The sequence below is a fragment of the Lygodium microphyllum genome, chromosome 2 (assembly GCF_053477565.2).
Source record: "Lygodium microphyllum isolate KBCC chromosome 2, Lygodium_microphyllum_v1.1.10, whole genome shotgun sequence".
In the NCBI taxonomy this organism is placed as follows: Eukaryota; Viridiplantae; Streptophyta; class Polypodiopsida; order Schizaeales; family Lygodiaceae; genus Lygodium; species Lygodium microphyllum.
This window is the reverse complement of record NC_141136.1, coordinates 149031305-149103393: the sequence shown is the minus strand read 5'-3', so window position 1 is coordinate 149103393 and position 72089 is coordinate 149031305.

Here is a 72089-nt window from a genome sequence, read left to right as displayed (position 1 = left end):
TGTTGGAAATTGTGTTTTTTTGCACTTTGGCATGTTTTGGAATGAATAAATTGCACAAAAGATTTTGCATTCATGCACACTAAAAATCAAGGACTTTATTGATTGTGTTCGTAGTGCTTTAGATTATGCACTAGCATTGGCATGCTTGAAAGGTAAAAGAAAATTTAAAAATGGGTTATTAGGATGATAAAGCATAGTCATCATTAAGCGGAAATCATACTTTTTGCATCGCAAAATTTGTGAAATTAGAAAGATAGGAGTAAAAGCTTGAATTAAGTCCTTGAGAATCATGAGTTGCTATGATAAAAATTTAGTATGTTTAGGTCATTGCAATACTAGGCCAGGTATTATGCTGTTATAAACCTTTAGAGAGAAGTGGCTCGCACTTGCATTTAGTCTGATCACTTTGTGTTCCTTGCAAAAAATAAAAATAAAGTCTCTATTTAAGATTTGCACAAGTGCCTTGAAATGAATTCCCAAAAGTAAAACTCTGCATTGCATCACCGTCCTTAGAAGGACTTGCATTTAGATTACATGGTATCATGGACGGTTTCAGCTGCACTGCTAGCAATTCATCTTAAAGATAGTTATAAGACACACATATGAAGCACTAAACGCAATTACTCAGGGAAGTTCAATGAGATAAATCCTATATACTAAAGGATAGGGCTTAACTCGACCTATTGACCTATTTAGGGACTAAAGGTAAATGAGCCAATCTATTGTTACTTCATAGGAGGACCTTGAGACAAGTAAAACACTCACCGGTCTCTATTCTACATCTAGCCTCAATAAAGCTGAAAAAACCTTGAATATATAACCTTTAACCATAGCACAACCCGACATTAATACAAGAGAGTTCGAGTGTCATTTTTTCCAAGACAAGAACCCTAGACTAATGGCTAGCAAGCTAGGATAGCTACCATCCGAGAACTTTGGGATATCGATCCAATTGCATAATTGCTCGCTCTTGTCACATTGGAGTGGGGTTGGAAAGAAGGTATTCCCTATCCCTCGGAGGATATTGGAAATTACCATCAATGCAAAGAAAAACAAATGCTAATCGTCAAAGATAAGGACTCTACCTTAGCAGATGTCTCGAGCACTTGCCTACACCATTGTTTGTGCTTATAAATTTAGGAACACCACTTGTAAAAAGATTGTATAACCCCAAACTCATAAAAGAAATGGGAATAATGAATCAAGTTGAACCTTTGGAAGGCACTCTAAACCACCCCCAGCTGGCCGCCAACCCTAGCCAAGGGGGTTCTAAATACCCGTGATGGGAACATGAACCAAACTCGCCATGAGAGGTCTCTCCATGGGTTGGTTTGAATGTAGGAGGATGCTTGGATGCCGAGGGGTCTTTGGAAATAAATTCCCTGTCTCCGAGTCCTACTCAAACAATCAGCACTACTCGATATAGATTCTCGAGGGCCCTTGTTACTAGTGCAAGGCGGAATCTTGGAGGAAATAAAGCGTATCCTCACTAATTGTGGATATTGTTCCTTTTGAACAAGACTTGTATCTCAACCAAAATGCTAATATTAAGTTTACTTCCAAGGAACGTGTCTAAAATTTTCTTCCTATCAATGCCATAAGATTACATGAACAAGTCCTATTCCCTAAAAGGCTTAATTAAGGAAGCTGCCTTTAAACATCGTCCATAAATGTGATAGGGCTAATTAGATAACTAAAGTACTCCTATTGAGGGAAGCAGGTGGGCAGAACCCCCAACAGGTTTGTCCTATGGAAGGATGGCCCCACAGAACTGGGAGGCTTCTCTAAAGATTTTCCCCTCGTTCGACCTTTATGCAGCACGGGGTAGCACCCGATTCATACCGTTTTAGGGGACCGAAATGGGACTACGCCCTATGGGTTGAGGGGTTGTGCATGCATACCTCTCGTTTCTCATTCTCCCTCCTTGAACCAAGTGGGATATGAATCTACTTCTGATTGGGTACTTCCACGTAAAGCAGAATGTCCAAGACCCAATGCTAGAATGGCCGCCACAAGACCATGATCATTAGAAACTTAATTTTTAGGTCAATCCTAATGGGTTCATGACTGTGAATGTTCCGTTGCAACGTGGACTCGGGAAACCCTAGGTGACAAGCCCTGTGACATTCCAAGGGAGTGCCAAGCGGCAACGCTTAGATTCATTTCTCAATGGACTGCTAACACGTGCTTGGACAGGCACATCACAATTGGTATCAGAGCCAACCAATGACTAAAACAATTCGGGTAGATCGGGAAGAGTGAAGTGATGTTTTCATTAGATTTTTTATTTTTTTTTACTCACTTGTGGATTGCTATTGCTTCCAGAGTTACGAGGCATGGAGCAAGTTCCTCGTATTTCATATCATGTTCAGGACAGCTATGAACTCTTCAAGCTATCGTAGATGGTCCGACATGATGGGGATCCTAGATTGGCTCTACAACCCCTCACCCCTGTACGTGGAAAGGCGTTGGACTTGGAGCATGGGGTACTACTACATGGATACCAACTGACTCGCATATCTTCAAAACAACCTAAAGGGGCTAAAGTGGTTGGAGAACTTGAAGATTATCAAGTTATTCATCTTCCACGAGGCTCGTGTGAACTCAACCCTACACATCGGACGCCGGCAAGTAGATCAGAATCCCTACATCTACAAAGAGGTGGTTAAAATATTACCAGTAGATAGAATTAAAGTAATGGAGCGAAATGAATGTCATGGCTTTCAAAAACAAGGATTTCTGGAACTTCCCATGACTTATCGCTTCCTGAGAATCCGCTCCCCCAATCCATACTACTATTTTTTCCCTGTAGCTGAATCCAATAGGGAATTATTAACCTGGCGTTGATGTAACTCCTAAAAAGAAAATCATCTTAGCCAATCTCTATCTATTTCCGAATAATTGTACTTGAGGCTTACGCTTCCCTATGGTTAAATAAGAATTTTAAGTTCATTCGAATTGTTGCATAGTAGCGATGGAAAATATGTGCATGTTGATTTGAGTCGAAAGCCCAAGGGAAAAAGTTTCTTCTCAAACAAATTAAACCACGAGAATTTGACGAAAAAGGGAAGACTTTTGAAGCTGATGCCAAAATATGGATTGAATCCATGGAGGATTATTTCAGCGTGGCCGGAACAACACCTGTGAACCAAGCCATGATTGCCAAGCTCAAGCTCATCAACGAAGCTAGGCTGTGGTGGAAGCAATGGTGTAAAGACTAAGCAATCACGGAAAGCACAATAACTTGGGAAAAACTAAAGAAAGTAGTGCAAGGAAGGTACATGCCCCCTTAATACAAAACTCAGAAGATGAATGAGTTCTTCAAGTTAAAACAGTTGGGCATGTCTCTAGAGGCGTACAACTTGAAATTTGTCTCCTTGATGAAATATTCCCCGACAATGAGTATCCCCCAACAAGTCTCAAAGTTTTGTGATGGGGTAAATCCACCAATAAACACTCAGTTGGAATCAATGCGTCCTTCGAATTTGCAAGATTCATTGATAAGAGGAGGAACTATTGCCCAAGAAGTCCCAACCAAAGTCCAAACCTTGGGCTTATAGAGACCAGAATCCAAGGATGTCGGAAGCTCAAATTAAAAGGGTGCAAGGACAAAGTCAAGGCCAAGGGAAGAAGCCGAGAGAAATGCAATCAGTGACTTTGTCCCCACTCAAAGAAGTGATCAAAGCATGTGTTGTTTCCACTATAATGAACCTAGGCACTTCAAAAGGGAATGTCCCAAACTTGGCAAAGATCGCCATCAAGGAAAATTTGGCGGCCAAGCCAGGGTTACTCATGGCCAGGGTCATGTAGCATTGGGAAGGGCAAAATTTTCCAATATTACTACTAAAGGATTCAACGAAGAAGAAGATCCATCCATGGAAGCTGAGATTGAGAGGGCAACTATTCATGATGCTATCCATAAAAAGGGGCTAAACTACCAATTCTCAGTGATTCAAACACCATCAAACCATCAAGGTAAGAAATTCAAAACCTTGATTGACTGTGGCAGTACTCATTCTTTCATTTCACCAACCTGTGCAAGAAGGTTAGGGATAGCCACTGTAGCTGCACCCACTTTGCTTGTCGAACTAGCAAATGGGTGAGATATCACTTGCACTAGACAAACTGCTAAGGTGGAATTCCTACTCAGAAACGAGCCCAAAATTGTTAAGTTTAAGGTAATGAATCTAGGAGTCCATGAATGCCTACTCAGGATGGATTGGCTAATCCCCAATGATGCTCACATTCATTGTGGAAAGGGTCAAGTCTCTTTTCGAAATTTTGAGGGTGAGCTAGTTACAACACAAGGAGAAGCAAGTAAACCAAAGATCCAGCTAGCTAAGGCAACACGAATAGCTCAAGTAATAAGAAAATGATTACCCATCTACCTGATCATGATAAATAAACTAGATCAAGTAGAGGATACCAATGAAGAACCATCATGGTTAAAGGAATATGTGGATGTGTTCCCAGAAGAATTGATTGAATTACCACCACCTAGGGAAGTGGATCATGAGATTAAGTTATTTTCAGGAGCTGCACCAGCTGCAAAAAGGCCCTATAAGATGTCCATTCCTGAAGCCATCGAGTTAAAGAAACAACTCAAAGAGCTACTGGACCAAGGGTACATATGCCCCAACAGTTCTCCTTGGGGAGCTCCAGTCTTGTTCCAAAAGAAGTAGGATGGTACACTTCACCTTTGCATTGATTATAGAGGCCTAAACCAAGTAACCATTAAAAATAAATATCCCATTCTGAGGATAGATGAGTTACACGACTGATTGTAGGGAGAAAAAATCTTCTCCAAAATTGATTTGAGGTCATGGTATTATCAAATCCACGTCAAGGATGAGGATATTCCAAAGACGGCATTCAATACTAGATATGGTCATTTTGAATTCACTGTAATGTCTTTCGGATTGGCTAATGCCCCTGCCACCTTTAACAAGCTAATGCAATACAAATTTAGACCATACCTTGATGATTTTGTACTCGTCTTCTAGATTACACCTTGGTTTATTCCAAGAAAGAGGGGGATCATGAATCCCGAGTTCCCATTGTCCTTGAAACCATGAGGGCTCATAAGCTCTACACTAAGAAGAAAAATTGTGCCTTCCTCAAAAGGCAGATTGAATATCTTGGATTTATTGTGTCAAATGAAGGAATCTTTGTAGACCCTACCAAGGTTAAGGATGTCCAAGAGTGGTCTCCATCGGTTACTATTAAAGAAGTGCATAGCTTTCTTGGATTAACAGGTTGGTACATGATCTTCATTAAGGACTATGCTTTAATTGCAGCACCCCTCACAAATTTGGTGAAAAAGCAAGTTGCTATAGTATGGATGCCCTCTGAACAAGCAAGTTTTGATCAACTCAAGCATAGCTTGGTGACAGCACCAATTCTGAAGCTCCCTAACTTAAGCAAGGAATTTGAAGTTGTCACAGATGCTACTCACTTGTACTGGGATGTGTACTAATGCAAGAAGGTCATCCCATAGCCTATTCCTCCTGGAAGCTTAAAAATCATGAAAGGAATAATGCCACCCATGACGTGGAACTTCCAGCAGTGATTCATGCCCTCAAAATTTGGCGACATTACTTGCTTGGTAACAAGTTTTCTTTGGTCACAGACCATAAAAGCCTTAAATGGATCTTCACCCAAACCAACCTCAACATGAGGCAACGTCATTGGATAAAATTTCTACTAGTGTATGATTTTGAGATCAGGTATTGACCCGTGGCAAAGAGAATGTGGTTAGTGACGCCCTAAATTGCAAGGCGTTCCTTGCGTCTCTTATCATGGAGGAACCCTCAATGGCCAAATCATTGGGAACTATGGTGCCAATACCTAGCAACCCTATCCTTGAACTAGCTAAGGAAGAAGCTAGCCATAACCAAGAATATCAAGAGATGATAAAGGAAATTTTGGAAAATTACCAAAACCCTAGAATTAAGGTCAAATATCAAGAATTCTCCGACAATGAGGGACTTGTCTATTTTTGGACAAGATTATGCATACCCTTAAGCAAGAAACTCAAACAGAGAATAATTTGGAAAGAACATGACTCCCCCTTTCCAGGCCATCCTCCTGGATATGTCAAGACCCTCAATACAATTAGAAAGAGTTACCATTAGGGAAGGCTTAAGGGAGACATGCTCAAATATGTCACAAAATGTTTGTCTTTCCAGCGCATTACGACAGAACATGTCAAGATGCCTAGGAAGCTGCAATCTCTTGACATCCCCCAAATGAAGTGGGAATTTATCAGTATGGACTTTGTTGTTGGGTTACCCTCAATGCAAGGAGGCTACAACTTAGTTATGGTTATAGTAGACATGCTCACCAAGGTTGCACACCTCATTCTAGTCTAGATAAACTACAAGGCTTTACATATTGCTAGACTATTCATCATGGAGATATTCAGACTCCATGGATTGCCTAGAAGGATCATTAGTGACCGCAACTCCCTCTTCACATCTCACCTCTGGAGAGGGATATTCGGGGCCATTGGGACTCAACTCTATTTTAGTACAGCCTATCACCCTCAAACTGATGGCCAAATGAAGAGGGTCAACCAAGTCATTGAAGATATCCTTAGATCTTATTGATGTCACGAACCCAAGAAATGGATCCAATATCTACCATTAGTAGAGTTCACCTATAATGCTTCCTACCAACAAAGCATTCAAATGACACATTTTCATTGTATGAGCATGATTGCCATACTCCATTGAACTTTTCAAATCCTATTTTAAGGGTAGAAGCTTCTAAGGAAATGCTTGAGTAAGGCCATCAAACAAGACATTAGAGCCGCCAAGGATAGGCAAAAATCCTATGCAGATCTAAATATACAAGAGCGACTCTTCAATGAGGGAGACATGGTTTTCATTCGTGCACGACCCAAGAAGAGTTCCCTATCATTGGGAAAATTTTAAAAACTAAGTCCAAGGTATTGTGGACCCTACAAGATCCTCAAATGTCTAGGGCCCAATGCCAACAAACTCCAACTCCCTGAGAACCTAAAGGTTCACAATGTATTTCATGTTATTCTACTAGAGAAATATGTATCCAATCCTAGCCATGTACTCAATGATCAACAAGTTGTAATGCCACGCCAAGGAGTCGTTGAGCTCTGGCCAAGCCAAGAGTCGTTGAGCTCTGGCCAAATAAAACCCTAGACACTCTAGATAAGAGATTGAGGAGTAGAATCCTCAAGGAGTACCTCATCTAGTGGAAGGACTTTCTAGAAGAAGATGCCACATGGAAGTACCTCATCCATTGGGGGGGGGAGGGGGTGGCTACCGTGGATGACGAGCGGGCATGGGGGGGAGCTCTAGCTAGTGGAGGATAGGACGATGTGGGTAGGGGGTAATGATTACTCCACTTCCCCTCCCCCATACTCTACATGGTGGTAGCCATCCACATGGCCACCCTAAAAGGAATAAGGGGGGGGCCTCCATACCTTACCAATTTCCCCCTCCCAATACACTATAAAAGTGGCCTTAGGTGTAAGAAGGAGGAGTAGGAGGATCGCTGCTCTTCCCTACTGTCCAACTGGTGAGAGAGTAAGAGAAAAGGGGGAGAGAGTGTGTGTGAGAGAAAAGAGAGGGATAGAGAGTAAGAGAGAAAAAAAGAGTGTGTGTGTGAGAGAGAAAAGAGAGTAAGAGAAAAAGAGAGAGAGTGTGAGAGGAGAGGGAGAGAGAGAGAGAGGGAGGGAGGGAAGTTCCCGTTGGAGGCTTCCGAACTTCCCCTTTCTTTTCCTCCCTCCTTGAGAGAGTTCCTCGAGGGGATCACTCATGAATATATGTATTTATAACGTGAGTTCAAAATAAGGGGTTTTTTAAACACCATTTTTTACATATAAAAGGGTGTCATATAAAGGGGTTACTTACAAATTGAATAGAAAAGGATTGTGTTTTTATGCAAGAAAAATTCACAAATTAGGATATTTATAAATAGGCCATGAACGCACGTCATATAGAAAATATATATATACGAAACCCCCGAGGAGGGTTCTCACGAACGAATTCCTTCCACAAGGAGTCATCTCTCTTGTAATGTGGGTGTGTAGCTGCGAAGAAAAAGCCAAGTTACATGATGCCCTCCCAAGCGAAGTAAGGTCCAATCGAGCATGAATCCTACTTCAACCGATGGAGCTACAGGTCAAGAAACCGCGACGCTTGGTAACCAGGTGCGTCCCATAAATCTTACCTTGATGGGAGCTCTTAAAAATGTAGATCGACTTCATTGGGAAGGGAGAAGTATGGGGCAAAAATCTATGCTAACTAACCACCATTTAGGTTGCATTATTCAATCATCTTGGAAATTGTGTTTTTGTACACTTTGGCATGTTTTGAATGAATAAATTGCACAAAAGATTTTGCATTCATTCACACTAAAAATCAAGGACTTTATTGATTGTGTTAGCCATTTTACCTTAGTAGTACTTTCAACTTCCTTATAATTGAGCCATTATAATAAGTCCCAAATTGTTTTTTAGGACAAATATTTCTTTTAAGTGGGGATGGGATTTAAAGAATGGAAAATAGATTAGAAAATAGTGAAAAATATGGGAATAATACTTGTCACAAGCGAAAATTGTACTTTTTGCATCGCGAAATTTGTAAAATTAGAAAGATAGGAGTAAAAGCTTGAATCAAGTCCCTGAGAATCGTGAGTTGCTATGATAATGATTAAGTATGTTTAGATGATTGCAATACTAGGCCATGTATTAGGCTCCTATAAACCTTTAGAGAGAAGTAGCTCGAACTTGCATTTGGTTTGACGACTTCGTGGTCCTCGCACAAAAGAAAAATACAGTCTCTATTTAAGATTTGCACAAGTGCCCTGAAATGAATTCCCAAGATTAGAACTCCGCATTACATCATCGTCCTAAGAAGGACTTGCATTTAGATTACATGGTATCACGGATGGTTTCAGCTGCATTGCTAGCAATGCATCTTAAAGATAGTTATAAGACACGCATATAAAGTGCTAAATGTAATTGCTCAAGGAAATTCAATGAGATAAATCCTATATAATCAAGGATAGGGATTAACGACCTGTTTAGGGACTAAAGGTAAATGAGCCAATCTATTGTTACTTCATAGGAGGAGCTTGAGACAAGTAAAACACTCACTGGTCTCTATTCTACATCTAGCCTTGATAAAGCTGAAAAAACCTTGAAGATATCACCTTTAACCATGACACAACCTGACATTAATACAAGAGAGTTCGAGTGTCATTTTTTCCAAGACAAGAACCTTGGACCAAAAGCTAGCAAGCTAGGACAGCTACCATCCGAGAACTTTGGGATATAGATTCAATTGCATAATTGCTCGCTCCTATCACATAGGAGTGGGGTCGAAAAGAAGGTATTCCCTATCCCTCTGAGAATATTGGAGATTTCCGTCAATGCAAGAAAGACAAATGCTAAGTGTCAAAGATAGGGACTCCACCTTACTAGATGTCTCGAGCACTCGCCTGCACTATTGTTTGTGCTTATAAATTTAGGAGCACCGCTTGTAAAAAGATTGTATAACCCCAAACTCATAAAAGAAATGGGAATAATGAATCAGGTTGAACCTTTGGAAGGCGTGCCAAACCACCCCATCTGGCCACCAACCCTAGCCAAGGGTGTTCTAAATAGCCCTAATGGGAACGTGGACCAAACCCGCCATGAGAGGTCTCTCCGCGAGTTGATTTGAATGTAGAAGGACTCTTGGATGTTGGGGGGCTCTAGCTGTAAATTCCTTGCATCTGGGTCCTACTCAAATGATCAGCATCACTTGAGATAGATTCTCTAGGGCTCTTGTTACTAGTGCAAGGCGGAATCTTGGAGGAAATAAAGCTCATCCTCACGGATTGCAAATATTGGTCCTTTTGAACAAGACTTTTATCTCAGCCAAAATGCTAATATTAGGTTTACTTCCAAGGAACCTATCTGAATTGTCTTCCTATCAATGCCATAAGGTTATGTGAATGAACCATGTTCCCTAGAAGGCTTAATTAAGGAAGCTGCCTTTAAATGTCGCCCATAAATGTGATAGGGCTAAGTAGATAACTAAAGTATGCCTATTGAGGGAAATGGGTGGGCAGAACCCCCGACGGGTCTGTCCAATGGAAGGGTGGTCCCAGAGAACTAGGAGGCTTCTCATTGGATTTTACTATTGTTTGACATGTAGGTAGCACAGGTTAGCACTCAATTCATACCGTTTTAGGGAATCGGAATGGGACTACGCCCTATGGGTAGAGGGGTTGTGTGGTGCATCCCTCTCGTTTCTCATTCTCCTTGAACCAAGTGTGGTATGGATCTACTTCAAATTGGGTAATTCCACATAAAGCAGAATGTCTAGGACCCGATGCTAGAATGGCTACCTAGAGACCATGATCATTAGGAACTCAAGTTTCAGGTCGATCCTAGTGGGTTCAGCTGCGAACTTTTCATTGTGAGGCGGACTCAAGAAGCCCTAGGTGACAAGCCCCATGACATTCCAAGGGAGTGCCAGGCGGCGATGCTTAGATTCATTTCTCGATGAACTACTAACACATGCTTGGATAGCCAATAGACGAGCACATCACAAAAAGTCTAAAAACTCAACTTGCCACTCTGAAGAAAAAAATAGATAAAGATGATACCATTTCTGTACTCCTTGCTAGTGCAAACCAGGATCCTTATGAAAATCTTGTCTCTACTCTCAACAATGTAACTAATTTGTCATAGAAAGATATTGAGCACTCTCTTCTTGATGAAGAGAATAAACAGAAGAAGAAGGATGCAAAGATGGTGTCCCATCATCTAGGGAAAATCTCTTATACACCAAAGGAGTTGTTGGAGCAAAAGGCCAAGAGTAAGGATTCAACTCTGAAAAGAAAGATTGGATGATATGTCATTATTGTGGTAAGACTGACCATATAGCCATTGAATATTTCCACTGTAAAAGAGCACATGCACACAATGGTAACCACCAGATGCAGTTCATGAACGAAAGAGAAGAAGAAAAAGATGCTTCTGCTATCAACAACAACTTTGACATATTGTTTGAAGAAATTATCTTTCCCATAGTGGATTTTGTTTCTCTTAGTGGATTTTGTTTGTAAAACAAAACCCTTACCAAAGATGTAAAGTTTCAAGCCTTAACTTGACTAGGCTGCCAAAGAGCTAGTCTCTCAGGCCATGTCATCATGTACGCGGGGCAAAAGCCAGCAAGGGTAGAGACTCATCATTTGAGGGGAGGTATTGAGAAATGAAAAATGATGTGTGCTCTAAGAAGAGATGTCCTGAATCCCATATGCACAGTGGAGAAAAAGGGAACCATCATGAGCCTATAACATGATGTACCTTCTTATCATTCAATGATGAAATACAATTGTAATTTGTCCTTTCATTCATAGTTAGTGTCATACTCAAGATTGTGTTTATGATTCCAAGCTTCCATCTTGGAACCTAATTCACTTGAGTAATAGTTGTCTATCTAATCTATGTCATCTCACGAACATTGTCTTTGTGTTCCATCATCTACCATAGCCGTGCTCTAGATCCATGGATTTTAACATTTTTGTGATAAATGGAAATTTCAATAATGAATGCTAGGGGAGTTATATCCTAAAAGTACACCTATATTATATCTACCAAAGGCTATGAAGCAAAAGCAAAAGTTCATATCTCGATAAAAATCAATAGTGTAACACTAAGCTACTTCATGCTAGCTTCATACCATGGTGAAAAGCTATAGCAAAGCAACCTTATGAGGATAGCAATGTTACCATGCTACTATATAGCAAATTTGGTTCACTCACTTTTTCCTCTATGTGTGTGTGTGTGTGTGTGTGTGTGTGTGTGTGTGTGTGTGTGTGTGTGTGTGTGTGTGTGTGTGTGTGTGTGTGTGTGTGTGTGTGTGTGTGTGTGTGTGTGTGTGTGTGTGTGTGTGTGTGTGTGTGTGTGTGTGTGTGTGTGTGTGTGTGTACACATACATACATACATGCATGCATGCATGCTATATATATATATATATATATCCATCAAAATGAATATTTTATGTTGTTAATATATAGTATGCATATTAGGCTAGGTTCAAACGATGGCAATGGCAATGCAAATTTGACCATAACATTCTGACTCTTCAGTATCAATAGTGAAGTTGGAGGCAGAGAATGCTACAAGAAGGCAAGAGAGCTTTTGTTGAATGCTAGGGAGCTTCATGAGAGGGGGGTTATAGAAAGAGGGTGGCTTTGGTGAAAAAAGAGGAGGGAGGTCTCAACCACTTGATGCATGCCACATCAAAAGAATGCCCTTATTGAATATCCCTTCCACTACTTGTTTGAACCTAGCCTTATACATGTTTCAAACTTTTAAAATGCTTCAAATGCACATTGCATTCTAAGCCACCATGATAGACATAAGCATCGAGTCCCTTGTTTTCTCAAAAACTATCAATTAAAATACCAATACTTAGATAGACTTAGAATGGTTACTAACAAGTTTTCTTACCACATTTTTGTTTCTAATTTAGCTCAAGGCAAGAATCGCAAAAAACTATCTTCCCTCTACATTAAATAAAAAGTTTTGGTACCAAATTTTCTCATGTAAGTTACTCATGAATATATGTGTGCATCACATGGGTTCAAAATAAGGTATTTTTAAAATACCATTTTTATACATTTTTTACATACAGAAGGATGTAATATAAAGGGGTTATTTAGAGATTGAATAGAAAAGGATTATGTTTTATTCATGAAAAATTCATAGATAAGGATATATTTATAGATAGTCCTTGCACACACGTGATGTAGAGGATATACATATAGTAACTTCCTCGATCAAATTTTAGTTTTTAATTCATTTCAAGGTAAGAATAACCAAAAACTATGTCCCTCTCCCTTCTATATTGTGACAACAATGAAATATTATCTTTGTTTTTTCCAAGTTTTATTTATTTTGCAATACATTTTCAACACTTCTTTGGGAATATTGAGCAATTTAGAAATAACTCATGCAACAAAATTTCTCCAACCATTACATGGAGATTATAGTTTTCTCTTCTCTTTTTGCAATATGTAACTAGAAAGACCAAATCAAGCTTTAAATAATGTTAAATCTAAAGTGAGCACATGAAATGGCATGGAAATATACTTATGGTTTTCATGGGAGGAATTGCCAACTAAGTAGGTTACCCAAACATACTCCTATCATTCTAGCTCATTTGTCAAGTGGATGCAAAATGCTTGGCTGCATAATTCCCATCCCTCCCAAAACATGAGTACACCATCATTATTAAAGGTTCATGAATACAACTCATAAAATTCATGATCCATCCTCTCCCTCCCTCCCTGTGTGTGTGTGTGTGTGTGTGTGTGTGTGTGTGTGTGTGTGTGTGTGTGTGTGTGTGTGTGTGTGTGTGTGTGTGTGTGTGTGTGTGTGTGTGTGTGTGTGTGTGTGTGTGTGTGTGTGTGTGTGTGTGTGTGTGTGTGTGTGTGTGTGTGTGTGTGTGTGTGTGTGTGTGTGTGTGTGTGTGTGTGTGTGTGTGTGTGTCCCCATGTTTGTCACTCCAATCATTGTTGCAAGTACCTACTAATGCAAATCATCACTACCTTTCCCACCCCATCCTCCCTTTGCTCTTTGCTTACCTAGCTAGCTATGGCACTCATGGCCTCTTAACTGGTCTTCACATGCCTAGCTAACTATCACTCTAGTGTCCTCTTTGCATGCTTGCCTTGCAATGCAAATAAGCCTGGTGGATGAGCCTATGTGGGACGAGTGAGTCAATGTAGGCCTCATTCAGTAAGGCCCTACAAGACGTGCCAATTGGTGGCCATGGCAAGGATATCACAAGTGGCTATGAGAAGGATGCTTGCGGGTGGTTATGATGATACTAGAGAAGCAACTCAAGTGATGTGGCAAATGGAGCAATTATAGATGCACAAGAAGAGGCTGCTAGAGTCAATCCATCTTTACAAGCAAGAACAAATGCAATTGTGAAGTGGAAGGAGGTGGAGTTTTCTCATGAAATCCCCTAGAGAAGCTTGTGGCATGGCTATTAAACAAGATAAAGGGTGGAAAATTACTTCCAATGACATTTTTTTAAAAAAAACTATCAGTAAATTGGCATGTGGTATAGAGCCAATGGTGAACCCTCACTTGCGTAGCATCACAAGGGTGTATTCTTGGGGTGTGCCTACATTGTATCATTTCTTTCATTAAATAATACAAGAGTATACCTAATATCACATATTGTATTACCTTTCTATGCTATGTTGAGTGAGTGATTGAGTGTAGGTGCATTATGCTTAGTATCAGAGCAACTCTTGCTCAGAGTTAAGGAGTGCTCACCAAAGAAAGAGAGAAGATCTAGGGCCCCAAAATCATGTCTTGATGTCCCACATCAAGTCACCCATGTCACATTGGCCCACATCACAATGCCATGGCACAACGCCCCACCGCATGACAACCCCAATGTGACATACCATCTGAAGGCAGGATGTGGCTTCCCCAAGATACAACTGCAACCCAAACCTGAGATATAGCTTTCTCACAACATAAAACTAAGAGCCAAGGTATGTCTTTCCACAATAACATGGAGGAGAATGCACCCAACCCATTTGTTGTAGTGGAAGAGAGTAATAAGAGATGAGGTTAAGAATGAACATAAGCTTAGGAAGACAAAGTAGCAAGATTAGAGAAGAAGTTAGAGGGCATGTTAGGCTTATTAGATTCAATTTGAAAGAGCATGTAGCTAAAGGAAGAAGAGGAGGAAAGGAGAAGAAAAATTTAACAAGAGAAAGGGTATACGAAGTGGATGAATCAATAACAAGAGGAGGAGAAGAGATGCAAACTACAAGAGGAGACAGATAGATTGGTAGATAGACTAGCTATGGAGGAACAATCTAGGAAGTACCAATATATGAATAAGGATAAAGAGAAGGAATTTGAAGTAGGAAACAAGAAAAAGGACAAGAAGAAAGATAAGAGACAAGTCACAAATGGTGGTGAAGAGAGTGAGAGTTCAAGACACAACTATGGGAAGTTCAAGATGCTACAACCCACCAACAAGTACAAGGGAGAGAGAGAGATGGGATGATTTTGAAGAAATGGATTGCAGAGGTAGATAGACTTGAAATATGCCAGGATCACAAAAGAGAGGAAGGGAGAAGTGGCAGCCATCTATCTTGAAGAGGATGTGGCTTGTTGGTACCTATTCGAGCAAGATCAAGGCTACATCATCTTCTCATGAGAGGAACTACAGAAGGGGCTCAAGGTTTACTTCATCACACTCTACCTTGATACCAAGTAGAGCATTTAGAAGGTGGAAATCATTATAGACCAACACCAAGCATATCTTATGGTTCAGTAGGGGTGAACACACCATGGTGGAGACCCTAAGTCTTAACCACATAGGAGTTAGATGTTTTAAGTATCGGGGACCCACACTACCATGACAGACATCTCATGGAAGACACGGCATCAACAAGTAGATCTAGGGTAACAACCATAAGTGCTTATGGAGGAGATTGCCATTCATGGGACATCATTAACATGGATTTCATCCTTCCACTTAGAAACAAATGGGCAAATTGAGGGTATGAATTGAGGAATTGAAGACTATCTCAAAAGTTATGCTTGGGTGGACCAAAATGATTGGGCCTTATACTTGATGTGTTCGAGTCCCACTACAATAATTCAATCCATTCAGTAACATGTTATACCCCCTTTCAGTTAGCCATATAAATAGAGATAATCATACCATTAACCTTATCATTAAGAGCTACCAAAGCAGAAGATCAAGATGTAGAATATTTCTTAAAGAAAATGGAGAGAAAGAAATGCAACAGCCAAGCAAAGTTTGGAAAATAGAAAAATCACCATGACTTAACAAGCTAATAAGAAGCACAAAATAGTTCTCTTCACTAAGGGAGACATGGTATGTCCTTACAAAAGAATATGAGCCCCAAGTTCAACCATTGCTATTGTAAACCATACCACATCACCTAAGTTTTGAATGAGATTGCCTACAAGTTGGATCTACCAGAGAGCATCTATGTACACAATGCCTTCTATATATGCCTCTTGTGCAAAATCCCAAGTCTTATTGGCTTCTAATGTAACCATATCCTCATCCATTGCTGCATCCCAATGAGCATGACCAACCACATTCTCAAAACAAGTGGACTCAACATCCACAACTACCTCCACCATATAAGCATAATGGTGAACTACATAGCCTTCAAAACAAAATCTTTCAATAGGGTATTTGACCCTGCTAGACCTGCGTACCACTGGATCACTCAATGGAGTCTTTACATTACTATGTGCTCTCTATACACCCGGTGTCCTGAAGAAATACCAAGCTCATCATCTAAACTCTCTGAACCACTAGAATCTCCATCAAATCCCAAATGAATAGTAGATGCATCATTACCATCCAACACTATCTTCTTTTCTTTTTCTTTACATGTCCAATACATTTATGCCATATTTCAATGTCTACAGCCACTCCTTTTCCTTTAACATACATAGCACCATCCATTGTAAAAATTTCTGCATATCTAAAGTGAACATGTGGCCTCTTTCCTTTTGTGACCAACCTGCACTTATCATTAAAGTTTTCTACAAAACAACCTTTTTTATTAAATCAAACATGCAATCCTTGCTCTACTATTTGGCTAACAAACACTAAATTTTTTGTGATTGATGGCACATGTAATACATCTATCAAAGTCTTTGTCTAGCTGTCATGTAAGGACAAAGGAACCTTTCCAATGTGTGAAATTGAGTGGCATGAATCATCACCTATCTGCACATAACCTGAATTTTGTAAATCCTGCGTTTCTCCAAACCATTCAACGTGACTGGTCATATAATTAGATGTACCTAAATCGACATACCATACATCATCATGTGTCCCCTTTCTTGTAACAACATTCATCATATGCTACATAATGAACAAACACTCATTTTTGTCTTTATTTTGTAGTGAAGACAATGCATAGTTTCCTTGCTGAAATTTACCACTATGGATATCATCCTTCTTAGCATAACAATGGGCTACAATATGACTTGTTTTGCCACAATAATGGCAAACAATAGCGAAATTTTCAAAACCTTTGTTTTTCCATTCACCTCTTCCTCTAAAGCTCCCCTTGCCTCTAAAGTTTCCTTGGCCTCCTAAAACCTACATTTCACCAAATTGTTGATTTAACATATTTTGTTGGTTATCACCAGCATGTCCCATACCACGGGCTCTCTAAGAGGATCTACCACATCCCCTTCCTGAACTTGAGTAAAATACTTAGATCTGTTCACCATTTCTTTTAAACGAGTCACCCTACATATTGATCTCTTCGGTGATCATGAGAGAGACCAGCTCATCAAAATCTGGAAATGGCCTTTGTACATGTACAGAAGTAATAAATGATTTCCAAGACTTCTTATTATTAAGGCTACTCAAAGTGGATGAAACCAAATCATCATCATCAAGCATTTTATCAATCACTACTAAAGCATCTATAATGCTCCTCACCTTCAAAATATACTCATTGACAGATATTTTCTCTTTCTTCAAGATATTCAACTCTTGCTTGAGTTGAACCTTTCGTGCCTTTGTATTTATTAAAAATATGTTCTAAAAATTTGTCCAAGTTACATGTGAAGTTTCTATATTCCTAATATATCCCATCATAGTATTATTAATGTTTCGAGATAGCCGATACATCACCTTTTTGTCTTTTGCATTCCATTCTTTCCATGCCTTTAATTCATATGTAGTCAGAGGGATACTTAACTTTGGCTCCTTTTCTTCACTTGAAACAAACTCATAGAGGCCCTTTCCAAAATGAGAAAGTTTGTCACATGAAACTTCCATGAAGGGTAGTTGTTCTTGTCTAGCTTCTCAATGATGGGATTTCCACTGTTCTCTGCCATGATTACAAAAAGGATACACAACAGCAAGCAAGTCTTCTACAACCTTTCACCATAAAAGTGCACAATAATACACCAAGCAACCTTTTTCATTGATTGCTCAATAATACATGTAATCTACAACCTGTTTGTAGATAAAACTTGTGTTTGCTTCTTGGCAAACACCTAAAAATAATAAATTTGAAATCTGTAACTTGTGCATCCACTTTCGGTCGACACTATCAAAATTGCAGTATACCTTGAAACTATTGTCCGCAACCTTTGCAGCTCCAAAACTGGGCCTAAAAATATCTCATATACCCAAAAAAATAGCCTCAGATGCACACCACCAAATCTCACAGCAATCTAAGATTTTCACTTTGCCCTACTTCTGGTGCCTCGACAGGTACTATCCAAGAGAGAGAGAGAGAGAGAGAGAGTGGAAGAATGGGAGAGCTTCTTACATGTTGCTTGCTTTCTTAAATCATTACTTCTTCTCCTTCACTTCAACCTTCAAAACTAGTCTCTCTCAGTGACACCGCTCTGATACCATGTCAAGAATTGCATGGTGGGGGGACTTGCTTGAGCTGTTGCGCCAAACACACATTGTATACATAGGAGGAAGCTCACTCAAGAACATAAGAAGAGAGATGGAGGCCAAAACGTTTTCTTGTTGGTTTTTTCTTCTTTCACACACAATATAATATACACAAAGTATAGATAAGATACAACATAAAGGAAAGTGGCCTACTAAGTCAAATAATGCATAATTGACTATACTAATCGATTGTTGGAACTATATCTATGCCAGCTGTAGGTACGTGTAACAAACTAAATATAATAAATATTAAGTCAATGGCCATGTGAGTATCATAATGACCACCACCGATGTGCTAAGTGTAGATGTGCGGACCCATCTAGCTGGGCAGTCCATCATCAATGTTCGCATATGTTGAACTTGCCATCTCAATATCTTTTATGCGTTTGAAAACTTGAAGTTAACATATGGATTCACGATAAAATCTAACATGTTTTGTTTTTCATATTTATACTTGCTTAACCACTATTGATTGACTTCTCTCACTTGTCACTCTTTTTTTTACATGTACAAATTATTATATAAATGACAAATAAGCATCCTATGTGTACTCAATGTTTGCCAATGTGGCACTGCAATAGACTGAAAGAGTGCTTGTTGCATCCTAAATACAATTTCTAACATTGAAAATTTAACTAACTACTAAAATATAAACCAATTATTCAAGCAGTAGCGCTTCTAATACTATGCATAATGAAGTTCTAGTTTTAGGCAATAACATATTTACTAATACTTATTTGCTTTAAGGATATTCCCTAAGATCTCTCAATGTTAAATTCAACATAACAATGTAAGATATCTCAAATTTAGGATTCCACAAAAAATGCTTGTTTTTCATGACAAGATTTTGAAGATTCTAACTATTTCAACTTTAGAGGGTACACCTTATACAATAAATTTGATATTGCATCCATGGTTGTGGTTTGGTGAGGAGCAGTATTCTAGCTCTATTTGTGTTGAGCTCTCTATTTGCATTCCATTTACAACCCTCCTTCACTTGAAGGTGATTGATTGAGTTGAGAAGTCACCTCATTATATTGAGTGGAAGTGAGAAGAAAGTAGCATCATGTCTACAATCCTTCAACTATATCAATGATTGTTGTGAAACTAAGTGAGTTACAATGCACATCATGGGGGAAGTGATTGTGTACCATAAGTTTAGCATATGGATTCAACAATAAGTCTTCCATGTGGTAGCTTCAATGCGATCAAAATATTTTAGTAGAGATCTCATTGCACATCGCACTATTGGACAAACACTATAGTAATACCCCATAGTCCAACCTAGGCAACTCTATGCACTTGCATTTGGCAAGCACAAAATTTCATGAGAGTTAAACAATTCAAACTTTCTATGTCTTCCTTTTTCCAAAACCTTCGAACAATGCATCCTCTAGTGTCTCTATGTTAGCTCCTCATTGTTGATTATGCTTTGTGCAAAAGTGCGTCATTGTTGATAAATTGGTTATACTTTGATAGTTTCACAATTTTAAACCTATGTAAATTCTTTGCTAACTTTAACAAAAATATAAATACAATTAAAATAATAGCCCTTAAAAATTTTATTAGTCTTAAGGTTTTGGTTCTTCATTCTCTTTATTCTTCTAGTCATCTATACTATATTATTATTATTATTTTGGCTCATCATTCTCTTTATCCTTCTAATCATCTATACTATATTATCATTATTATTTTGGTTGTGGCTTGGAGAACTTTTGGACCTCTAGAAAGCGAAGAGCAAGCTTGCAGCATAGCTGAGGAACGGGCACACTCTCCATAGGTGCAAGAGTGATCTCTCTCTCTCTCTCTCCAATGTAGGGAAAATGGTGGATTGGTGAACAGAATCACGAAGGGCGCGCAATAATAGCAGGGGTGTGTGGCAGAGGTAGAAAGCCGCGGGTACCTGAGGCAGGGCAGTGAACACGGAAGTGACAAGGGGCGAGCAGCCACAAAGACAGCAAATAGGAGAGTTGGTGGAGAGAGAGAGAGAGAGAGAGAGAGAGAGAGAGAGAGAGAGGTAAGCTCAAAGGGCCGGGTAAGAAGGAGAGAGCGGCGCAATGAATGGGTCAGAGATGGAGGAGGTCGAGATGAGCTCAAGGCGACAGGAGGTCAGCGTGAAGACTGTGCGGAATGGACTAGTGGATTGTGTGCATGGCTGGCGGCGGACTCAGTGAGCGGCAGACTATGCTGGTAGCGGACTAGGCAAGCAACGGACTGGGAGTACGGCTGAGGAGAAGTAGAAGAGTGGCGGTGCACAACATTCTGGCCGGGAGAGAAGGTGCACGTCGGCGAGCTGGCAAGGCAGACGCTACGAACGAGAAAGAGAGAGGTCATTGACTGAGGCCGGATACACACGGGGCTGTGGACGGACGCAGGGCGGAAAAGAGGCATCCGCTGTCCTACGTGTCAAAAGGCCATTGGGCCCACTTTTCATGGGTGGCGGACACTTTTGGGCGGGGGATCTTCCCCGTCCCCGAAATTTGGGCGCGCCCACTCTACAAGACGACAATTCTCTCTCCAAAAAGTGGCATGTGAGACTGACAGGAATTGGACCCCCACCAATCCCCTCTCACCTCTCATTCATTACCAATGGGCCAACCTCCTTTTTGTGATATTCTTGGGCACAGTTTAGTGTCTAAACATAGTAGTGGACAGCTTGCACCTCTTGTCCGTCCATAGCCTGGTGTGTAACCGGCCTAAGAGAAAAATGAATGTTGAGAAAGAGGGGGAACAAAAAGTTTGAGAGAGAAACGAGGAGGAGGAGGAGAAGAAGATGATGATGATATATGTGGGTGAGAGAGAGGAGGAGGGTACAATGGCTGACACAAAGAGAGAGAGGGGGGAGCAAAAAAGAAAAATTCATGCACACATTGCATAAATAAAAATTAACAAATACACATATATAAAGATTTGAGATTTACACACACAAACATAGGCCAAAGTATTTATGCACACTCAAACATAGGCCAAAGTAGGAAGAGAGTCTCAAACATGCACATCTCTCTCTCTCTCCCTCTCTAAAGCCATAGCTTGCTCCCTTCTATATGTGTATGTGTATGTGTGATAGGATAGAAGACAAGCATAAACACAAGGGTATGTGTGTGTGTGTGTGTGTATGTGTGTGTGTGTTTAGATAAATAAAAGAGTAGGAGGAGACCATCCCCAATTGCAAAGGAGCACCACTCTAGCCCACAAGAATCTCATCTACCTTCGTATTTTTCATACTTCGACATGAGTCCTTCCTCCCCTAGAGAAGTCTTAATCCCATATATGCATGCGTGCATCCGATCTAGGAGACTCCTATACATCTGGTGTACCGACCAGGGTAGTATCTATCGGAGTAGCACCCATAAGGGTGCCACCTGCGGACGGCTGAGCAAAAGCCAAAGTCACAGGAGTAGACGCCCCCACAGATTGACAAATCCTAGAGGTGATGCAACTCCAGTAGAACGACGAGACGGAGACACCGCATCCGTGCCTCCACAGCAACGACCTAAGCCACGCTCTCTAGAACTGCCATGAGAGCAAGGAGTAGTACCTATATCCCGAGCCGACCGCGGGCTCACTGCATCTGGTGTGCAGATTGGTCGCAGTATGCTCACGTAGTGAATCCCGGAAGGTCCCCAAGAACAATGAACTCTACCTTTTTGCACAAAAAACAATGTAAAAGCATGAACGACAAGAAGCAAGAGACCAATTGGGTTCAATCTCCCCCCATGCCTTGTGTGAGCGCTTCACAAAACATGTATTTTTATGTATATTTCTATCTTCATGCTCAATAATAGCCCAATTTACAAAAATATGACAAGCTTTTAGCTTTTGAGTTTGCTTTCTACAAAAATAAGAAATAAAGCTAATGGACGGTGCCCATGGAATCTGGCACGCCCAACACAATGTCCCAAATAGAAATAACATATCCGTGCGCATAGGCGCATACAAAATAATAATCAATAATCAATGCCTCAATAGACATAACAAAATATAGGCGTGGCGCCTATCAAAATATAATCCAAAGGTCGAATACTCGCTAGACTCCAACACTTTCCTCCGCCACTGCTGCTATCTCTACACATCAACTGAAGCATTCACAATCATTAGTAAAATAATACAATTAAACCGACAAAAGTGAATACCTAGCAGTCTTCAACTACATAAATCAACTGGTTAGAAATAAATCCTAACCTTAATTTATTACGAGTACACACTCTAAACTCATAAACGTTTATTAATTTAATATGCATTTTACAGAATCACCCGCTATGGAATCACCCATGTACACACTAAATTAATGAAACGCCCGAAAAGGACAGGCGTCCCCATCAACTTCTCGCACAAAGAATCCACTTTGTGTATGAGCCCCGGTCATCTAAGTTTACGGAATCCACCGTGGCACGGAATCCACCGTGGAATATGCCTCCTGGCATCAGCATCCATATATCTGCAGCATCCCCTTGACCCTGAAGCACTCCCTCCGTCTGGCCCAAGTCTGGAGTGTCAACCTCGTCTGCTCGAAGCTGAAGCATTTAATTGTGCCGAAGTAGATCTAATAGAGCGGCCTGACGATGTACGAGACAGCTCCTGGTCCGCCATGTCTCTGAATCTCACCATCTGATCTAGAGACATGCGCGTGAAGATATCCTGCAACTCCTCATCGCTCATCCCTCGACTCATCCTGATGATCTAAGTATCCACAAAGGTCACCTGCATAGACAAAAAATGATGTTAACATAATCGATTTAAATCATACAAAGCACGGTAATATAAATCTTTAAAAAAATGATCTTGCTTAAAATGCATATCTTATGTACCCTTATAAGCGATTAGTCAACGAATTGAGTAAGTAGATACTCCAAGTATGAAGTATCCTATGGTCCCATGTCAATCTCCTGACAACACAACTCGGCATAAACTGGAAGGTCGATAGACATGTCACCACAGAAGGATGAGTCCACCTCGTTTTCAAAGAATTCCTGGACTCCTGTATTTTCACCATTGTTACTTGATGTTGGCTCCTCTACATGCTCCAAGCTTTTGGTGGCCTCCACCCCTTGCAATATCAACCCCTCTATTTGCATATTGTCCTCACCTATGCTCGGAACATCGCTTTGATCATATACTCTTACACTTCGGGGAGCTGAAGGTATAACATACCACCATCGAGGTTGTCGGGTATTTGGATAGAAGATTACATGTTCACAAACACATACAAGAGAGATTTAACTATTGTGACATGTACCATGTCGTAATCCAATTAACAAACAAATGAGTTCATGCACCTATTCACAATGGGTCGATAACACAAAAGTGTCGCGCAAATCCATCCATTTTTTTTCAGAATCTATTTCGAGAAATCCAAATGGACCTCGTTGAACTGTTGCTCCAGCTCCTTCAAGTACCACTTTGAACCACTACACATCGAATAGTATCATGGAGAAGCTATGGTAATCCACCATAACAATACTTTGCAAGTTCCCAAAATACTCAATCTCATCTATAACCGTGTTTGGATCTGTTGCTTATCGTCGCCTCTCTTGCTCGAACTTTGCCATGATACCACAGTCTGTAATGGAGCGCGTTTTGTCAATACGCTCCACGCGAAAATGTCGTTCCGCGTGACCACGCAGTACTATATATTTTGTACTGTACGTTGAAACACTCAATAAGTTGTCGCATATCAAATATAGATACGACAAATCCTAAACACATCATCACCTTTGAACTACATCCCCTCAAAAATTCCCACTCCTCGGTTGAGACCTCCGCCCCTTCGCAAGATGCTGCGGTCAAAGCTCCATGCAACCATCGTGTTGACATAAACCGGGCATCTCCTCCATGCCCTCGGGATATCAAATCAGTTGATAGCGCGTACTACATCGAAATTCAGATCGCACTTCCTCTCGATCTTGCCTAGCTTGAGGCATGGTGCAACATACAAAAGCGATTAACTTTCTTCTCCATTGCAGCATCCATTGTTTTTTCTACCCCATTTCCAACCACCACATCTCCAGTCAGTCTATCATCATCCTTCAGCGATCATAGCATACTGTTGTTTGGATCCACCGTTAGTAGCCATTGTGAAATATGCACTAGCGCCTCAGACATCAACTAACCTTCAACCATCCTACCTTCTGGTCGAGCTCGTTGTCGCACAAAGCCTTTCAGGATTTTTCATGAAGCGCTCCAAGAAGAACATCCATCGTGTATGGATAGGTCCAGCAATCTCCACTTCATCTACAAGATGCACAAGAAGGTGGATTTGTATCGTGAGCATGCTGGTAGGCAGGTATTTCTCAAAGAGACAGACCATCTCCACTACTCCCCGCCTCATGGATTCAATAGAGAACATCTTAATCTCCTTCTATGAAATCCATTGCACTAAAGTCGACAACCTATAAATGGCCCCGCGTATTTTCAGAGTAAGGCATCCTGCGATCACGATCGGTAGTACAAACTACCACAAATGAGAAAGCATTATGAACAATGACTACACTCAAAATAGCAAAATACGCAAGCCACTTACAATCCATTCATAGTACAAACCTGACATATCTTATGCCAATCAAGGGATTTTAGCCTTGATAATTGGTCATCTTTAGAAAATGCAGACCTAAGAGGACTCATCATACCCATCAGACTGCGGATAGACTTGACTATTTGTTTCACAATGTGCTCTTCTTTAGTGAAAAAAACCCAAGGAGCGTGAGGTAGCTACAAGTGACCATCAGCACTCGACTACGGCCAAAGTGCCTCCATCTTGCCTATCTCCTTCAAATATATTCGTGCCCCTATAGTGTCTCTCTTTCGTGTGATGTGGTCCCATAGCAAGCTTCCCACGTTCTTGAAAATATGCATGGAATCCAACAAGTGGTTGATCTATAAGTGGGTCCAATATGGCAACTCGTAGAAAACAGAGAACCGTCGCATTCCGTTTGGATGTGACTTCGTGTAGACCATTTTCAACTCGTACCAGCTTTGGGCATTCAAAGGTATTGGAGGTCGTCCAAGAAAACCTTCCCTGAGTTCATGACCCTCTAGCAAGAAAGCAGTATGTCCTTGATATACCATCTTCTTCATGGTTCATGACCTTCGGGAGTCTAACTGTGGCTCGCACAATGGACATGCATGATAACCTTAGGTAACCAGACTCTGTCCCAACACCTCTATCCAATGAATATAAACTTGAACGAGCTATGATAGATATTACCAACGAGAATGGAAGTCTATTTACCTGAGCACTCTCCGAATCTCGAAAAGTTATGCATCCTTCACATGAGAATGGCTCGAATATTGGCGGACCATCGACCATTGCACTTGCTCATATCTTCCACAGTGACCCCCTCCTCCCACAAAATCTTAAGCTCATGGACTAATGGACAAAGATACATGTCCATATTTTTGACTTTGTAGCGGCCGGGGATGAGTAAGCTAAGGATGAGATATCCTTTCTTTGTAGAAAGCCACAGAGGGATATTGTCTCTATATTCTTGTATTCTCCTCGAAACAGTATGCAATCGTTAATACATGCATGGATGCTGTTGTAGTCCATGCCAAGCTTTCGTAAAACATATCGTGCATCATCACGAGACTCAAGCATGGTATTTGCAAGTGGTAATATATGATACTTCAATAACTTGAAAAAAATCATAAAATATCCTGAAAAAACACAAATGTTTTTTATGATAGTGTCGAAAAGAATTCAACGAAGCATACGTACAACATACCTGATCAACTCGATCACACTTGCATCGCTCCACCCGTATTTTGCTTGCACACTTAGGAGTGCAAGCAGTATCTTCAAGCGAGATACTCGACACCCATCATATAATGGTATGGATGCTTCCTCTCTAAGCGGATCAAAAGTCTCGACATCCATGGGAATCAATGCATTGATCATTGCCTCCATCTCAGACTCTAAGATTGTAGGTAAGTCTCGAAGGCTATTTGTCTCCTCTGGTATTGATGGTATAGATTAGGTAGTACCTTCCAAGTGGTGGATTGGCTCAAGCACTCCATCCATCGCACGCCCATGAACTATTCTAATTGGCCACAAAGGGTGCACTCCTCCTTAGGATGAGACGTAACCTCCCTGGATAGAAAATTTACCAATCACACCCAAAATTTTTGTATATGGTATTAATTAGCTTGCGAGTACAATGCATGATTGATATTAACTTTTCTTACCATTTGCTGAAAATCCAAGATCGCCTGATCAATGATCTCAGATTGAAACTCACCGAAGCGTCATACGTGTTCTATAGACAATCGACGTTTTCATCGAATTACCAGCTTGCATTGAGAGCAAGGACATGGGACATGCTCATTAAGATACACCTCGCGATCTTGAACATCAAGATCTTCATCATTTTCCATTTTGTCTACGTTACGACAAACAATTTGTTTTTGTTATCATTCTTTTTTCTTTCTTAAATTGTTTGAGAAGGGATTTCTTCTCTTGTAACTCAGCAAAAATTAACGTATGTAAAGTCTCCACCCACCCACCTACAAATTAACGTATGTCGAAGTGTTTCCCATCTCGTAGTGTTGCACCGAACCTCACCACCACTCTCTCTTTATTTTTTATCCATTCATTATCTCCTCTCCTTCCATCTCTCTCTTTTTCTATTTCTTTATTATGTTCTATGTTTATTCCCTCTCTCTTGTTCCTTTTTCTTTTTTCTCTTCCTCCCCCTCTCTCATTTTCTTTAACAAAACATATCTCTCTCTCTACTACAACAACAACAGCAACAGCTACTACTACTACTACTACTACTACTACTACTACTACTACTACTACTACTACTACTAACAGGAAAAGAAAAAAAAACTACTATTACTACCACTACCATAACAACAACAACAAATAACAAAACTAGAAAACAATAAACAAGAAAATTAAAAAAACCATTACTACTACTGCAACAACCATTACTACTACTACAACCACGATTATGACTACAACCACGACCACGATGACGATCACGACCACGACCATGACTACAACCATGACTATGACCACGACCACTACCACTACCACTATAATAAACAAGAAAAGAAGAAAAAACAACAACAACAACAACCACTACAACTACTACTACAATAACCACGACCACGACCACCACTACCACTACCACTATAATAAACAAGGAAAAAAGAAAAAACAACAACTACTACTACTACAAACAAGAAAATAACAACCTCACTCTCCTTCTCTCTCTCCCTCCCTCTCCCTCTCCCTCTCTTTCTCTCTTTCTCTGTTATGTTTAATGTTTTCTCCCTCTCTCTCTCGTTCTTTCTTTCATTTTCTCTCTTTCTTTCCCTCTCTCATTTCCTCTCCCTCCCTCACCCTCACCCTCACCCTCTCTTTCTCTCTTTCCCTATTATGTTTAATGTTTTTTCTCTCTTCCTCTCCCTCTCTCTTTCCCTGTTATGTTTAATGTTTCCCTCTCTTTCCTCTCCCTCCCTGTCCCTCTTCCTCTCCCTCTCTCGTTTCCTCTCCCTCCCTCTCCCTCTCCCTCTCTTTCTCTCTTTCCCTATTATGTTTAATGTTTTTTCTCTCTTCTCTCCCTCTCTCATTTCCTTTTCTCTCTTCCTCTCTTTCTCTCTTTCCCTATTACGTTTAATGTTTTTTCCCTCTCCTCTCCCTCTCTCATTTCCTTTTCTCTCTTCCTCTCCCTCTCTCATTTCCTCTCCCTCCTTCACCCTCTCCCTCTCTTTCTCTCTTTCCCTATTATGTTTTATATTTTTTCCCTCTTTCTCTCGTTTCTTCTTCCATTTTCTCTCTTCCTCTCCCTCTCTCATTTCCTCTCTCTCCCTCTCCCTCTCCCTCTCCCTCTCTTTCTCCCTTTCCCTATTATGTTTAATATTTTTTCTCTTTTCCTCTCCCTCTCTCATTTCCTCTCCCTCCCTCTCCCTCTTCTTCTCTTTCCCTATTATGTTTAATGTTTCCCTCTCTTTCCTCTCCCTCCCTCTCTCATTTTCTCTCTCTCCCTCTCCCTCTCCCTCTCCCTCTCCCTCTCCCTCTCTTTCCCTATTATGTTTAATGTTTCCCTCTCTTCCTCTTCCTCCCTCTCCCTCTCCCTCTTCCTCTCCCTCTCTCATTTCTTCTCCCTCCCTCTTCCTCTCCCTCTCTTTCTCTCTCATTTCCTCTCCCTCTCTCAATACACATGAATTTTAACAAAAACAAATAAAAGAGAAAGAGAAAACACAAAAACAAAGCAAAAAGGAACAATGCACTCACTGTAAAGGCTCAAAGAAGGGTTTGGCAGTTCCTCTTTGCGACAACGGCTCAGGCTTCACCCTTTGTACACTTCCTCCTCTTCTTCCGAACGGCAGCGGTGGCAATGAGAAGCTTTCATTCTCCCTCTTTCTCTCCCTCTCCCTCTCAAATGCAAGATGTTCACTCTCCTTTTGCTCTCTCTTTCGTGTATGTGTGCAAAATAACGCACTCGGGTTTTGGCCCACATTTTTTTTGTCTGAGTACCGTCATTATTTGCGTCATTATTAGCGTTGCATTTGCAACACAAATAGCGATGTCGCTATTTTGCGTCAGAAACCGCCGAAGCTATACCTCCATATCCTTGTAGTGATAGCTACCAAACCATTTAGAGTTCAAGACCATTAGAGCTAGTGCTACAGACACCTTCTCATGATGGCCCCAAAGAGGAGGTATTTTAGAGTGAGGAGCATGAGAGCTACTAATGAGATTGTGAACGTGATCAATATACCATTAGGAACACAAATTAAAAAGTCAATTTGGTATAGAAATTATAGTCAAAAAAAGTAAAGTAAAGACTATGAAATTAGAATTATATAATTTGACGCTAGGATAAATTGCATAACATTATATTGAACAAATTATCATAAGCTCATTATGAACAAACAATTGCATCAAGAATAAATTCCTTAGTGTTTACAAATTATGTAAATATTTAGGAAATGTGAAAAGTTACATGAAGGATATTTCTTTTAACATTTATAAATTATGTAAATATTAGAAAAAATAAAATTAATATTAATTTTCTTTTTGCATTTATAAATTATATAAAAAGTAGGACAAGTGAAAGTTGCATTATGAATCATTCTTTTGGCTTTTACAAATTATGCGAATGTAGAGGAATGTGAAAATTGTATCAAGGTATTTCTCTTTGCATTTTTAAAAAAACTTAATATCAAGAAATATTTTCTTAGTATTTATAGATATTAAAAAAATAGCTTTTTCATAGTATCTAGGACAATTAAAGTAAATAGTTAAAAATTGTCAATTAGGAGTACTTTTCCACTATTATTTTCAAGGTAGGATAGACTCTAGATTCTTAATGAGGTCAAGCGACCAATCCTCATAAGGGATACAAATGAAACATCGCAAACAAAGACTACTACAAGATACAAGCCTTATACCAACATTCAAAGCGACGAAAATGTTCATAAAGAAATTTGCCCCCATCATTACAAAAAAGTCAGTATAAGCGATGCCATAGAACAGTCGCTATCAACATCGCTATTTGCATCACTATCAGCATCGCATTTGCGATGCTGATAGCGACATAGATAGCAACGATGATAGAGATGCTTTGCAACGCATATTGCGATACTAATAGTGACGCGTACAGTAAATTTGCGATGCTAATAGTGATGGTAACATGGATTATTTTTTTTGTGTGGCAGGGCAGCAAGTTGCCGTACCACAAATAGCACTAATATGTGCTTTATTTGGGCCACAAAAAAGAGTTTCAGTAATGTGTACAATGCTCGTGTAAATGAAGGCAAAGTGTACTTGAATCATAACACTGATACATGAAATAGATACAAGTTCGTGTAATGAAAGTGACGATACAATCATGGCAAGATACTACTACTACATAGAAAATGCCTACATAGATCACGTGACCAAAAAAGAAGAGTAAGTGAGCTCCACGGATCCAAGAGCGAGCTATAGATCCTCGCCATCCGAAGCCTCATCCCAATACAAAGGAGCATTGAACGGGCTCTGTAAAAAAAGAAACAACTACACATCAGTCTACCATACAATAATGCATTTTAATTAAAATTAGTAACTACGGATAAGAAATATGAGTGACTTATAGGGTCATCGCGTCTATACAATCAGTCGATCAATCCAGTGAGACCGTGTCTCTGTGCATATCGAGTCTCTAGGCTGGTGGGATTGCAGTTTGTAATAGAGTGTTGCCAAAGAAAATAAAATACTACTATTAGAAATATGATTGTCAGTACAAGGGATATAGTAAAAAAATAAGCAAGCAGAACAAAAGAAAAACTTACAAAGTCCTCCAGATATGTCTTGTGGCCGCCACTCCCAAGATGATGGACCACTCCTGCCTCTAGTCGTGCCCTCGCCGCCTCGCGCTGTTGTCTCCAACATCCTGGAGAATCTGTAGCCTCCTCCCTGAGTCCGTGCCAGTCGTCCGCGTCTAGCCACTTGGACTTTAAGGCCTCACTTTTAAGTGCCTTGCATGGGTCTAATCGTCTGTGTGATATGTACGCACACATGCACTCCATCATCTAGCCTATGGAAAATCTATTTGCTGCGGCAAGTATCTGAAAGGTGAGAAGGATCAAAGCTTGCACGCAAGAGCTATTGCGGGAGAGCAAGAGAAAGAAAGAGAGAGACAAGAAATGGAAACTCCAACCAACACAATGTGTGGCCGGGCCTTCCTTTATTCAAACTGTCACTAAAAAAATAAAGAATAAGTGACTGTGACAGGTGCCCCCACCACCTACAGTGTGGAGTGGTAGGTACTGTCAGTGTAGTAATACATGGGCGGCTAGACGGAGGCGCCTTTACCCCCAACAACCTTCCAGTTAAAGGAGAATTTGCCCTAATGAGAGAGAAAAAAGAAAAGATAGTACAACATGTATACATGTACAACAGGATGAGGAAAAATATGTCATCTCATCCAATGCCCATCAATCTCCTGAGAAAGGAAAAGCGCTCAGTAGTGAGGCTTTTCGTGAGCAAGTCTGCAAGATTCTGCTCAGTCGGAATCTTGACAAGGTCAGCAAACCTATCCTCAACGACCTCACGAATGAAGTGATACCTCATCTCAATATATTTTGTCTTCGCATGGAAGACTGGGTATTCTTGGCCAACTGAATGGCACTCATAGAATTTGAATGCAATGTAGGCATAGCATCTATCATACCAAGGTCTGCAGTCAAATGGCCTAACCAGATAGCCTCCTTGCAAGCCTCTGTGGCTGCAATATACTCGGCCTCTATAGTAGAAAGGGCCATACACTTCTGTGCCCTAGACATCCAAGAGATAGCCCCTCTAGCATAAGTGAATACATAGCCAAAAGTGGACTTCCTACTATCTACATATCATGCATAATCAAAGTCAGTGTACCCCACAACTCCTATATCCTGGCTACCATAACAAAGAAACATATCTATTGTGCCTTTCAGATACCTCATGATACCCTTCACGGCTTCGCAATGTTTCTTGCCAAGTGTAGCCATATAATGTGCCACAACCCCAATTGCAAAAGCAATATCTGGATGTGTGGCTATCATGGCATACATAAGATTACCTATGGCTGATGCATAGAGAATCTTGGCCATCTCAGCCCTCTACTCATCTATCTACGGACAATCGGCTTGTGAAACCTTCACATGAGAAGGTAATGGATAGGCAATAGGCTTAACATCCTACATGCACGAGTGCTCAAGGACTTTATATACGTACTCCCTCTATGATAGATAGAGAAGTCCCTGAGATCTATCGCACATGATGCACATACCAAGTATATGAGAGACATGTCCCAGATCTTTCATCTCAAAGCTCTTCTTGAGGTGAGCCTTAAGAGCATCGAGCTCCTCATGAGTTGTCCCTGCTAAAAGCATGTCATCCACATAGAGTACCAAAATCAATAAAGAACCATCACGGGCTTTCTTCATGTACAAGCATGGATCCATAGCACTACATCTGTATCCCTGTGACTGCATGAATGCATCAAACTTATGGTGCCATTCCCTAGGTGCCTACTTTAAGCCATATAGACTCTTCTTTAGCTTGCACACTAGGTGTTCCCTGCTAGGGTCTGCAAAGCCCTTAGGCTGCTCCATGTAAATCTCATCATACAAGTCCCCATGTAAAAAAGTCATCTTGATATCTATTTGGTACAAGTCCAGGTCGAGCTATGCAACCAAGGCCAAGACTAAGTGTAGGGTGGTCATCTTAACCACATGAGAAAAGACTTCATCAAAGTTAACACCATGCTCTTGCTTAAAACCCTTAGCAACCAATCGAGCCTTGTATGCCGGCTTGGGGTATCCAGGGGTACTTTTCAGCTTGTACACCCACTTGCAGGGCAAAGCCTTCTTACCTTGAGGCAAGGAAACCAAATCCCAAGTCTTATTCTTATGCAATGAGTCAAGCTCAAACTACATAGCCCTCTCCCAAGAGTGACAATCACCCCTATGCATAGCCTCATCATAAGTAAGAGGCTCTCCAACATCTGTAACCAAGACATAATCCATAGAGGGCACAAAACAATGAGGAGGTCATCTATCTCTAGTAGAACACCTCAAGCTAGGCTCTGCTGCATGATCGACATCCTGTCTAACATCAGTATGTCTACCATCAAGGCCATGAGCATCAGGTGATGCTGCACGCTATCTAGCTGGCCGTGGAGCGGGCTAAATGGGAGCAGGTGGCTCCTTCTGAAAGATAACTCTACGTATCTCAACCCTTTTCTCAGGCTGCATATGCATTTTTTTCTCATGAAAGATGACATCATGGCTGTGGATCACTTTCCATGCATGCAGATCCCATAGATGGTAACCCATCTCTCCTGCATCTCCATAGTCAATGAAAATGCATTTGACACTCTTAGGATCTAGCTTATTGCGTTTGTCCTTGGGCACATGGCAGAATGCCTCACAGCCAAAAACACGCAAATGATCATAAGATGGTGGTTTGCCTGCCTATACCTCCTCTGCAACCTGAAAGTCTAAGCCACTGCTAGGGAACTTGTTAATGAGATGCACCACAGTAGTAAATGCCTCAGCCCAAAAGTGATGTGGTAAGCCAGCTTGGCTAAACATGCTATGAACCCTTTCTTGAATGCTCCTATTCATGAGTTCATCCATACCATTATGGGGTGGGTGTAAGGGGCGGTCAACTAACACTTAATACCCCGCTCATCATAAAACTGCTCAAAAGCACGTGATACATACTCACCTCCATTATCTGACCTTAGGCATTTGAGCCTTTTCCCATATTGGTTCTCTGTCAATGCAAGCCAATGCTGAAATGTGTCTAAGACATTGGATTTTCTCTTTATGGGATAAGCCCAAACCTTACGTGAGTAATCATCTATGAAAGTAACAAAGTACTTTGCCCCACCACCAAGTGAGTGACAGGGCATGGGCCCATATACATCTGAGTGCACAAGAGCCAAGGGCTCACCCATGTGTTTCTTACCAGACTTTTTATGCATATTTCTAGTTTGCCTGCCATGCAAACAATGATCACAATAATCAAAATGTGAAGAGTCAAGGTGAAAGATACTGCAAAAGAACGGAGCATTTTCATTCCTTTAATAGCATGCCAAATGGATACATGGGAAATAGAATCCACAGATAAAACATGATCCAATGTAGCTCCTGATACAAGTAAGGGATAGAGGCTGCCAGACTTGGCACCTCTTGCAAGTACAAGCCTGCCCACGAGTAATCTTCCATGCAGAGTCTCCAAAAGACACAAAGTACCCTGCATCATCAAGCTATCCAGCTGACATAAGGTTGCGTGTCAACGCATGTACATGGCATACATCATGTAACATAAAAGAGCTACCAGAAGGAAACTTCAACCAAACATCTCCAATGCCCACAATGTCAAGATGCACAGAACCAGACATGGTACGATAGGTATGAAGCCAATCTCAATAGGGTGTCACATGAAAGGACGCACCCGAATCCAAGAGCTAGCATTGTGCATACATAGAATGTATCTCAAAAGCCTGTAAGGCATCGCATGAAGAAGCTGCAAGTATGTAATCATCATCTGAATTAGTGATCCGTGTGACATTAACCTCTTCTATGTTCACGCTAGACTTTGCAACTACTATGCTGCGCTCAGAAGACTTTTCCTACACTTTATCTTTTCCCTTTTCCTTGTGCTTATCATCGTGCATTTTATGGCACTGCAGCTAATATGTCCTGCTTTCCCACAATAATGATAGGTAAAATCAGACTTCTGTCCACGGGACTTACTGTGACCATTTGACTTGGACCTGGACTTCTGAAAGTCCCTGCCCTTATGACCATTATCATACCTGCCATTTCTGCCACCTCTAACGGTCAATGCATGTGAAGAGTGGAAAGCATCATTGGTTCTCATGTTGATTTCCTCAGTCAATAAAGCACTCTCAACATCTTTGATTTTCAACCCATCAAGCTTTGTTTGTGCATATGGCAGTACAAAATACATCCCATGATTCAGGAAGGGTGCCAAGTAGAAATAATGAGTGCAAGTTATCGTTGAACTCAATACCCTGTGACAACAGATTCTTCATGATAGCATGAGACTGACTGAAATGAGATGATAGGGATGACCCCTCCTTCATGCGAAGATCCATTAACTACTTCAGCCAATACATCTGTGATGCAGGACTCTACTGTGCATAGAGCTCCTAAATCTTTTCCCATAAATCCCATGCACTCTGACCTCATCTTCAACAACATTATGATGGACCTCTTCTGAGAGTGACAAAATAATGGTAGACTTGCATAGCTCATCAACTTTCATCCAAAGATCATCATCCATATCCTCAGGTTTGATACCTTTGAAATGCAAGGGTTTAATCTACAACTTTTGCACCAAAACCTATCATGTTTGGGACTTCCAATACCCATAGTTGGTACCATCCAACTTGGCAATGTTAAAGAGAGCTATGTTTTTCAGATGACCAACCATACTGTCCCAAATCAATACAAAAAAGGTAAAATTGCAAGTTGTTGTAATTAGTAGAAAATTCACTAAAACCACTGCTAAAATTGGTTAAAAGAGTGAATTTTACCAAGAGAAGCACCTCCGCCAAATATGACCAAGATAACATCAAATGGTAAGCATTACCCTCAGAGAATTGCTCAAAATCTGTAGATTTCAGCTTGCAGTAATAAATGACAAAATTCAGTAAATGAGAGCTAGCTGTGCCAGAAGCAGATCCCAAGTCAATCATATACTGCAAAGACCATAACCAGCATCATGCGGGCATAACATAGGCATATGATAGTCGATAAGCATGAATCCAACACCCGAACATGTCATGAAATATCTGCCAGTGAGTAGGCACACCCCCCAGTCACAATGGAGCAAAGTGTGCCTGCCACTATCAAGACTTGATACAAGTAGGTATCAACTCACAAGGAAAGGGACCCAAGTCAAAGAGTCAACTCATAAGCATCAGAAGGAACCAAGACATATAAACCATGCATCATCCCAAAGGGTAAGAAATCCCAAATAATCTCAAAATCTCAAATACCATAGACCGCCTGCTCAATGTCTATCAAGCATCCAAAGATGCTCCCACTAGCACAAATGCTGTAAATATCAAGCAACAAAGCTCGAACAAAGCATGTACAAGAACCAGTGACAAGTGTCCAAGATCAAGCATTAATGAGATATCCCAAACATAGAGGCGGTGTGACATCCATATGTAGCATCCATAGATATCAAATATATCCCAAAATAAACTCTGGCAAGCCAATAAAACTCCAAAATATTATCCAAACAATCGAATGTCAAGCCCAAGTAAAGCTCCAATAGCATCTTAGCTCAAACAATGTAATTGACATAGGTAGGTGACATGAGCATAACTGCATGTCCAAAACGGTCAAGCATAGACCAATAAGTGCCAAGATACATCCAAGATAAATATCCAAATGCTATGGAAAGTGGATCTCAAGCTTAACCAATGATTAAGAAGCAATGTCTAACTCTTTTCCAATCCCCGATGGTCAATACATCAATGTACATCTCCAAGACATGACCCGAATAGTATAGGCATAAGCATACATGAGTAGAATAGCTTCAGCCCAACTATTTACAATAGATATTCACTACTCTAGATTGAGTATTTCATGCCTCAAATCAGTATCAAAATGATAGTAATCCACTAACATAGCATCTCCATACATGTGGACATCATCCGAGCATCAATATGTATCAAGTGATCAAACCCGGTGAGCATAGACTTTAAGAGATAAGTGCTACCCTATTTTGGCCAAATTTGGGACTATTCAAAATATTCAATGGCTGAGCTAAATCAGCTCCAAATGTGTCTCACATAAGAGGCATCCACAAGTGATCCGGTATCAATAGACATCAGTAGAAGCATCATATAAGCCATACGCATACAAATACATCATGTCTCAGACCTGAAATCTATTACAAAACATTCTACCATCAAAATTTGGAAAATCTGATATCACCATCGTATTTGGAGCATGCCAAAACCCCAACTTAGACTCTTACCTTGCTTGGATCGGGTTCTGAATGCCTGAGATATGACAAAAAAAGTGATTTTTAAGTCATTTTTACAAACAAACACAAATAAAACGTGAGCATGCTGTTGTACTTGAGGGGCCAAATTAGGGTGGACAGGGGAATGAAGGCCTACAATAGGCCTACAGAAGCCTAGGACAAGTCCAAGCAAGAGTTGAAGAGAACAAGCTTCGATGATGGAAGCTATGGCTATCTCTTCATGAAACCCTATTGTTCATGTCAAAGAATGGCTAAGAACTGAGTGAGAAGCAAGCTCTCATACCTCATGTAGATGTCGGGGAAGGCCGAAAAGTACTCGCGAAGGACCCGCTCTGATACTAGTTGAAAGTGAGAAGGATCAAAGCTTGCACGCGAGAACTATGGTGGGAGAGCAAGAGCAAGAAAGAGAGAGACAAGAAATGGGAACTCCAACCACCACAATGTGTGGCTGGGCCTTCCTTTATTCAAACTGTCACTAAAAGAATAAAGAATAAGTGACTATGATGGCCGTCCACCACCTGTAGCGTGTAGTGGCGGGTATTGTCAATGTAGTAATACACGGGCGGCTAGGTGAAGGTGCATTTACCTCCAACAGTATCGGAAACTCCTCATGCAAGGATGCTACTATGTAGTCCTTGCTCCCCTCCGATATGTTCTTCCAATGATCCAAGACATTGTGCCAAAAAACGTGTTGGCATAACTCTCTCATATGATTCATCACCCTCCTCCCCTCATTATTCATGATGATGGCTCATGTCCTATCATCTACAAGGTATCCATACCCCTTTGGGGTATGCCTAAGATATGTCCTCTCCCACCTGCGACCACCCTCCTAGGCATATCTAGGAGACCTTTTACATCTGGTGTAACTATGAGGGTAGTATCTCTTGGAGTAGCACACCATAGGGGTACCACCTACGGACGGCTGAGCAAAAGCTGGAGTGACTGGAGTAGATGTCCCCACAGGTGTGACAAATCCCATAGGTGATGCAACTCTAGCAGAACGATGAGATAGAGACACTACGTCGGTACCTCCACAACAACCACCTGAGCCACATTCTCTCGAACCGCCACGAGAGTGAGGAGTAGTACCTATATCCCGAGCCGACCGCGGGCTTACTGCATCCATGTCTCCGTAGCATCCCCCAAAACCACCCCCCAAATTCAAATGGACCTCGTCAAACTGTTGCTCCAGCTCCTTCAAGTACCACTTTGAACCACTGCACATCGAATAGGATCGTGGAGAAGCTATGGTAATCCACCGTGATAATACTTTGCAAGTTATCAAAATACTCCATCTCATCTATAACCGTGTTTGGATCCATTGCTTGTCGTCGGCTCTCTTACTCGAACTTTTCCATGATACCACAATCTGTTGTGAAGCGCATTTTGTCGATACACTCCACGCAGAAATGCCATCCGTGTAACCATGCCGCATTACATATTTTGTACTGTACATTGAAACACTCAATTAGTTGTCACATATAAAATATAGATACGACAAACCCTAAACACATCGTCACCTTTGGACTACATCCCCTCGACAATTCCCACTCCTCGGTTGAGACCTCCATCCCTTCGCGAGACGTTGCGGTCAAAGCTCCATGCAACCATTACGTTGACATAAACCGAGGCATCTCCTCCATGCCCTCAGGACATCAAATCAGTCGATAGCACATACTACGTCGAGATTCAAATCGCGCTTCTTCCCGATCTTTCCTAGCTTGCTCGTACCTAGTGAGCCACATCTCCATGGAGGCATGGTGCAACATACAAAAGTGATTCACTTTCTTCTCCATTGCAGCATCCATTCTTTTTTCTACCCCATTTCCAACTACCACCTCTCTGGTCAGTCTATTATCGTCCCTCAGTGACCATAGCATACTGCTGTCTGAATCCACCGTTGGTAGTCATTGTGAAATATGAACTAACGCCTCAGACACCAACCAACCTTCAACCATGCTACGTTCTGGCCGAGCTCATTGTCTCACAAAGTCTTTCAGGGTTTTCATGAAGCGCTCCAAGAAGAACATACATCGCGTATGGATAGATCTAGCAATCTCCACTTCATCTACAAGATGCACAAGAAGGTGGATTTGTATCGTGAGCATGCTAGTAGGCAGGTATTTCTCAAAGAGGTAGACCATCTTCATTGCTTCGTGCCTTGCAGATTTAATAGAGGGCGTCTTAATCTCCTTCTGTGAGATCCATTGCACTAAATTTGACAACCTGTAAATCGCCCCGCGTATTTCTAGAGTAAGGCGTCCTTCGATCAGGATCAGTAGTACAAATTGCCACAAACGAGGAAGCATTATGAGCAATGACTACACTCCAAATAGCAAAATACACAGGCCACTTACAATCCATTAGTAGAACAAACCTGATATATCTTATGCCAATCATGGGATTTTAACCATGATAATTGGTCGTCTTTAGAAAACGCGAACCTGAGAGAACACATCATACCCGTCGGAGTGCAAATAGACTTGATTATTTGCTTCACAATGCGCTCTTCTTTAGTAGACAAAACCCAAGGAGCGCGAGGTAGCTGCAAGCAACCATTAGCACTCGACTACAGCCAAAGCGCTTCCATCTTGCCTACATCCTTCAAATCCATTCGTGCCCCTACAGTATCTCTCTTTCCTGTGATGTAGTCCCATAGTAAGCTGCCCACATTCTCGAAAATATGCATGGGATCCAACAAGTGGTTGATTTGTAAGTGGGTCCAATACGGCAACTCGTAGAAAACTAAGAACTCTCGCATTCCATTTGGATGTGACTATGTGTGGACCATTTTCAGCTCGTACCAACTTTGGGCATTTATTCATGCTAGAGGTCGTCCAAGAAAACCTTCCCTGAGTTCATGACCCTCTAGCAAGAAAGCGGTGTGTCCTTGATATACCATCTTCTTCATGGTTTGTGACCTTCGGGAGTCTAACTGTGGCCCGCACAATGGACATGCATGATAACCTGAGGTAATCAGACCTGTCCCAACACCTCTATCCAGTGAATATAAACTTGAACGAGCTATGATAGATATTACCAATGAGAACGGAAGCCTATTTACCTGAGCGCTCTCCGAATCCCAAAAAGTCATGCATCGTTCACATGAGAATGGCTCTCGAATATTGGCGAACCATCGACCATCACACTTGCTCATATTTTCCATGGTGACCCGCTCCTCCCACAAAATCTTAAGCTCATCGACTAATGGACGAAGATACACGTCCAATTTTTAACTTTGTAGCGGTCGAGGACGAGTAAGCTAAGAATGAGATATCCTTTCTTCGTAGAAAGCCATGGAGGGATATTGTAATTGACAAGGAATATATGCCACACATTGTAAGAAGTTGAGCAGAGACCGAATGGGTTCATGCCATCCACAGCAAGACTAAGCCGAAGTTTCCTTGGCTCTCAGGCAAAGCCTAGAAAGGTAGAGTCAATGTGGCTCCATGCGCGTAAATCCACTTATATTCATTGAACTCCATCTGTGGATCTATTCTGCAAATGCCATGTTGTCAAGCTTGCCATGCCGGACATACAAAATATACGGTTTATGTAGGGGATAAGTAGAAAGTGTCTAAGAACTTTTTGAGGGATGGTTTTCCCTTGTAAGTCATGTCGATACATGTGAGCACCACACTTTGTACATGTCTCCATAGTCTCGTATTCTCCTCGAAACAGTATGCAATCGTTGATACATGCATGGATGATGTTTTAGTCCATGCCAAGCTTTCATAAAACATAGTATGCATCATCACGAGACTCAGGCATGGTATTTGCAAGTGGTAATATATGATACTTCAGTAACTTGAAAAAAAATCATTAAACACCTTGAAAAAGAACAAATATTTTTTATGATAGTGCCAAAAAGAAATCAATGAAGCGTATATACAAGGTACCTGAACAACTTGGTTACACCCGCATTGCTCCACCCATATTTTGATTGCACACTTAGGAGTGCAAGCAGTGTCTTCAGAAGAGATACTCCTCACCCATCATATAATGGTATGGATGTTTTTTCTCTAAGTGGATCAAATATCTCAACATCCATGGGCATCAATGCATCGATCATTGCCTCCATCTCAAGCTCCAAGATTGTAGGTAAGTCTCAAAGGCTATCTATCTCCTCTGGTATTGATGGTATAGATTAGGTAGTACCTTCCAAGTAGTGGATTGGCTCAGGCACTCCATCCATGGCATGCCCACGAACTCTTCTAATTGGCCGCAAAGGGTGCACTCCTCCTTAGGATGAGACGTCACCTCCCTGGATAGAAAATTTGCTAGCCACACCTAATGTTTTTGTATATGGTATTCAATTAGTTTGCAAATACAATGCATGATTGATATACACTTTTCTTACCGCAAAGCGTCGTACGTGTTCTATAGACGATCGACGTTTTCGTCTAATTGCCAACTTACATTGAGAGCAAGGACATGGGACACGCTGATTAAGATATGCCTCATGATCTTGAACATCACGACCATCATCGTTTTCCATTTAGTCTACGTTACGACAAACAATTTGTTTTTGTTATCATTCTTTTTTTCTTTCTTAAATTGTTTAAGAAGGGATTTCTTCTCTTGTAACTCAACAAAATTAACGTATGTAAAGTCTCCACCCACCCACAAATTAATGTATGCCGGAGTATTTCCTGTCTCATGGTATTGCACTGGACCTCACCAAACCTCGCCGCCACCACCACCACCACCACCACCATTACTACTACTACTACTACTACTACTACAAACAAGAAAAGAAAAATTTAAAGAACAAGATCTTACCCTCTCTTTGTTTTTTATCCATTCATTCTCTTCTCTCCCTCCATCTCTCTCTCTTTCTCTCTTTCTTTATTATGTTGTATTTTTATTCCCTCTCTCTCGTTCCTTCTTTCTTTTTCTCTTCCTCTCCCTCTCTCATTTCCTTTAACTATATATATATATATATATATATATATATATATATATATATATATATATATATCTCTCTCTCTCTCTCTCTCTCTCTCTCTCTCTCTCTCTCTCTCTCTTCTACTACCACTACCACTACCACTACCACTACCACTACCACGATCACGATCACGACAACAACAAACAAGAAAAGAAGAAATTAATTAACAACAACTACCACAACAACAATAAACAAGAAAAGAAGAAATTAAACAACTACCACTACCACTACCACCACCACCACCACCACCACCACCACCACCACTACTACTACTACTACGATTACCACACCAATAATAAACAAGAAAAAAAGAAAAGAAAAAATAAAACAATAACAACAACAGCTACTACTACCACTACTACTACAAAAAACAAGAAAAGAATAAATTAAAGAACTACTACTACTACAAGCAAGAAAATAAGAAATTAAAGAACTACTACTACTACCACCACTACTACTACTACCACTACAAACAAGAAAAGAAGAAAATTAACAAACTACTACTACTACTACTATTACTACTACTACAAACAAGAAAAGAAGAAATTAAAGAACATGATCTTACCCTCTCTTTGTTTTTTATTCATTCATTCTCCTCTCTCCCTCCCTCTCTCTCTCTTTCTCTCTTTCTCTATTATATTTAATGTTTTTTCCCTCTCTCTCTCGTTCATTCTTTCTTTTTCTCTCTTCCTCTCCCTCTCTCATTTCCTCTCTTTCTCTCTCAATACACATGATTTTTAACAAAAACAAGCAAAAGAAAATGAGAAAAAACAAAAACAAAAACAAAGCAAGAGGGAACAATTCACTCACCAAAAAGGCCCGAGGATGGATTCGGTGGCTCCTCTTCGCGACGGAGGCTCCTCTTTACCCTCTATACACTTCCTCCTCTTCTTCGCAAATAGCAGGAGCGACGGTGAGAAGCTCTCATTCTCCCTCTTTCTCTCTTTCTCTCCCTCTCCCTCTCAAACACAAGATGCAGTTTGCTCCCTCTTTCATTTGTTTGCGCAAAATGACATGCTTGGGTTTCAACCCGCTTTTTTTCGTCTGAGTACCGCCGCTAATTTGCATCGAAAATGGCCGTCACTATACTCCTGTATCCTTGTAGTGGACTAACCACAACTAAGAAAAAGACCTAAGGAAGGAAGGCTAATCGAAGTTTAAAAAGGGGACTTAGAAAGTCAAAACCAAAGGGGAACTAGGAAAAGCCTTAGAGTTAAAAGTGAGCCAAGTTGGAAGAATTGCCTCTAAGTTAAGATCTTGCCCAATTGCCTCTTTATTTATTAGGAAATTTATTTGAAGGAAATTGCTTATGCTTGTAGCAATGAATATAAGTTTAACTTGATGCACTTAGAAAATTGATTGAATAATTTTTTAAAAATCATAATAGCACACTAGACCTCCTCCAAGGCTTGTTGTCGGTCCCTTTCCAAGAGGGAACAAATTGCTACCTTGGAGAGTTTTTGGACGGGACCCTAATGGTGAGAGGTCACTTTGTAGGAAATCCTTGGGCAAGAAGAGTTGAGGGTGCCAAGGGGGCTCTGGCCGATAAACTTTGAAACTCTTAGGGACCATCCAAACTCCTCAAGATGGATTTTTTGAGGCCGTGTAGTTAGGGTTGGAAATCTTGGAGAAATAAGGGTCTTCATGCTATTCTTTTGTATGGTTAAAAGGTGAATACTTGTATAAGAAATTTCTATTAAATAAAGAAGAAGTCTTTCAAAAGGTTGATTTTTATTATTTGTGAATTGTAATTTTAAATTAGGTAAATAAATACTGTGATTAAAAGGGTTCATCAAGGAAGCTAATTTTATGTGTACAGCTTAAGTGTGTTAGGTAAGTAGACGACTGAAACTATCCAATCAAGGAAAGCGGGAGGGTGTGATCCTTGATAGATCCACTCTAAAGTAGGGTGGTCTCGGTAAGCCAAGAGTTTCTCACAAAATTCAATGTGTTAGCTCCTAGAATCATTTAGGACATTGACACTATATTATTTTAGGGAAATGAAATGAGAATTTGCCTTATGGTGGGCAAAGGGGTCGATGTAATAATGCTCCCCCTCATTTCTCACTCTCCTTGAACCAAGTGTGATATGAATCGGCTTCGATTTGAGAAACCTAGCACAAGCAGTTGCTTGAAGACCGATGCTAGTTAACTCCAAATAGGAGACCTTAGTCTACTTAGAAACTAAAATTTAGGATGATTCTTGTGGGAATGGCCAAGACCTTCCGTTGCAAAGTGGACTCGAGAGAGTCTAGGTAGCAAATTTCATATTGCTCAAAAGAGTATCAAGTAGGGTTGCCTAGAAAAAAAAAATCATCTTGATGGACCACTAAATCGTGCCACCAAGGATGTCTTAAGCAGACATGTCACATGCTCATATTTTGTTATTATCTACGGCTAATTGTCATGATTATATCAAAGCAATAAAAGAGTGTCTCTATTATCAAATCATCACATCCTCCTATAAGAGAAGTTAATTGCATGTGCCATGACATCATATATTGATAGTTTACAACATTAAAATAAAAGTTTTCAAGGCATTACCCATAATTGTGGAAAGTTCAAAAGTTGTTACACTCCATTTTTGCATATGAATATGGACTTCGTAAGGCACATCTTGTGAATATATTCTATTCTTGATAGCAGAACTTAGAATGATGAGAGGTAATACACAAGGGTTACACATGTTCTCTTCATTACATGTGTTGGAGTTGTCTTCAATCCTCAGTTAAGGACATGCTCCATAGGTTTTGCTCTGCTTATAGCATCCATAGACAAAATATCCATTTTTCGATGTGTTTTAGAGAGAAAGAGGGAGAGAGAGAGATACGTGGTGTCCATTGCTTGAGTAATGAGCCCTTAGCTTTTCATGTACTAGCAATAGTAATTGCACTCTCCCTTTCTCGAACATTGCCATTCTCACCCCTACTACCTTGATATGGTGTCAAAGACATGTGCTCCCTCGAGCCACCAACTCCTCCCTTCCTTGCATGCTTTGAAATGTCTATCTCCCTAGCTCACTAATTCTAGCCTTGAAGCTCTCTTTGCAAGAGAAGTAAGAGAAATAGAGGGAGGTAGGGAATTGAGACACATCATGTGCCAAGGAAAAGAAGCCATTAGGGCAAAGGCACCAATAAAGTTTCATCTAATGGTCCCCCTTTTTTTTCCTCCTTTTTTCAAGTGAGTTACATAAAATATTTTCAATAGTCTAACTATTATGTGGTACTTAAATAAGAAAATTTGAGGAATTTTGATATTTTATCTAATACATGTAGTTATGATTGTAGAGTTCACAAGAGAGTAACAGTGAGGGGCCAATAGAATGACAATCAAGGATATATAGTTTAGAGGATTTACAATGTCAAAATACAAAAAACATTTAATAGATAAAGTCACATTACATATATGTGTAATGTAAAAGAATTTGTATCATAGCTTTAAGTCACTTCAACACCACTAACTATTATCTATATTAAAAATGATCATGCACTTGAAATATATACCCTACTTATCTTTTTTATTGCATTGGCTCATGTGTTACTCCTTATAAGGCAATTATGAGAGAAAAAGGTTGTGCATGTGATAAATCTTATCGAATAATTACCTACTAATAAAGTTTATTAATAGGATTGATGTGATGACTAATGTCTAGTGTCATATAAATAGTAATCTATACTTTTGACAACATAAATTTGCAAGTTAACATAATGCAAGAGTCAACTACGATGTTTTTCATTGAGGTATTTAATAAATTTATGTAACGATTAACTATTAATAAAGTCTATTGACAAGAATCAAGATTAAACGAGTTGACTAATGTGTATTGTCATATAAATAGTGATTGGGTGCTTTTGACAACATACATTTGCAAGTCAACATAATGCAAAAGTCAATTACAATGCCTTTGATTGAGGCATTTATTTTGTGTGTAAATAGGGTATTGGCATGCACACGTTTGCCTTTACTTATTGTTTGTGCAAATATCAAATGAAATTGTGATTTATTTGAAATGTTGATCCCTTGTTATATGGGTCATAGACTTTGTATAGGCAAGTGATGCTAAAAGAGACAAAGGCAACCTTCAATTTTGAAACCTTTCTCATTTAAATATTGTTGTATATTGGCATGTAAGAGAGAGTGAGAGAGATAGAGGGAGGTAGGGAATTGAGACACATCATGTGCCAAGGAAAAGAATCCATTAGGGCAAAGGAACCAATAGAGTTTCATCTAACGGTCTCCCATTTTGTTTTTTCCCTTTTTTCAAGTGAGTTAAATAGAGTTGCATATATTCTTTTCAATAGTATAACTATTATGTGGTATTTAAATAAGAAAATTTGAGGCATTTTGATATTTTATCTGATACATGTAGTTATGACTGAAGGGTTCACAAGAGAGTGATAGTGAGGGGCCAATAGAGTGTAGTCAAGGATGTATAGTTTTGAGGACTTACAAAGTCAAAATACAAAAAAAATAACATAGATAAAGTTGCATTATGTTTATGTGTAATACAAAAGGATTTGTATCGTAGCGTTAAGTCACTTCAACACCGCTACGCTAACTGTTATCTATATTAAAAGTGAACATGCACTTGAATTATATACAGTACTTATCTTTTTGATTGCATTGGCTCATGTGTTACTCCTTAGAAGGGAATTATGAGAGAAAAAGGTTGCGCATGTGATAAATCTTATCGAATAATTACCTATTAATAAGGTTTATTAATAGGATTGACAAGATGACTAATGTCTAGTGTCATATAAATAGTAATCTATACTTTTGACAACATAAATTTGCAAGTTAACATCATGTAAAAGTCAACTACGATGTTTTCACAGAGGTATTTAATAAAGTTTATGTAACGATTAACTATTAATAAATTCTATTGACAAGAATCAATATTAAATGAGTTGACTTATGTGTATTGTCATATAAATAGTGATTGGGTGCTTTCAATAACATACATTTGCAAGTCAACATAGTGCAAAAGTCAATTACAATGCTTTTGATTAAGGGATTTATTTTCTATGTAAATAGGATATTGGCATGCACATGTTTGGCTTTATTTTATTTTTGTGCAAATATCAAATCAATTTGTACTTTATTTGAGATGTTGATCCCTTGTTATATGGGTCATAGACTTTGTATAGGCAAGTGATGTGAAAAGAGACAAAGGCAACCTTCAATTTTGAATTCTTTCTCATCTAAATATTGTTGTATATTGGCATGTATGTATGTGTATCCTTACATCATGGTATTTATATATGTGTGTGTAGACACATAAATGCCCATCCAAAACCACATCAAAGTACAATCTTGGAGTGCAATGTAGCAATGCATGGATGAAGATTGGTTAATTATCTTAAGCAAAGCAAAGTTGTAGTTATTATGAATTCTCCTATGGAGAGAAATCTAGAAAGTTAGTTTGATTATGGCATGTGTACACATATACATACACATGCACATGCAACTCTCATTAGGAAAAAATGAACTCACAAATGGGCCCTTAAAAATAATATAGTTTAATATATGGGCATTTTGAATTGTCCAATAGGAAGGCTAGATGTTGACATCCATGGAGGGTGAATCTTCTCTCTCCAAATCTTGGGTTTTCTATCAAAAAAAGGGGTATGGGGAATTTAAAAAAAGGAAGAATGAATAGTACACAAAATTTAAGTTCCTCTCACCTCGTATTCCCCCCTTTTTTGGAGAATTTTCAATTTCGATTTTTTTCCCTCTCACGAAATCAGTTTGACCCAAAAGTTGAGCAACATACCACTTTCTCTCTCTTCTCTATATTCGTGAATTTTCATCTCCAGTGAAGCTCCCTGCTAAGAGTAGTTAGGGTTTTGAGTGTTTTGCTTACCTTTTCACTTTCTTCTCCATGCAGCTCCAGCTTTTGGGCAAAACATAGTTGCCCATCTCTCTTTGCATTTTCTCTTGTTTGCTATTTTTTCAATAGGGTTTGATGTCGTTTCTTACTATTATTGTTGTTTTATTGCACAGGTTGTTTTGGGCAGAAGACAGAGGTGCTCATATCTCTCTCTCTCTCTCTCTCTCTCTCTCTCTCTCTCTCTCTCTCTCTCTCTCTCTCTCTCTCTCTCTCTCTCTCTCTCTCTCTCTCTCTCTCTCTCTCTCTTTCTTCCCCCCTCTCTCTATGTGTTGTTTCTCTTTTATGTTGTGTTTTCAATAGAATTTGATGTTGGTTCTAATTGTTGTTTCCTTGCAGAGTTTATTTGGAGCAAGAGGCAAAGGTGTTAATCTCTCTCTCTCTCTCTCTCTCTCTCTTTCTTTAGTTTTTTTTTCTAATATCTTTTCAATACAACATAATGTTAGTTCTAAACCTTGTTGTTGGTTTATTACAGAGATCAATTTGGGTGACATTGCATAAGTGCCCATCTCTCTCTCTTTCTCTCTTTGTGTTTCCTCTTTTCTACTGTTTTTTCAGTATACCTCTATGTAAATACTAACTCTTGCTATTGTCTTTTGTAGAGATCAATTTGGGCAAGATTGGATAGGTGCTCATTTCTTTCTCTCTCCCGTGTACTCACTCACTCTCTCTTTCTTCCTCTCTGCATTATCCCTTTTCTACTATCTTTACAATAGGGTTTGATGCTAGTTCTAACTTAAGGATCAATTGTTGTTGCAACACTTAACACAAGGTAGAGCAAAGATTCTGTAGCTCAATTTATAGGTAAATATGCTATATTTTGTGGTGCCAAAATTCATGTATTTAATTAATAACTTTTATTTTGATGGGATTGATGTTTTCTTATGTCCATCATTTGCAATGGGTTTTGATCATCAACAATTCAATATTATCTTCAATAGATTAGCTTATAGGTAAATGGGCCCTGTTTTGTAGTGCTTCTATTCATGTAGTTATTTAGATATTTTTTGTTAAAAGAGATTCATGCAAGTATTTTTGTTAAAAGGGATTCATGCATGTATTTTTTTGTACATGCAGGTATTGTACAAGGTTTAGGTGAAGCACATAATTCTCGATCGACTATTTTGATGTGGTGAGTGATTCCTTTATACTGGGGATTATATGGATATATTGGAAGTTGATGGTTCAAAAATCCTCTGCTTTATTGGTCCTATGTGTCCATTCGAATCTCCATGCCAATTGGCAATGATCCATGAAACTCTTGTATCATATCATCCATATAACACACAATGTGTTGAGCCTTAGAATATCTCGGGTATCAATCCAATGTGCCTATTAAGATTTCATGTCATGTGGTTGCTATCCTTGTAACAACTACTCTATAATACCCACATTTCATACAATGTATTGAGTCAAATTAGACTCCTATTCATTATAATAAATTTTAGTTTGGCAAAATTCTTTGAGTGTTCTTGTGCTATTATTTTCATTATATTTCATGTAAATGGTATGATTAAAGTGATGCCTTGAAATTTAATATTTTAACTACTGTGTCGATATACATATCCACATGCATTTTGATATCGATGTTTGTGTCTGTTTACAAAAGCGTAAATATCTCTGAATGCCATGTTGTATGGCATATTGGTGATTACTAGACAGACTTAAAATGCTTATTATTTAGGAGTTAATACATACTTCTTTACATCTAGTGCGTAGGTTATAATGCCTAAGAGAAGAACAAGCAATCTCTTGATAGAAGTACGTAATAGAAAAGATGAAGAAGGGAATTGGATCACTGATACGTTTCATTTCTTGTCTTGGATACATATGCGTCCAAGTATGAAGGGAGCTTTCAGGGTGAAAGCATCTACAATTGCAGATGTATCAAAGCACTGGAAGGGTAAAATTTTAGCTCTCAGACAAAGGAATGTTGATTCTCACCTTGTAACAGAGGCATTTGTACAACATGTATTCATGCAAAAACAAATACATATTGCGCCCACTGTGCCCTTTCAACGAAACATTGCAAATAGTAAGTATTTGCAACTCATTGAGAATGAGAAATTTCATAATATCTATGTAACAACTTGCCTCATATTTACTGAAGTATATCCTTCACAATGTTATGAGTGGCAAAATGTTGAGAGTTTCACAGGTTTGTTTAAGTGTTACCACCTCGAAATTGGTAGATTGCTCTTTCAGGGGCATACAGCTAAGTAGCTCACAGAGGACCTTGTTTTTTTCTATGACTCCAAGTAAATATTGCCCAAGGGGGGTCAAGAATATGGAACCCTTGAGTCTATGCACATATCGAATCTCAATAGCATAGAATGACCATTGTGTAGTAGTGACATTTTGCACATGTGTAGCACAAAAATTTCAGCAAACATATTGAATTCTATGAAGCCAAGCACTGGCTCAAAGAATGTACATCTAAGTTGGTTCATATCGATTGCAATTTTTGCACACATGTTCAAGGAATGTAAGGGTTTGAGATGTACCGAAAGCATGTACATCATAAAAACTACATCAGAGGATTATGTAACAAGGATTCTAGGCAAAACTTGGACATAAAAAATGACTCATAGTCCTAACACAGTGAAGTGTCGAGTTACAACAAGGGATATGGCTTTTAGGTAAAAAATTTCTCTCTTAATTGAGTATTATCTTACTTTGGGATGGATCGGCTAACTTTTCTTTCTAATTGCAAGTACTTTGTCACACAACAGTCTTTATGCCTAGTGTTCAAGTATTGTAGATGGAGGATGCTCAAGAGTAAATGGTTGTGTCTTGATCAAGACATGCATGAAAGTGCAGCTGTGGATGTTACTGTCATTTGTGAGGGCCGCGAGCCCCAAGTGTTGCAAATGGAGGATGATTGGCCCTTGAGTATAATGCACCAGGAAATTACAATGTTAATGCAGAATCCACCTGTTAGCTTCTATTTTAAACTAGATGGTAGGAAAATTCGAAGCTGAGCTGAGGATACTGTTGCCAACGAAAAGTGTGTGCCTCCACATATTTTAGAAATTGTAGAGTCTCCCTAAAATTTCCAACATCACAAGTTGTAATATCCAACACCTATAAATTTCCAAATTTTTTTGGCCAATAGAATATTGTCGCTTGCAAACTTACAATATTTAAAAATAATGGTACTTATGCTAAATCATACACGTTATACACTTTCCATATCAACACATTTACATATGCATGTAAACTTTACAAAGACGTTAGTAAATCCATAACTAAATATCGTATGCAAACAACCCTTAATGGTTTAAAACTTAAGGTTCTTGAGGTAGAACTAGTTTAGTTCTTATTTCATTGTTTCATTTCACACTTTCTCTCTTCATCTCTTTATATCCACCACATCCCACCTACTTGTTACGATGGATGCTCGCGCATACTTTGATGAGTGAATCCACGAGATTATCTTTGCCAACCAGGGTGACGAGATATTTCAAGTTTTCTCTAAGAACTTCAACCGTGAAAGCATACTCTCATTGCTGGATCCCCCCTTCAAGTTTTGGAAGACTTTGTGAGTACCATTGCTACCTGCACATACTCATCGAGGGATCCGACATGACTTGGGTGCCTCTGGAATAGCTCATGGTATTTCAAGTAGGGAAGAATCACCAAAAAGTGGTGAATAGGTGTCTGGCCCATGTGGATCCTTCGCACAGAGTATGCAATGTTCCTATGGACAGTGTACCAAGTACAACACCTTTGGATCTCTTGGAGTGTGATTGTGCATTGGCAATTTACCTCCTTGCATTGGATATATCCCTAGAGGAGGAGAGCGATGCAGATACAACTCCATAGGTCATTGCTATCACATACACGAGAGAAGAATTGATTGAAGACCTCATAAATGTTGAAGAGGAACATCGGGTGGTGGCAAAGCAAGGGTTGGCTCTCACAGTGACGTCTTTTTTAGATCAATCACAAGTCGACAAACCCAACCTTGCCTCCTTGACGCCCATTGAAGTAGATGGTGTACAATACTTGCTTCTATCATATGTGCTGCAATACTTGGAAATGAAGGGAGAATAGTTTTTTTATATCTTAGTCAGGGATTCGATGGAAGGCTTGATCAATTATGATTACATGGATGTGCATCTAACGATGGCAGAGATTGGAAGGTATGATGGCACAAGCTTAGAGACAGTGAGTGCCATCATAGCAGCATAGGAGCATATTAACATATTACCTCGGTTCAAGAAGATTACCTTGTGCCGGATGCCAAATTTGAAGCACTATAGCATGATCTATTCGGACCAAGGCCCTATCAAGATTGTGGGAGAGAAGGAAGGAGTCTCGCTTGAAGCTTTCTTGCTTGCACAATGGGGGAAGACACACAAGGGTGGAGGCTGAAAACAGTTTTCCTCTTCTTAGTTGTGTAAGCCAAAAGAACTCAAGTACAAAGAAATAGAAGAACCCTCTATATGGGTCTCAAAACCAAACTCAACTAACTAAGGTGGCATACTAACTGAGCCACGAACTAGAGTAGATAAGGACAGCTATCATGTAGCTATTATTCATGGGCGGTGTACCAACCGCGTCTGCAACTGACAAGTCGGTGACATAAATACACAACGGTCACCCTGGCGTATCACGAGTGGAGCTCGATATCTCAACACTCCCCCTCGAGCTCAATCCCAATTCCTGCACACCAAGCAGGTCTCTGAACTTGCGCAGCTTCTCTGCGCCCAATGCCTTCGTGAATATGTCAGCTACCTGATCCTCTGTGCTGACATAAACTAGATCAATAAGACCTAGTAAAACCCTCTCTCGCACATAGTGATAATGCACCTCAATGTGCTTTGTTCTAGCATGATAGACTGGGTTATTTGCCAAGTGTATACTACTCATGTTGTCACAATAAATGACAACTGGTCCATCTGTAGACTGATGCATATCATAAAGTAGCTTATGCAACCAAGCTACCTCACATGCAGCCATTGCTGCACCCCTGTACTCAGCCTCTGTGCTCGACAAGGCAATTGTAGGTTGTTTCTTGCTGCTCCAAGTGACTGCAGCACTCCCAAAAGAGAACACATATCCACTGGTAGATCATCTATCAGAAATACTACCAGCCCAATCAGCATCAGTGTATCCATGCAACTGTATCTGAACCCCAGTCTCATAAAATAGTCCATACTGCAATGTGAACTTCACATACCTGAGTATGCGTCTAGCCGCATCCAAATGTGGTTTCCTTGGAGCCTGCATAAACTGACTTACCAATCCAACAGCATAGCTCAAATCTGGCCTGGTGATAGTCATATAAATCAAACTTCCTACTATGCGTCTGTACATAGTAGGGTCTTCTAGAAGCTCACCTGCATCTGTGCTCAGCTTCACATTTTGCTCCAAAGGAACTGAAATAGGCTTACAGCTTGTCATCCCATATTTGGACAGCATGTCCAATCCATACTACCTCTACAAGAGCTGTATCCCACTTGGTGATCTAATCACCTCAATGCCCAAGAAATAACGCAGCTCTCCCAAATCCTTCATCTCAAACTTCTGCTTCAATAGCATTTTCACATGAAGGATATCTTCATCACTGTCACCTGTCATAATCAAATCATCAACATAAATGACAAGTAGCATAATACCTTTCTCTGTTTTTCTCACATAAAGTGAGAAATCTGCCTTGGAAATCTGAAAGCCAATAGTGACAAGATACTATCCTATCTTGTCAGACCATGCTCTAGGTGCTTGCTTCAAGCCATACAAGGCTTTCTTCAACCTGCAAACAAACTCAGGATGAACAACATGCACATAACCTGGTGGCTGCTCCATATAGACCTCTTCTTGCAAATCACCATGCAAGAAGGCATTCTTTACATCCATCTGATGTAAAGACCATCCCTTTGATGCAGCCATAGCAATGACTGCTCTTACAGTTGTCATCCTTGCAACTAGACTGAATGTTTCTTCATAGTCAATGCCATATGTTTGTGCTTACCCCTTGACTACTAATCTTGCCTTGTATCTGTTCACAAAACCATCTGCATTGTGCTTCACCTTATAAACCCACTTACAGCCAATTGCATTCTTACCTTTAGGCAAAGGTACTAACTCCCATGTAGCATTTGCTTCCAAGGCATCCATTTATTCATCCATGGCTTTCTCCCATTTTTCTTTTCCCATGGCTTGCTCAAAAGATGTGGGTTCTGGTTCCTGTATCACTTTGACCATATATGCATAGTGAATGGCTGTAAATCCATCATATTTCAGCCTATCCACAGGATACCTAGCTCTCGTAGACCTGCGCAAAGTAGGTTCACTCCCAGGTGCTCTCAAAACATCCCTGGTCTTCCTTACTCCAGGTGTAACAATAGAAGGAATACCCAACTCATCATCAATGCTCTGTTCTGAGCCACTGGATTCACCATCCACATAAGAGTGACCTGCATTCACATCAAACATGGGCTGATCAACCTTCTCTTTTCCTTTTCGTGATACCTGCATACCACTATCTGCATTGCTTTGAGAAGATTCTCCTGATCTCAATCTGCCTGTCCATGGAGAAGAATGTGAACCACTGCTAGAGGACGCTCCAGGTCCACTAATATTTTGTGACTGCTGCTGTGAATTCTGTGCAGCATTACCATTTTGTGCATCTACATCATCAATCACATTTACTGGTTTATACCAGCTACTCATCTCATCAAAAACAACATCTCTGCTCACTGTAAACTTACGAGTAGAAGGGTTATAGCATCTATACCCTTTTTGCTGCAGAGAGTAACCAATAAAGATGCACTTCTCAGCTTTTGGATCCAACTTGGATCTCAACTCATCTGGCACATGTACATAGGCAATGCAACCAAAAATTTTCAAATGAAAAATATCTGGTTTCCTACCAGTATACCTCTCCTCTGGAGTCATCCCATGTATTGCTGCAGTGGGAGTCCTGTTCATTATATAGACTGCTGTAGCAACTGCTTCAGCCCAATAAAAATCTGGCAAGTCTTTTTCATTGAGCATGGCACGAGATACCTCTCCAATATGCCTATTTTTCCTTTCTGCAATTCCATTTTGTTGTGGGGTATAACTGCATGAATATTGCTGCTTTATGCCATGCTCCTGTAAGAACTTTGCAAACTCATTTCAGAGGTACTCTCCCCCTCCATCTGACCTTAGGCATTTTATTTGCAGACCTGTTTCTTTTTTAGCCATAGCTTTAAGGGTTTTGAAATGCCCAAAAACTTCACTTTTCTTTTTCATAAAATACACCCAAACTTTTCTGCTATAGTCATCAGTAAAAGTGATAAAATAATGACAGCCTCCAAGAGATGCAGCTTTAGTAGTCCACACATCAGAGTGGATCAATTCCAATGGCTTCTCACTCTCTTGAACATGTCTAGGAAATGGTTTTCTTGCCTGTTTTCCAAACTGACAGGCTTCACATACCTTATGCATTTCTGCAACCTTGAATTTTGGCAATCCTGCAACAATATTTTGGGCCTGCATTGATTTAAGTCGCTGTACATTAACATGACCAATGCGTTTATGCCAGATATCAATATCTGCAACTACACTGGTCCCATGTGCAAACATTGCTGCACTCAATTCAGACATGTCTGCATCCAACGTAAACATTCTGCCCTTCTTCTTTCCTTTTGCTATCAGGCGACCTTTATTTTTCATATCCTCAACAAAGCATCCATGAGGATTAAATCTGACCTGCAAGCCCTGCTCAACCATTTGACCGACAGAAACCAGATTCTTGATGATATTCGGGACATGAAATACATCGGACATGTATTTCTTTTTCCCATCCTGCATAGACAAGGGAATTTTTCCAATCTGCACAATAGGATGTACAGTATCATCACCAGTCTCCACAAATCCTAGTTTTTCCATTTTCCTTGCATCCTCCATCCATTCTGCATGACCTGTCATGTGGTTTGATGCACCTGAGTCAACATACCATACATCATTGCTTTCTTCTGCACTTGTCACAGAATTGTTCATGTGCTGCACCATGAACAAATGCTTATTTCTGTCATCACCCTGTCTGCTAGAAGATGCATAATTCCCTTGTTGCAGTTTTCCATTCATGATGTCATTCTGCTTTTTATAGCAGTCTTTAGCCATATGACCCATTTTACCACAGTAGTAGCATTCAACATTACTGTTTGCATTTTGACCTCTTTGCCATCCACCACGACCTCTTTGGCTCCCCCTGCCTCTAGAGTTACCACGTCCTCCTCCATAGGACTGGTTTTCTTGAGTTTGTTGCATATTCTGATTTCTGCCACGGCCTCCAAATCGGCCTCCTCTACCTCTGCCTCTACCTCTTCCAGCATTTGAGTAGAAGACAGCTTCTTTTGAAGTTCCTCCTGAAGAAGATGCACCACCATTTCTTTGCTCCTCAGAAATTAGAAGAGCAATCAGCTCCTCAAAATCAGGAAATCTTTCACGAACTGAAATGGATGTCCAAAACTGTGCATAATCCTTTCCTAGACCATTCAAGGTCACAGAAACTAAATCATCATCTTCCACTGGCGACCCGATGGAAGCAAGTGCATCTGCAATCTTCTTCACTTTCATGTGGTAGTCATTGATGCTCATATTTTCTCTTTGCACATTATGCAACTCTTGCTTGAGCTGCATTTTCCTGGCTTGCGTATTTGTGCTATACATTTTTGACAAAGTATCCCATGCCTCCTTTGGCGTACTTGCATCCTGAATATGCACAATCATAGAGTCTGAAATACTGATAGACAGCCAATACATAACTTTCCTGGTTCTCTCATGCCATGTTTTGAATGCATGCATTTGCTGTTGATCGGGAACATCAGGAAGAAGTGATTCTTCTTCATTTCCTGCAACAAATTCCCAATATCCTTTTCCCATAAGGAAATTCGTCATTCTAAACTTCCATGCTTGGAAGTTGTTCTTGTCAAGCTTTTCAGTTACAATCTGTGAAAGAGAATCAGACGCCATTACAGAATACTGCAAAAAATTCTGTCACTGCAAAGAACACAGCTTCAGCCTCACAAGGGCTAATCTTCAAAACTGGCAAAAGTGGTATTTGACCACACAGTCACTTCCTAGTGACGATTTTGCATCAACAGGTAACAGGGATGATTCTGTAACTCCCAATGTCTCTGCGCACAAGCATACGATGCAATTTCTACAGTAACTTTTCACCGACCTGTAGAACAGTGGCTGCACAGCACAAAACTGGGCCTTTTTCTGAGTGCGTGCAGAAAACTTCCACCTCCAAAACAGGCCCCGAAATGGCCTCAAATCAAAAAAACAAGGTCGCCAAGGGCTAAAGCCCTTGCCCGCAGCATATACTGCCCTCTTGCTTCACCGCGAAGGGCGTCTCAACCTGAGACAATGCACTCCTGCACTTTCCGACTGTGCTACCTGCAGAGATCTGCTCCCAAAACAGAAAATGAAAGCAACACTGCTCCTCTTACCAGAACACCGCGAGCTTGGCTTGCTTTCTTGAGCTCCTTACCACGAACAAGGCTCTGATACCATGTCAAGATTGTGGGAGAGAAGGAAGGAGTCTCGCTTGAAGCTTTCTTGCTTGCACAATGGGGGAAGACACACAAGGGTGGAGGCTGAAAACAGTTTTCCTCTTCTTAGTTGTGTAAGCCAAAAGAACTCAAGTACAAAGAAATAGAAGAACCCTCTATATGGGTCTCAAAACCAAACTCAACTAACTAAGGTGACATACTAACTGAGCCACAAACTAGAGTAGATAAGGATAGCTATCATGTAGCTATTATTCATGGGCGGTGTACCAACCGCGTCTGCAACTGACAAGTCGGTGACATAAATACACAACGGTCACCCTGGCGTATCACGAGTGGAGCTCGATATCTCAACAGGCCCCAGCTTCCTACCAAGGTGTTTGTAGATCCCTCTACCCAAAGAGGTGCCTCACTGACACACGAGAAAATGAAGATACAAGATGATCTAGAGAAGGTGATATTTCTAACTACCATATATTTTTATGCGACGAAACCCTCCGAGTCCACTGCTGAAATATTGGCCAAAAATGATGTCCGCAATTGCCCTATTGTCTGAAGTCCGGTGTCTAGGGCCAAAAAGTGCCCCCAGACGCCAGACTTTGGTGGCCCCATATACTAGACTTTGGATAGCTGCATGCATCATTTTTTGCCAAGATTTCAATGGTGGACTTTGAGGGACCTGATGCACCCTATCGTCAAGTTTCATCACTTTCTAATAACTCTAGGTTAGTTGCTAAATATATTATTTGATTTGCCTTTGTCATTCAAGGCATACTGTATATAGATGAGTTTGCATCAAGGCAAGGCTCAATAGGAAGGGAATACATTATTTGAGTAGTTGGGAGCTCGTATTATTCTTGGAAAAGATTTTCCTGCCACAATTTAAGCATGGCATTGCAATACATCCATCGCATATAGTAATTAGGATTCCTAGAATAAATATTCAGAAATCTATATTTCAGAGGAAGATCAGGTAATCCATCTTTCTTGTAGTTGCGGCAACTAGAGCGTCCTACAACCATGACTCGATCAGTCGGTCCCTTGTAACCTCCTCATAGATGTACCGGTTTAGTTTGACATGTTGCCCTCTAGTGAACGTGTTTGAGTTTATTCTAGCCTCAGAAGAGATAAATCTTAGCAACCGTAAGGGCTTCCATCCACCTTAATCTCTTTAAATTATTATGGAGGTAAGCAAGATGGCTTGCATCAATGTAACAATACCCTCTGCTTAACATCCATCACCTTTCGTAATACAGGGGTGAGGGTTGTATATCTAATCTAATATCTCCATCATCTAGTTTCTCCAACTAAAGCTAAAGGAGCACATTGCTGACATAAACATAACTTGGAAAATCAAGAATCGTTCCCAAGGTTTGTATTTCTGCTAGAAATTAAGAGCATATATCAACAAGAGAAGATTTCACTACATACGGTTTTTTAAAATAAATATAACAATATCAAGCAAAGAAGCTCAACAAGGGCATATGATAGCACCAGTGCCAAAAGATCCAAGATCAAGAATCAATAAGACCTCATGAGCATATAGGCCGTGTAGCATCCGTACATAGCATCCATAGACATCAGGTACATCCAAACTATAACTCTGGCAAGCCGAGAAATAGCCCTTCTTTTCTTTGTCTGCTTCTTTGGCATAGTCCATTTTGCTTTCTTTGATGGAGAGAGAGAGAGAGAGAGAGAGAGAGAGAGAGAGAGAGGAGAGAGAGAGAGAGAGAGAGAGAGAGAGAGAGAGAGAGAGAGAGAGAGAGAGAGAGAGAGAGAGAGAGAGAGAGAGAGAGAGAGAGAGAGAGAGAGAGAGAGAGAGAGAGAGAAAGAAAGAAAGAAAGAAAGAAAGAGAGAGAGAGAGAGAGAGAGAGAGAGAGAGAGAGAAAGAAAGAAAGAAAGAGAGAGAGAGAGAGAGAGAGAGAGAAAGAAAGAAAGAAGATTGTTGCTTGCACTCTGTTGAACTTGAGGGCTTCTATCCTTCCAAATCCAAATCTTCTCTTGAATTTGAGCTTGCTAAACCTTCACATCTAAACGGTAGAGGCTTGAGTGTTGCAGCAGATCTTTGGGTGGCAAAGATTGAGCTAAGAGAATGAAGTGGAAAATGAGCTTGAGACTGTAGCAATGAAGAACTTGGTGTTGATTTCTTCTCCAAATCTTCCAAAGTCTTCACAAATTTCCCTCCTTGATGAGAAATCCTTGTTGGAATATTCAAATCAGAGTGGCAGTAACTCCCTCGCTTCCTACCTATCTACCTCAAGCACCGGTTCGTGGAAAACCCTACTTCAATACTCAATTCGAAGCGCGCAAGCGCTCAAGGCTTGAATCCATTGGTCCCGGCAACGGAACCAAAATGAGGGAGCTTTCGCTCAACCACCAAGACCCACGGACCGCTTATTGTTCAAGCGCTCCAAGCCGAGCACTAATGGCTACCTCTCACATAGCCGACATGCCATCCATATCTACGAGTGTAGTGAGCTTACCTCCATGCCAATCGATTTACCTCCTCTCTCGTGCACTCCGGTAGCTCCACGATCCAAGTGCAAGCTTCAAGCAAGCTCCATCCTCAAGCTCCATGCTCCAAGCTCCATCACCGCGAGCAAGACAAGACAAGAGAAGAGAAGAGAAGAAGAGAGGAGAAGATGGAGAGCTTCTCCTCCCTGGTCCCTCACCCTCACACACTCACTCCCTCATACTCTCACACTCCCTCTCTCAAGCACAAGATCAAGCAAGCAAGAACAAGAAGAAGAAGAAGAAGAGGAGAGTCACTTTTGGCCACACACAAGAATGAGCTTCTCATTCCACTTTTGGCTTTTATACATTTCCTACTCCTCCTTGGGCAGTCTTCCCCTTTTTACATGACCGGCCATTAGCCTAGGTCCTCTTTTCCTATTTCCTTACTATCCTTCTTGCTTCTTCTCCACCCCCCATCTATCTTTACAGTTTTCACAGGAGAGATCCTAGAGCTCTTTTACAAGATTTCAGGGTGTGCCTTTGTATTTTAAAATGCACCTTTCTGCTTTTGCATTTGCCTTGGACTTTTAAGGTTGCCCTTGTACTTTTGGCCTTTTCTCCTCTTCTTTCTTCAGTCGGGCTACCTTTTTTCTGCCTTTGCCCTGCATCTTTTTTATTTCCTTTTGCTTTCTTCGTGTTGGGGTTAACATTACCCCCCTCCTAGACGAGTGCAGTCCCATGGCACTCTTCGTCGAAGGTAGCATGTAGAGCTTGCACCGAAGACGTGGGTGGAAGGGGCTGTTTTGGTTTGCCTCAAAGGAGTTCTGATATTGGTGCAGATGCTGGTCATTGGTGGCACTTTGTTGTTCTGATTGGCTGGTGATATGATTGTTGTAGGTGGCGATAGGGCTACTCTTTGTTGGGAATGGTCACTCATAGCTAGCACGGGTGTTGGTGTTCTCGGAATGCTCATGGTGGATTCTACTCGTGATGATTCTCTGGTGGTCTTGCATGATGAAGTAAAGGACAAGAGTTCAGGGTTGAGTGTTGATGTAGAGCTGACGGCGCTTTCGTTGGAGTCTTTAATACCTGCAATTTGAAAACCTTTCATGTGGTCTCTCCCTAAGGGGTAGTGCTAGTCTTCTTATCGTGCACAAGATATACTTTGATTAGTTTGGGAGACTGGTCAAACTCTAAGCAAGCCTAGAGTATTGTCCTGCACTTGAGGACCCAAACCGTGTATAGGTTGTAGTGTGAATATTAAGTGAATACATGTGCGTATTTAGGTATTACTTAGTTAGAAGAATGTTGGTCTGGTTCCTTGTATAGCAGTGGGTCAGTGAAGCAAGGGGCTAAGTTGATGGAAAAATTTGTCGATGAAGATGGGGAGTACACTTGAAGATTGCTTGAGACATCATTATGGTCTTGTCAAGGCAATGTAGCATAATTTGAGCTCCTTGATGTCTTAACCTCTGGTAGCTAGTGGCTACTTGTAGTGCTTGAAAAATATGGTGTACTTTTCCATTGTCTTTCATGCCTTGCCTACCACTATTGATTGTAATGGCATTGAGATGGAGTGCAAAAGAATTGTGCAAGTGGTTCAGGGTGATAGGTCTAACCATAGGCGAGGGGAGCTCCCTAGGTATGTCTTGCCCTTTATGTGCCCTGAACAATTGTGGGGGATGTACAAAGGGCTAGGGGATTAGGGACGGAGCCAGTCGACTAAGGTCAGTGGACGTACCTAATTTGAGGACCCCTAGGTGTGGTGTTGTGATCGTGTGTGCCCTTTTTTTTCTTTTTTTTCTTTCTTTTTTTCATTTTTTTCCTTTTCTTTTCGTTTCTTTTCTTTCTTTCTTTCTTTCTTTTTTTTGTGGAAAAAAAGAATACAATCAATGCCATACATTGAGGCTGTTAGCCTTTCATTTGAATTGAGAAATGTTGGGATCCAAAGGCTATGAAGAATGGATATTACAAAGATGATTGTGTTACCAGCCTTGATACTAGAGGAACTGTTGTTGAGATGAAGAGATACACTTGAGATTTTGCAAACCTCCTTGTAACATGTGAGACATTGAACAATTGAGGTAGCACTTGGAGTGAACTATGTAGGACAAGGGCAGAGCATCTTGCAAATTGAATCCTGGATGATGAAGAGACATTCGCCCTTGTTGAGAGTGTGGCTCCTGCCTGAACATAGAGTTTGGCCAAGAAGGAGGAGGTAATTGATTATAATGCTTTGGCCATACTCAGTTGCAATATATGCTTTCTGCAGAGGTGTCCTTGGGTTCTCATCCAATGGCGCTTCCGTCATGGCTTTTGTTTCTTGGTATTCCTATCACTTCCTCCATAATGGTTCTTTGTGGGGTTGGTGGTCTTGTGGTGACTTGGATATTAAACACTTCTAGACATTGACCTGTGTCATTCTGCATTCACTTGGAAAGGCATGAGAGCACATGCAAGTCACATGCTTCAACCATAATGAAAATGTCCAGCTAAACACCTGAATCCCTTAGTTTTGACTTGATGCGTATCACCTGCACTTGGTCATCATTGCTCATGGGGTGTGTTGGCCTTTGCTTCTTTTGGTATTATTTACACAGTCACAAAACACGTTGTTTATTTATGTACATGTTCATGAAACCATGTCACTCCATGAGGATAAAAACCAATTGTAGAACTCAGGATTGTACTCAAGTGTGGCACACATATCTAGCTTCTATGGTAGCCTACTTAGCAATAATAAATATTTGGCAACATCGAGTAGCATGGTGCCTTGTCCGAGTCTACTGGAAACATGTATCTCCTCCTCAATGAGAACTTTATCAATCAAAGGGCTCTCTAGGCTAGTTCTAGCTAGGTCCATGCCTCGAACTATAGCTAGAACTCAAAATGAAGTTGGTGCCACATAGGTCGGGTCTCTTTGGGACCGCAATTTGGCCAGTCGCTCCTCTGAGACTGTCATGATTTGGGCTCCAAGTTCGGCCATTGTAGCACGGTTTTCAAACCAATGTTTTTCAAATTGTCTTCTACCCTCTGATTGTCGCTTTAGTTGCTCTATCTCTACTAAGAGATTTGGCTGGCAGAGCATTCCATTAAATGTCATGGTTAAGCGTAGTTCGTCAGCCTCCTTGTCAAAGATGAGTTGCATGCATTCATGTAAGAGCTTGTCATAATGTCCGTCAAGGTATTCTTGCTCTTCCCACGCTAGCGGATAAGGCAAATATTCCTCAAGCTGCTCCCTAGGGAATGTGCCCATGTCTGCACGAACATAGACACGTGCGAATAATTTAAGTTTAGTGTCCCACTCGGTCAAGCACGCTGTGACATCTCTATGTTCTATGAGGTCTTGCTCGGTTGCTATCTCATGCAAAGTTCTAAGTCCTTAGGCTTTAGCATAGCTAGGGGCTCACGCCTAGATGAGCAAGATTGATCAATGCCAGGATTGCTTATGCCTTCGAGGTTTTCATGTTTCTCCTAAGGCTTTATGGTAGTTGTGTCATGGTTCTCCTCGGATGTGACCGGCATGGTCTTAGCATCCTGTTGTGACAGTGTTGTATCCACTCTTGATTGATCAATGTGAGTTTCTCTATCAGTGGATTGAGTGTCGCAAGCAACAGTTGACGGTAATTGTTGCTTTGATTTATCAGAACACATGGATGTGTCTGAGATTTCACCGCTGTTAGGAGAGATGGCAATGGGTTTATCTATGGATGAACTAGACGCTTTGTTCATCATCTCTTCAGTACTCTTGGTCCCAATCTTCTTGTCGTCTACAGTAGCTTGCAACTGTCATTGTTTTCGTTGTTTTCTTCTCTTTCTCTTGGGCACTAGAGGTGTATCCTTTAAGGACTCATGATCCTGAACTAGGTCAGTAGTTGATGTGCTTGGTTGGGCCTTAGCATTCTCTTTATGTGGCATGTCGTCATGGGATTTTGCTACGACCTCACTAGGTTGAACAGCCTTGCTAGGTTGTGAGGGTTCAACTACCTCTCTTTTTGGAGAGTCTAGTTGTCCAGCTAATTCTCCTCTGTTCAGCCGCCCCGCATTCGATTGCATTGACAGTTGCTCCTGGTTAGGCATTTGCTCTAGATTTTTGTCCTTATCTATTAGAGAATGTCTCCATTTCTTATTGTCAAGGTGAGTGTTGTGTTTAGAGCTATTGTTCTCTTGCTCTGGAGGTTTGGGTGACTCTAGTGTAGAACCATGAGATGGTTTAGGGTTTTTGTCATGTAGGCTTTGAAGAAACCAATTGAAGAAGTCAGGGTTGTATTGATGGGAAGCATAGAGATCTAGGATTGTAGGGTCTTGAGTGAGGCAGAAGACATATGCGCTGACATCAAGTACCATGCTCCCTACTCCTAGCCTGCTAGCCACGTGTAGATCTTCTTCTAGAAGCACTTTATCATACAAGGGATGTTTTTGGACAGTGGTAGAAAGCTGGACATCATGGACAGTTGCCAACATTCTCAATGAGGTCGGGGCAACGTACGTGGAATCACGTATTGATGTCCAAAGGGCTTTCCTTTGCTCAACAAGTGTCATTAGTCAGTGGCCAATTTTGGCTGCCAAACTTTGGTTGGAGTACCAATTTTGTGCAAAGGTACCTTGTCCTTTCCCTTTTCGTTTGATTGCTTCAAGATTTTCCTTGTTTGTCTCACATAGAGCTATATAAAATGAGGGTGTCAAGCACAATTCTCTAGCTATGGCTTTTGGGATGTCCTTCATGACTTCTTCAACAATAGCTGCATAGCAGAAACAAACATGTTGCTGCTCATACCAAGTCAGTGGTTTAGCTATGAGCTTTGTGTGTTCTGGTGTTGGCCTTCCGATGTCCACATGGACGTATGCACATGTGATGGCTGTCAGCTTGTGATCAAGCTTCACCATGCATGTGTGATGGTTGTCAGCTTGTGATCAAGCTTCACCATGCACTTCATCTCTGGTTCATTGGTCAGATGCGCCATTTCTTTGGTCAAGTCTTTGAGAGATTTATCCTCAAGCCTAGGCTTTAGGTGCTTTGGAAGGATTGGAGGTGTCAAGGATGTTTATTGCGACATCTCTTCCAAAGGTGAATTGATAAGGACATGTTCTGCAATGGGTGTTGTCACGGCCAAAGGTTGTGACTGCTGTGGTCCCTGATTGGAAGTAGTGGTGGCTAGTTCAGTGGACTAGCTACCATTTGTAGACTGTGGTGTCAAGTCCTTAGGCAAATCAGAAGTGGTCGTGTCTTTTGTTGCCCTTTGCACATTCACTTGTGCAAGTTGAGCAGGGGCACGAGGCTATTGCTGTGCTTCCTGTGTCCATTTAGGTGAAGAGGATGTAGGAGATTTAGGACTCTTACGTGGACTTGGCACTGACTGGAGAATTTGCTTGTGATTGTTAGATGATTCTATCATTAGCTTTGTTGAGCAATCTGAGTAATGTTGTGCCTGTGATGCTCATTATCCTCTTGGGAAGTCAAAGGCTCCTTGGGCACTAGTGGACCTTGTGCACGCTCGACAGTTACCTCTGATATCTCCTTGCTAAGCACGCTAGCTGAGGATCTACTTTTTTATAGGTCATGTTTGGTTTCTTGATTTCAATCGTGAGGGGCTCAATCACTCCAATATTTTTGGTTCGAGACTTGGATTTTCATTTAGGTTTCCTCCTACGCCTCTTTGCTTTTGACATAATTTGGGCTTCTGACAGAGGTGGTTTAGCAGGGGTTTTGGTCCCCAAATCCCTCGATTGCTTGCATAATACCCTTGAGCACGAAGCAACGCCTTGGATATCCATCGCGGCATTGTGCTAGCTCTCCATTGATGCCTTCATTTATAAGTCTTGGGCTTCTTTCATGGTCTTCTACGATATTTGTAAGTCCAAACCCTATCCTTGGCCTTGTCTCCTAACCTTTTTGTCTCAAGTATGGCCTCACTCACTAGTTCTCTCCGTTCAAGCTACACTTATATCAACTCTTTCAATAACTCCTTGCTCTCATTACTAGGCTTGACTGTTATGTCAGCACCTTCCTTGCCTTTCCCTCAAGGTTCGATGAGGTCACCCTTGCTAAAGGTTGTGACTATCCTCACACCCGGTAGTGTCAGGTGTATCCTCTGTGCTACATAGTCAGCCTCACACTTGGTCGCCCTTTTGAAGGGTCTTCCTAGGAGGGTTTCCTTCCCACAGGTAGCACTATTTGGAGGAACATGAAATAGGATAGGCAAGCTTTCAGTTTCAATTGTCGCAAGGATTCTGCACTTCCCTATGAGCGCTTGTGGGTGTCCCCCATAAGGGCTAAGAGTTCCTTTATTCGTTGTGAGCTCTAGTTGGCCTAGTAGGGTCCATGATTCATAGGTCAAGATATTAAAATCTGCTCCTTCATCAATCAAAGCATCGATAGTATGCTCTCTTTTCGCGGTGAGTTTGACCCTAAGATAAGCAGGTGGTACTATGTCTTTGTCTTCCGGGTCTTGGCTTGTAAATTCAAGCCTTCTAACAAATGCCCTTGAGTCCTCAACTGCACGACCAGATATGGATTCTCCACTGATCCCCCCCCCCCCGGCCCGCAGGGCCATTACCCTAAATGCCATGCGCAATTTGAAGGACCGTTTATAGCCAAATTTTAAACTACTTGCTCTAAGTGTCAGCCCTGTGATGGATCTGTGATGTGCCTTTAGTTCTACGTAGCCTTTGGGGTCAATTTAGGGGTTTAGATGCATCAAATTTTGTGTTCTAGTCACATGTCCGATTTTGACAGTTTTCTGTCTGATTCTCAGATGTCGGATTTTCAGGAGTCCGATTATAAAAATCGAACGTCCAATTTTGGTTGGTCCGATCGGCCCAGTGGTCTGATTTTGGTCACATCTGATTTCTGGAATCGGACGTCCGATTTTGATAGGCATCCGATTTTGAGCCGTCCGATTCCTTGTGTCCGATTTCTAGGGTCCGAGTGTCCGATTTTCAAAATCGGACGGTCGGGTGTCCGATCAGACAGGCAAAGGTGGTCCGATTCTAAGACTGGTCCGATTCTGGGAATCGGATCGAAAAAGTGGTCCGATTTTCGGAGTGGTCCGATTCTGGGACTCAGACGGCCTGGTCCAATAGCGCGGATGACGGCCCGCGAGTTGCGTGCGATGCCTCTAGGTCAACGTCTACTCCACTGAATCATCCAGTGCCTTTCACATAGGTACAAAACACTACAAGGAAATGCCAAACATGCCTGGAATCACTGTGGTGCTCGAATCAAACAGCACTCCAAGGATCTGTGCCCCTATTTTCTTGTTTTAGCCTATTATACAGCAACAAAAAACCCTATTGTTTGCTTCTTTTTCTTTGTTTTTTCCTACCCTAAATGCATACAAATCACAAAGCAATCACCTACACTACTCCAACATGCTTTTCCAAATCCAAAAAAGAAACCAAAAACCTACTTGCTAAGGAGATCAAATACCTCTTCAAACTCCCTCGCTTCCTACCTATCTACCTCAAGCACCGGTTTGGGGAAAACCCTACTTCAATACTCAATTCGAAGCGCGCAAGTGCTCAAGGCTTGAATCTATTGGTCCCGGCAATGGAACCAAAATGTGGGAGCTTTCGCTCAACCGCCAAGACCCACGGACTACTTATTGTTCAAGCTTTCCAAGCCGAGCACTAATGGCTACCTCTCACATAGCCGACGCGCCATCCATATCTACGGGTGTAGTAAGCTTACCTCCATGCCGATCGAGTTACCTCCTCTCTCGCCCACTCCGGTAGCTCCACGATCCAAGTGCAAGCTTCAAGAAAGCTCCATCCTCAAGCTCCACGCTCCAAGCTCCATCGCCGCGAGCAAGACAAGAGAAGAGAAGAGAAGAGAAGAAGAGAGGAGAAGATGGAGAGCTTCTCCTCCCCGGTCCCTCACCCTCACACACTCACTCCCTCACACTCTCATACTCCCTCTCTCAAGCACAAGCTCAAGAAAGCAAGAACAAGAAGAAGAAGAAGAAGAGGAGAGCCACTTTTGGCCACACACAAGAATGAGCTTCTCATTCCACTTTTGGCTTTTATGCATGCCCTACTCCTCCTTGGGCAGTCTTCCCCTTTTTACATGACCGGCCATTGGCCTAGGTCCTCTTTTCCTATTTCCTTCCTATCCTTCTTGCTTCTTCTCCACCACCCGTCTATCTTTACAATTTGCACAAGAGAGAGCCCAAGAGAGAGCCCGGCGCTCTTTTACAAGATTTCAGGGTGTGCCTTTGTATTTTAAAATGCATCTTTCCCCTTTTGCATTTGCCTTGGACTTTTAAGGTTGCCCTTGCACTTTTGGCCTTTTCTCCTCTTCTTTCTTCAATCGGGCTACCTTTTTTCTGCCTTTGCCCTACGTCTTTTTTATTTCCTTTTGCTTTCTTTGTGTTGGGGTTAACACCAGTGTACCAAGAGGAGTGAGAGATGAAGCTTTTGAGTTTTGGCTATGGAGACTGCATTAGGGTTTCTGGTGGTAGCCTAGTTTTTCACTCTATATCTAGTGTATACTTGATCATTTTCAAGAATTTTTTTAATGTATAGAAAGATTATCTCATGGGCTTCCAAAGCCCTATGATTTGTGGTCAAATTCTTGCCCATACTAGGAGAGAAATCTGCTTGAATAGGACTATGCCTATTTCTAACATCGTGACACAATTTCATAAATGTTGAGGCAATAAGCAGCTAATGTCAAGCTCTGACTTGATGGAGAGTTGCACCCTAACCTAGGAAAGAATCCCCTAGAAGAAATCTTGTTAAGTTATGGCTTGTAGATGGAGATTTAGGTGCTCAAAGTTGGTTGGGCCATCTTGGTCATGGTAGACACACAGAGCAGAGATTGGGAAAAATGACAATGGTGAGCTATGTGGTAAGCAATGTTGATCTCAGAGGTCATGGGAAGTTTACCCTCAAGTCAAGGAACAAATCCACAAAAGAAACCTTGAGGAGATATGCTCTGATTTGGAAGATATGAAAGCTTCAATCACAACACATCCTATCTAGCTATGGCAGACAAGGGATAGGGAGTGTAGATGAAAATGGAAACGGACTCATACACCAATCCTGAGGTTTCTAGAGATGAAGAGGAGCTAAAAGAGCATAGAGGAGACCTGAGACATTCTAATCCATGCTCAGTTGTGCTCTGATACCATGTTGAAAATGCGTGGATCTAGAGCATGGCTATGGCGGATGGAACACAAACAATGATCATGATGACATAGACTAGAGAGACCAACTGTTACTCAAGTGATTTAGGTTCCAAGATGGAAGCTTGGACTCATAAACACAATCTTGAGTATGATACAGACTATGATTGAAAGGAAAAAGTACAATAGTATTCCAATCATTGAATGATAAAAAGGTACATCACTTTTAGGCTCATAATGGTTCCATTTTTCTCCACTGTGCTTATGGGATTCAGACATCCTATATTTCAAGCATCCTTTCTAGCAAACTGCTTGTGTCTTTCCCTATTGCTCCATACAAAGAGGCTGTCACATGGGTGTGATTGCATATTTCTCAACACTCATGATGTGTGTACTAAATATAAGTCTATGTAGACACGAGTGCCTTTACCCCCAACTAAAACTATTTTCTTGCATGTAGATGTGGCCATAGGCATATGCTTTCCACACTCAAACCCCATTAACCTATTTGCATTAGGTGTGCTAGCCCCTTGTCATTATACAACTAATCCTTTTACCCTAGCCTTTAAATTTCTCTTTACTCTAGAGCAAAGGGACAAGTATTAGAATAGTAAGTTGATACATGAGGCTCTCATTAATTGATATGAAATCCATCAACCTTTTCCTCTAGATCTATTTGGACATCAAGGGGAAGCAAAAAAGTAAATATTTTCCTACTCAATGGACACTAGTGAGATCGTGAAAGTTGAAAATGAAATTGTGTGTAAAAAAAAACACCTACATTTGGATAACTCAATCACTGTGACTACAAAGTGTTCTATTATTAATCCCCTACTAGGGTCTAAAATGTGTTTTATGGCTGCATCTATTTGCAATTAGCCCCTTTATCATACCCTCAAACTTTGAAAGATTTTTACTAAAAGGTGGAGCCCGAGTGAAAGCATACAAGTGGAAGAAAGAGCAAAGCAAGAGCTGTGACAAATGAAATAAGAGAGCAAGAGAGAGAGAGACACCATATGTGGGAGCTCCAATAGTCACAATGTGTAATCAACCTTTGCTTATTCAAATGTAATTGAAAGAATAAAGAATGAAGTGATAGTGATGGGTGCTCACCACCTACAATGTACATGTATGTAGATACTTTTAGTGTAATGAATATATGAGTGGTTGGGCATATACATCTTTACCCCAATAACCTCCCACTTAAAGGTAAATGTGCCCCTAGTGAGGAGGAAACAAGAAAAAAGTGACAAAGTAAAAATGTACATAAAATACAACAGGATGAGTAATAGACATAATCTCATCCTACACCCATCATCTTGTAAGTCCATTGAGAAATTTTTAGTGAGTAGATCTGCAAGATTCCCATCAATCGAGATCGTAATAAGCTCAATTGACTTGTTGTCTACCACCTCATTGATGAAGTGATTGAAAGGTAGAGCTTAAGTGTGGAAGCATGATGCCAGGAGGCATATTCCACGGTGGATTCCGTGAGGTTTTACGGTGGATTCCATAAACTTAGATGACCAGGGCTCATACACAAAGAGAATTCTTTGTGCGAGAAGTTGATGGGGACACCTGTCCTTTTCGGGCGTTTCATTAATTTAGTGTGTACATGGGTGATTCCATAGTGGGTGATTCCGCAAAATGCATATTAAATTAATAAACATTTATGAGTTTAGAGTGCGCACTCGTAATAAATTAAGGTTAGGATTTATTTCTAACCAGTTGATTTATTTATGTAGCTGAAGACTGCTAGATATTCACTTTTGTCGGTTTAATTGTATTATTTTACTAACGATTGTGAATGCTTCAGTTGATGTGTAGAGATAGCAGCAGTGGCGGAGGAAAGCATTGGAGTCTAGCGAGTATTCGACCTTTGGATTATATTTTGATAGGCGCCACGCCTATATTTTGTTATGTCTATTGAGACATTGATTATTGATTATTATTTTGTATGCGCCTATGAGCACGGATATGTTATTTCTATTTGGACATTGAGATTGGGCATGCCAGACTCTATGGGCACCGTCCATTAGCTTTATTTCCTATTTTTGTAGAAAGCAAACTCAAAAGCTAAAAGCTTGTCATATTTTTGTAAATTGGGCTATTATTGAGCATGAAGATGGAAATATACATAAAATACATGCTTTGTGAAGCGCTCACACAAGGCATGGGGGGAGATTGAACCCAATTGGTCTCTTGCTTCTTGTCGTTCATGCTTTTACATTGTTTTTTGTGCAAAAAGGTAGAGTTCATTGTTCTTGGGGACCTTCCGGGATTCACTATGTGAGCATTCTGCGACCGATCTGTGCACTAGTGGTATCAGAGCGGAGCTGAGATCAAGAGCTTTCAATCGCTACCAATCTCAGGCGAAGGCGGAGCTCCAGGAATGATCGGGCTCTACAGTCAATCTCGTCGCGAACCGTCGATACAGGCAGACTTCTGGCGATCAAGAACCCCTGTTTCTACTGTCAGATCGCGAAGGACCAGGCTGTGCAGGCGGAGGACCACGCATCCATCTCTTTCATCAAGTCGTCAAGAAATAGTGAGCAAACTTCATAATCCATCTTTTTCAAAGCTTAATTGTTAAGCTTATAAGCTTAAAAAGAAGCTTATTGCTTCAAATCTTCAATCGTGAGGTCTCTGAGGACCTCCGATTTTTTCGAGTAGTGGAAAAAACGGCCCCCCCCCCTACGAAATCTGACGACTGATCATTAAGCTTATTAAGGTTAATTTCCTTAAGTCAAGCCAAGCTATTCAAGTCACACAGGACAACAAAGTCACCAAACTCCGGGTCCTGCGCATCAAAAGTTAAGTTCTGCAAGTCAAGTGGAATCAAGTCCTGCAAGTTCATCAAGTCGGCCTAAGTTCTGCAAGTCTGCAACTCTGTAAGTCGGCTAAGTTTGCAACTCTGCAAGTCAGCCTAGTCAACTGAAGTCAGAACTGACTAGTCCTCAAAACTCCTAGAAGGCTTGTTCCTACGCAAAAACTCTGAACTGGAAAGTTGTTCGTGACAAAGTGTTCTACCTATCTACAGGTTCGCTCAAGTATTTTCAGCAAACGAAGACGAAAATATTGCAGATTTTCTGAAAATTGAGAAAGAAATACCCAAAAAAAAATACATAGCCTTGTAACCCCGAATTTGAGCTACGCTCATCCCGCTA